Below are 72089 nucleotides of genomic sequence, written 5' to 3' on the forward strand. Positions count from 1 at the left end.
TGAGGTCCTTTCCAACCCTGACTATTCTATGATTCTATGATCTATTTTTAAAGAAGCTGTAGAAAGAAAGGAAGAAAACTGAAAGCCTGCAAGTTTACCAGAGTTTTATTTTATTTTATTTTCTGGTCCCATTACCGTAATCTGTAGCACCCAAAATACCTGATAAATCACAGTGAAAGTGTTAGAAGAGCTTCTGAAAAAAACCTGTGATGGCATAGTCTGATTCATACTGAGTTATTAAATTGCAAGATGCTACCAATGAAGTATCCTGCTTGTAATAAGAAATTAAAGCTTGAGATGTGTAATAACACAAGGCATAACAAAGCAGATATAGACCAGCTGGTGAAACAAATCAATAAACACTGCAGAAAAGTCATGAGAACTTTATTCCATATACCAGTGATCAAAACCAGTGGGTATATACAGTACGGCACTGATATCAAATCAGATTGCCTACCTGTCACATAAAGTTGTCCAGTCTCCTCTTCTGTCCAGTGAACATAAATTACAGATTATTCGTAACTATTATTATGAATTGCAGGCAATTAATTTGCTTGCACAACAGAAAGAACTTGAGGAAAATACTTCACTACTTTGCCTGAGAATGTGTAAGGTAAAAATTATAAGTTGATGCTGAAACGAATGAATTTAAAAGAATTATACTGTATTTCAGTGAACATCTGTAGGTGTAGGAGAGAAGAGTTTTGAATTTCAAAAGTACACATTCAGTAAAATTTGTATGTTGGCTTTAAGTTTTGGAATTTTGTCACATAAATACACACACAGACACACATATGCATACATATATACCAATATGTGTATGGACTGTTAAAAAAAAGTGTTTGGGCTGTGAAAATATGCAGTACTGTGACTCATACATTTGGGGGAATGTTTTCTGAAGGCAGACATAAGCTAGTCATATGCACCAGTCTCTCCAACAACCACTTAAGAGTAACTGCTACAGTACTTAGCTGATGGCAACAAGTCCTTCTCTCTGGTGCTTAAACACCATGCCATACAAAAATAACATATCTTCCAGTTATCTCAGACTGAAGGCAGAGTAGGCTTTTATTGCCTGTGGGATATTACATAGACATTGCAGTGTGCATTCTCACACAGAAAGGCTGGGAAAGGGGCTAAGCTGGGAAATGCTCTTTTGTATCTAAGACTTCAGGAAAATCGTCACTGAACAGACTAGATTACTGTCACGCATTTTATCCACAAAGTGGTTATCAAAGGTTAAAATCTGTATGATTAGTCATTTACTCATTCTTAAACACTGAGACAATTTATACCAGGTGACAGAACCCAAAGCACAGCAAAGAAACTAAGATTATCTGATTGCAAGTTACAGACTAAGCCTCTAGAATTCTCTTTGTCTTTTTTGCTGGCTTAAAATGAATGAAGAACATATCTATTGTTACTACTGGTTGCTCTTAAAGGAAAGAAGCCGAAGAAATACATGTAATTGTAATGATTGCTTGGTTATGGAGTAGAACTTGCTCTTAAAGAAGTGTCTTTTATTTCTACTTACTTGATAAGTTTCATTAAAATGCATGCAATTATTTTGTTTTCCCACAGGCAAAACAGTCACAATAAGATACATAACATATTTTCATCTCATATATCATATTAGAAAACTAGAAGAAGGTAAATGTGAAAGGCTAGTCATTCCAGGCAAGCATAACCCATTAATTAGATAAAAGAATAAGTCCATAATAGTTGCTTATGTTATTATGAAAAGCTTATAAGCTTGTACAGCACTGTGCTTTTCGGATGTCATTTCTGTTAATTATACCCTAGTGTCCCCAAGTTTTCGAAATTAACCAAGAGCTACCTAAAGGCAAGTACCAGAATTTCATTATGATCAACCCTCTCTTCTGTCAAGTATAGAAGTTCAGGCACTTAGGAGCTGCCACAGAGCAAAGTACCAAGAATTCAAGGTCTGCTTTAAAATCCAAGGAACATTTTTGATGAACTGGGACTTGAATTAATAAGTTCTAAAAATAATTAAAAAATAAACTGAAGCTTCATATAATATTAAAGCATAAGGAAAGAAATGTTGAGACTGAAAAACATTAAATATAATTCAATTTAGAAAAACAAGTGTTTTCCACTGTGACTCACTTATTTGTGGTGGTGTGTTTTCTATCCACAATATAAATGGCTGATTTTACTGCTATCATTCAAAGGCTTTTTGAAATGACAACTAATTATGAAAGAAAGTACATTCTAATTTCAAATAATTGATTCTTTTCTGATTTTATTCAGAAACACTACATGTGCTGAAAATCTAGTAATCACATTAAAGTGCTAGAAAAATGATGTGGCTTTTTAGACTTATGGTCTTGATTATTATGGAATGCAGTTTCAATACTGCTTTTGACCCCTATAGGAATTATGAAATGTTATTCCTAACCTAACTAACAGAAACTTCTTAACCATTGGAATCAGAACCTAGAAAAGCAATAGAGCTTAATAATGTTTATTAGTTGGTATGGATTTTTAATCAGTTTTTTCATTAAAACAGGAAATCTGGTCCCTGTCAGTTTAATGTTGTCTAAGCCACATCCACCCTTATATTGCTGTTATTTGAGAAAAAATATCCCTACCATTTTGGAACTCATGCTAATTAGCTTTTATAGTAGCACAGTTTTGTAAGTTATAGAGTCAGCACTGATATTTTACCTCTTTGAGGTTCAGCCTGAGTGACCTCAAGTTAATTTAACATTATTGCACACTTTGTTGTTTAATTGCTTCCCTAGGCATGATAAAAAAACAAATACATAACAAGCATAATGATTAGCAAAATTCCCAACTTTACATGACTGCAACATGGCTATGTACCACTGATGTCACAAGTTAAATAAGTGTCCTCTTTTAATCTGACAAGAAATTCAGAAAGAGAAAACACATATAACTGAAAACCAGAATGAAAGCTCATCAAAACATCTAAATGAAGAATATGAAGGCTCATTGAAAATCATAACATTTCAGAACTACTACATAATCTCAGTAACTAATGAATTTATCCGAAAGAAAATTAGAAAAACTTAAGTTTTGTCTCATTTGAGTTTTCTGAAATAGAAAAAAATCTATATAAAATTATGAAACTTGGTAAATATAAGAGAATTATATAGAGCAGTAAAATAAACCCATGATTTTCATAGCAATTACAAATACCAATAAAAAAACACCTATCCAACATTCAAAGGTGGGTAAACCTTTCTCAGTGATCATAAACAAATATAAAACTTTCTGATTACAGAAATACCAAAGGAGAAAAGAATTTCTGTAGGTAATATTTGTCTTGTGAGGTAGATATATATTTTATTGTCATGAATGTCATCATTCTTACCTGGATTTTTGTTCTTATTGGAGATAATAAACAAAAATGGAGAACTGATTTCTTTCAGTGACAGTGTAATTTTTCCAGATGCCAGAACATATGTCTTCCTAGTTAGGTATTGCAGATGCAATACCATTTCATTTCTTACTTGCCCAGATCATATCCATAAACCAGAGATGCAAGAGAAGGATTTTTATTTGGATTTGATCCTTTAAAAAAAAGAAGATTCAGACCTTATTGATTGAAATTATCTGCTTTTGTAAGATGAAAGCTCTCCTGTTTATCTTCTCCAACAATAAAAGAGACAATGAAAACACAATTTTCTCGTAAGAAAATTACCTTGAAAATGCCTCAATATTTTCCATGAAAACAAGTAATTTCCTGATCAGCATTTATAGGAAGTTGCATGTATTTTTCTGCTTGTTAAGACAGTTTTAAAAAGAGAAAATACAAAAATCAAAATGAGAATTCGTGATCAATCCATTCCATATTTTTCTCTTTCTTAATGATTTTTATTCTCTTTTATTCTCGTGTTAGTAGCCACCTATATCACTTGAATAAACTTTAGAATCAAGGTCTAAAAACATGGGTAGTGATTACAACTAAAAAACTATAGCTTGGTAAGATGGTGGGTTTCAACACCTGTAAGCAAAAGCCACTGAACACAACTTCAGCACTTGTGTGTGATGGAATTTACTACTCATACAGTGTAGTTTCTCAGAGAGTCTCCCTGGAAGCAGTAAGATTAATGCATTTCCCTCAGACACACAGGTCTGTGCTCAGAAATACTTTTTTATATTTTTTTTTTCATAGAGGAATAGCTAGAAATACTCTCCTGTTAATAAAATAATGCAGGGTGCTCTGGGCTGGTTATCTTCTTCCTCTCCAAAACAGTGAGAAAAAATAAGCTGCAGAACACGTCTTTTTACTATTAGCAGTCAGCCTCTATGCTTTTCCTATTTCTTCTTCTCTCTCCTAACATGTCGCTGTGTATATATTTACTCTATGGCAGGACAACCTCCTCCTGGTGGTTGTCACTACTAGAAGTGAAACCTCCCTAGCAGTCATCTCTCAGGGAACACGTGGGAAAAAGGGTGAGCAAGAGTAGTTCTCAGAGAATTGCTTTGGCTAACCCCTGAGCAGCAAGGTGAGATCTCCTTCACATCTGTGACATTCCCTGCAATGACTTATCTGGCTCAGGAGAAAAAAACTTGCTGGTATAGGCATTTGCCTCTGAAAGTATCATTGATTTCCCTTTGGTTTTAGTAGAAGCATCATAAAATCAGGATACACACCCAACAGTATCTCAAGGAATTAAGTTCCCAACTCCTTTCTGCTAAACTGCTTCCAGTTCAATAAGTAACTCTTTTACAGGGCACTCATACTTTACTACACTGCAGCACAGCACACAATGTAGGCAAATGCTGCAGCTGACTTATTTTAAGCCCCAGGCAAATAGGATGTGCAAAAGTACATGGTGCTCAGGCTAGGGTGCTAAAGAGGTTATGAGCACTTACAGCTCCCATTGACTCCAGGGGCAGCTGAGGACACTTAGCAACACTTCGGAAGAGATCAGCAATTTGCAGGAGTTTGGAATGATGCTTAAGAAATATCCCCCTCTTTCCTTTCTCTTTCTTAGAATAGCGTGTTTTAGCTATTTATTGCCTTAATTTGATATCTACCTACATTTTTAAATAATAATGAGCAAAACTATTCTGCAAAGTAAACAAACTTTTTAGTAAATAACAGAAGAACAACTGTATGTTAGAATTTATTTATAAAAAAAGAGTTATACTTAACTAAATATGTATGCAATTTGTGATTTCATAATTTTATAAAGCTTCTTTTAATGGATTAAAATAATTTCTGCCAGCTTTTTCCCTTATGCTGACATAAATCCCAACTAAACCCAGATCTCTATTACAAATGCAAACAGAAAGCTCTAAATAGGAATAAGTAAAAGTAATACCATGATTGCTTCATTTTTTTTTAATAGTCAAAGGATTTAATAAGTTGCTTTACATTGCTGTAAAACAAGTTTTTCACATCTTTGCAGCTGTTTCATGTGTACCTTAAGGAATATGAATTCTGTCCAGATAGTTTTACAAAGTATTAATCATTATCATGCCTCCATATGAATGGAAAAAATGTTTATTTCTTTTCTTTTTAATTAAATATAATAAACTTTTTGATCAAGCCTGGGAACCTGTAAATCAGATAGCTATATGTACTTTTCTGAGACATATAATTCAGCACTATAGGAACCAGCCTCAGTAAGAAGAAAGGTTCTTTAGTATAATTATTCTGCTCTTTCTAATATTTTTTTTCTGTTAGTTTAAGTTAAGAGTCAATATTAATAACCCAAGAAAAATGCTCACTCTAAAGAGTTTTTACCACACATGCTGGTGTCTGGAAATGCCAGACTAGCAAGGAACAGCATTACTTTCTTATTAATTACTAGCAGAAATATACATCATTCCACTGAGGGACAGGGCAGTATGGAATTAATCTTTCCAGTAAAATAATTGTATAATGCCGGAGCATGCCTCTTTTCTATAGATTAGGGCTGTAGCTCCACAAAACTGAACATTTATAGCTAGATGGTGTGAACTTAGAAACTATTTTCAGAAAGCATAAATTTATAAAAATGCAGTGAAGAAGTATAAGAAAGTTTTGGAAAAAAATCATACATACAAAAAATATAAATAATGTCTATAAATATCTATAAATAGGCAAAAAATCATTCCATATATTTTTGTTTAGTTTTCTAAGACTATAATGGATTGTGGAATGTATAAAATGTAGAGTAGTTTAGCTACTTCAGTAATGGAAAGACCTTAGGGAAATATTGTGCCAGATTCACAAATATAGTTATGATCCCACTGTGCCACTCAGCTGCTACAAATGAACCATAACCTAGCTACAAATCACTGGCAGAGGATTTCCTGTCTTCAGCAAATTCTCTTCTGACACATATATATATCATTCCAAGGCACTATAGTTTCATGTTTTCACTGGGAAAAGACATATCTTAAGAGTAAGAAAGTTCATGGTACAATCTTGATATACTCTTTCTTCATCAGTACAAAAACCCTACAAGTTCAGAGGCACCAGCAGAATCTTACTAAGGCATTCAAAATAATTGAGACAGACTCAGATCCTTGATACTTTTTATCCCCTGTGTTGCAACAGGCACAGGTAAAGAATTTTCCTTCATATACTTCACCTTTTTAATTTTATAAAATTAAAAATATTTTTCCAAGTAAAAAAAGAAAAAATGTATTAAACTATTATTATGCTACCTATAAAGACAATATCATACATATTCTGCTTTGGTTTTGAGCACTTGGATACTTGGGACTTTGTTTTAATCTGGGGTTTTTTTCTAAGAATATATCTATTTTATCTTTTATAAAAAACAAACAAAAACCAATCCAAAACCAAACCACAAGTGGGATTTGTGTTTTGAAAACAGATAAACAGGTATGCTTTCTTTAGTTTTTTGCCTTTTCTTGTCAGACAATTTACCCTAATGGATTTTGATGTGCATCTTATGCTACCTTTTCTGACTCTTTTGAGATCTTACTCTTGTTTCCTTAATGTATATCATGAAAACAAACAAAACCCTCAAGGTCATGCTTTTTTGAGTATCATAAGTTCTAAAGGGTGCAACAAAACTGTCAGTGTTAGTCAGCAGAGCTGTTCTTTAATGAAATAGAAAATAAGACTTCTCCCTCCCCCCAAGAATAACCCAACCAACCAGGAAACAATATTATGAATAGTGCAATTCTCCATGACCTTCAATTTCAGCATGAATGGATCAAGCTTTTATCTACCTGTTACAAAATAACAATGTAAAAAACATGGCATTTATAGCAAATATAAACTCTATAGCCATATTCAATCTAGAATTATCCATGGTTTTATCTCTATACTAGTAGTAAAAGCTTGCAGAAATAAAAAATAACATGGTTAAAAGCTCAAACACTAATCTGCACAATAGAACAGATTTTCATTTTAAAATTCGAGAAAGATGTAAATGGCCATGACATTTAGCATTGCTGAGCAATAACATTTATAAAGGTAGATCAGGATGGAAGTAATTACATTACTATATGGTATTGTTTGGTAAAGGAAACAAGAAAATAACTGTGTAGGCTTGAAGTCTATTTATAATATGCACGCTTGACTGTTTAACCACTGAAGAGCAATGAACAATTTCTAGATAAAAATCAGTGTTCTTATTCTCACATTGAAAGAAGAGAACATATAGCACAAGGAAAGACAGCAAACAGTGTAGTCATTCAAATAGAATGTCAGAGCTAAAACCAGAACCTGAAACACTTCCAATTCAGGGATGGAGAAAGAACTAAAACCTACCTCATAACTTTAATTCCATAAAAAGTGGGGAGCACTAGAGACATTTCAAATGTGTTTGAAATGGTAAAAGCCAAGAAATTGACTTTGCAGATAACGGTTCATGATGTCTTATCGTGTAGAAAAATATTTAATAGTACTCTCTGGAGGAACTGAAAAAAAAAATAGGTCAGGATCCTAAAGAAGAGAAGAGGGAAGAAAAATGGAAATTAAATGGAAAGCAAAAAACAAACCAAACATCCCTTGTGGTGTACTCTAGTATACAATTGCATAGTTTTAACAAGAAAAAAGAAATAAAGGAAACCAGGTTATAACCACAGTAAAGATAAAATGTAACATTTCAGTTATAGCACCTCTGTTTTCAATAATCAGGGTAATCTAAAGAAAAAAACAAAAACAAGTGTCCAGATGACACTTAAAACTATTGATCAAGAATATACTTTGAAAGTTATCTGAACAAGATAAACTATCTCTACTACATGGCCAGGTTAAGATTCTATTACTTAAACCCAGGTTACTGTGCTACTTCCATCTCTTCATCTGTGCTGTATATTTCTTGAGTCAAGAGTGTCAAGCATAGGAATATAGCAAGTAACTGTTCAGTAGCTATTCAACTGTTAATGAGTCCCAGTTGCATGTAGACTCTATATATGTCCCCTGGCTATTTACATAATACAAGTATGAAGGAGAAGCATAATTACCTAACTGTGGGGATATGTTACAGACTGCCTGATCAAGAGGAACCTGTGGATGAAGAACTCTACAGACAAATAGGAAAAGCCTCACACTCGCAGGGCCTTGTTCTCATGGGGGACTTCAACCACCCTGACATCTGTTGGGGTGACAGTACAGCCCAGCACAAACAGTCCAGGAGGTTTCTCGATTGTGTGGAAGACAACTTCCTTCTGCAAGCAATAGAGGAGCTGACGAGGAGAGGTGCCCTGCTTGAGGGCAAGGGGGCCCAAGACTCTTGGTTAATAGTCAAGGATCACCTGCTACAAGCTCAGGAGTGTTGCATCTTGACTAGAAGGAAGTGCAGCAGGAGGGCCAGGAGACCTCCTTGGATGGATAAGGAGCTGCTGAGAAAAATTCACAGGAAAAAAGAGGCTTATAAAAGGTGGAAGCAAGGACAGGCGGCCTGGGATGAATACAGGGATGTTGTCCGGGTAGTTAGGGACCAAGTTAGGAAAGCTAAGGCCCAATTGGAGCTAAACTTGGCAAGGGATGTTAAAGATAATAGGAAGGGATTTTATAGGTATGTAGCAGCTAAAAAACAGACTAAGGATAATGTAGGCCCCCTCGAGAAGCTTTCAGGAGAACTGGCTACACAGGATTTGGAGAAGGCTGAGGTTCTGAATGGCTTCTATGCCACGGTCTTCAATGGCAAAGGCTCTGACTGCACCACCCAAGTCTTGGAAGGTGGACGCAGGGACTGTGAAAACCTAGACCTTGGGCCCACTGTACATGAGGATCTGGTTCGAGACCATCTTAAGAACCTGAATGTACACAAGTCCATGGGCCCTGATGAAATCCATCCGCGGGTCCTGAAGCAGCTGGCAAATGAAGTTGCAAAGCCACTGGCCATTATATTTGAAAAATCATGGCAGACAGGTGAAGTTCCTGACGACTGGAAAAAGGGAAATATAAGCCCCATTTTCAAGAAGGGGAAAATGGATGACCCAGGGAATTACAGACCAGTCAGTCTCACCTCTGTGCCTGGCAAAATCTGGGAGCAGATTCTCTTGGAAAGCATGCTAAGGCACATGAAAAACAACAAGGTTCTTGGTGACAGCCAGCATGGCTTTAATAGGGGAAAATACTGCCTGACCAATTTGGTGGCCTTCTATGACGGGGCTACAAAAGTGATGGACAGGGGTGGAGCAGTTGATGTCATCTACCTGGACTTGTGCAAAGCACTCAACAGTGTCCCACATGATATCCTTGTCTTTAAATTGGAGTGTCATCAATTTGATAGGTGGACCACTCAGTGGATAAAGAACTGGCTGGATGGGACACATTACTGTGGGGATAGGTCTGTAACATATCCCCACAGTAATGTGTCTCATCACCAATATCCCCTTAACCCTGACCCACAAACTTTCTGTTAACTGATCGCTTGTCCCCAGACAGAGTTCCATACTCTCCAGCTTATCCCTAACATAAAGGGCAACTCCCCCTCCCCTCCTACTGGGCCTGTCTTTCCTAAAAGACCTGTAACCTTCCATTCCAACACTCCAGTCAATGGAGCCATCCCACCATGTTTCTGTGATGCCTATTATATCAGAGCCCCGTAGATGTGCTCACATCTCTAATTCCTCTTGTTTATTCCCCATGCTACGGTCATTTGTATAGAGGCATCTGAGCCGAGCTCCAAATGAAGCAGGTTTAGTGGCTGTAGCGGCTAGGATATCACGACATTGCTCAGAGTATTTATTATAGGTGCTGGCAACTGACTGGGTGTGTTGGGATGGAATGATGCTCTCCTCCCCCAGCACAGCTAGTTTAAAGCATCCTTGACAAGTCTGGCAAGCCTCCCAGCAAAACCACTCTTCCCTTTCTTTATCAGAGCAGTTCCACCAGCCCCCAGTAGGCCTAGACTACAAATGTGGGCCCCATGTTCAAGCCACACAAACCCTTGACTATGATTCCATCCTTTTAACCATTTATTAACCTGTCCCATCCTCCTTGCCTTTGGAAGGTCCTCCCCTGTGTCTTGGAGAATTGTCGAAAAGACTATCTGAGGTCCAGAACCCCTGACCACCTCTCCCAGAGCTTTGTAGTCCTTCTTTATACAACTCAGGCTACTACTATCTATATCCCTAGCACCCACATGCATTCTATGTTTTCTACATACATATTGGGGAATGGGACCTGAGCTAGTAAATCAATGAGACCAGAGCAAATATTTAATATTGCTAGAGTGCCCAGACAGTCTTACAAACTACCATCTAATCCTCACAGGATTGTTTAAAAGTTTCATTGTGATGTTTTAAACACCAGGGGAAAAAAACTTAATGTGCTCAAATCAAAATTTTCACAAAATTTGTCAGTTTTTGTGAAACCTTCAAAGCTTATCTGGAAGCTTTATCTGAGTTCAGATTCATGATATTTTCTTCAAAGAATTCCTGCCTATTTGAACACCATGCAGTGATGACCCCACCCTAGAGAAATGCACTTTGCCAACTGTTTTGGAGATGGAAAACTACGCTCCTTCTAATTTAACCATCTTGAGTTACCCTGCTGCGTCACAACTGCATATAATAAGAATATGGGAACTGATTTGGGGGCCTACAGGGATGCTGGGGAGGTACTGTTAATTAGGGACTGTATTGATACGACAAGGGGCAAGGGGTTCAAATTTCAACAGGGGAAGTTTAAATTGGATATAAGGAAGAAATTCTTTACTGTAAGAATGGCAAGGCACTGGAATGTGTTGCCCAAGAAAGTTGTGAAACCAGATTGAACAGAGCCTTGGGTGACATGGTTTAGTGTGGTGTCCCTGCCCATGGCAGGGGGGGTTGGAACTAGATGATCCTAATGTCCTTTCCAAACCTAACTGTCCTATGATTCTTTGATTTTATGTTTTAGCAAATTTTCAAAATACAGCAATAAGATTACATCCAATTATTGTTAAAAGAAAAAAACAAACAAACAAAAAAAAACCCCATAAGCAATGAATTTTAGAATTCTCTAAGTTAAGACACAGTGACACAGGCATTTGTTTGTCTTCTTGAGAGATTAAAGATTATACTTTTATATCTAAAACTAGTATGACATTATGTGTTGATAAATTATGTACTTGGAAGGAGAAGATATGACCTAGGGTTTACTTATTTGTTAGTCTATTTGTCTTTTTTAATCCAATGGTTAGCTATTGGGCACTTTTAAACTTGAGCAGACCACTTTATACAATTATAATTATAAATTATCTGATGTAATTATATTATTGCACCAGAATTCTCAGCTGCAAAGTAAGAATCAAATATACCATCAGTCACATTTAAACTATGACCCCTCCTTATTTTTTGGGACATGTAGTAATAACATAAGGGAGATATCTGTTATTTATTCCCCTGAGTTTAACAAAAAAAAAAGTGTTTACTACCTAATGTGGGTGATATATTTGTGTGTAATAAAAATATTTTTCAAAAGTATCGCTATGTACAGAAAAACAGGCCTGGGGATCTAGGAGATAGGAACAAAAGAGTTCCTTAATGGGGTATCTCTAGAGAATATAGTTACATCAAAATACTTACATTAAAATTGTGATCTTTAGTATTACATTTACAGTACTTTTGAATTTATTAAAGCTTTGACAGTCATTCTGCATGATAAAAAGACGTATATAAGCCTTAGGAGGAAAAATTCCAGCTGTTTACAAAGCCCAGTCAGAGAGTGACAACTAACTGATCAGACTTTTTGGAGCAGCAAAGTTTACAGTTGCACTCTCCCAGAGGCTACATCGTAGAACTACAATGATTTACTACAATGTTTAATGCTGTGTAATAAAACCCTAAAAGTCTTGCATTGGACAGTGAGAAACTTCACCTAACAGGTTGCTGGGAGATGTGTCACTGGTGTAAATATTAAGAAAGCTGAGCCATTTTTTTCTTTCTTGCAGTTTACTTGCTTAGTTAGCTGGTCACTTCTCTCTGTTTTTCCCCATTTTCCCAAACTCTAGTGAGCCAGTTATCCTCAGCACATTTATCTCTGAAATACTATCTCGTATGACATGAAAATAAAATCACTTATTTCACCAAAGTAATTGTGCAGTTGGCCAAAGAAAGTCTGAGTCTTTCTCCTAGTATTCCCATTCACTCAAGAAAAGTCTCTTTTTTACCTGAGCTGTATGTTATAAATAATAAAATAGAAAAATTTGTTTTCTCTATTAGGCTTAAAATCTTCAAATAAAACACCTTTGAATATGTTAATTTTTTTCAAATATCATTTTTTAATCTCATACTTCAAAAATGTCAGTAATTGGATAAAAATGAGGAAACCGAAAATGCTTCACTTCATCTAATCAATATCATTAACCTCTTTAAAACCTAGAGAAGTTTGGTTTGTTGTTTGGGTTTTTTCTTTTTTTTTTACTTTACATTTCCTATGTAATTTCTCTCAGAAGAAATCTGATTTAAAAACTGTAATGCTAAAAAAAAAAAAATAACCAGCTCTCCGTTTTGCTTCACAATTAGAATTAAGGCTGAACAACTAAAACATCTTCTCTGTATCTTAGAATTATCTGTGACATACAGGGTCTCAAAGTACGATCACCATGTTGAAAACAATTCATATCATCAGGCAAATAAGGATTATAGAATAATAGACACATAGAATAGTTAGGGTTGCAAAAGGCCTAATCATCTAGTTCCAACACCCCTGCCATGGGCAGGGACACCTCACACTAAACCATATCACCCAAGGCTTCATCCAACCTGGTCTTGAACACTGCCAGGGGTGGAGCATTCACAACCTCCCTGGGCAACACATTCCAGTGCCTCACCACCCTCCCTGTAAAGAATTTCTTCCTTATATCCAATCTAAACCTCGCCTCTTTAAGTTCTAACCCATTAACCCTTGTCCTATCACTATAGTCCCTAAGGAAGAGTCCAACCCCAGCATCCCTATAGGCCCCCTTCAGATACTGGAAGGCTGCTATGAGGTCTCCACACAGCCTTCTCTTCTCCAGGCTGAACAGACCCAACTTTCTCAGAATGTCTTCATATGGGAGGTGCTCCAGTCCCCTGATCATCCTCATGGCCCTCCTCTGAACTTGTTCCAACACTTCCATGTCCTTTTTATGTTGAGGACACCAGAACTGCACACAATACTCCAAGTGAGGTCTCACGAGAGCAAAGTAGAGGGGCAGGATCACCTCCTTCGACCTGCTGGTCACGATCCTTTTGATGCAGCGCAGGATACAGTTGGCTTTCTGGGATGCAAGCAAACACTGAAGCCAACTCATGTTCAGGTTCTCATCGACCAACACCCTTAAGTCCTCCTCCACAGGACTGCTCTGAATCTCTTTTCTGCCCAACCTGTAGCTGTGCCTGGGATTGCTCCCACCCAGCTGTAGGACCTTGCACTTGGCATGGTTAAACTTCATGAGGTTGGCATCAGCCCACCTCACAAGCGTGTCCAGGTCCCTCTGAATGGCATTCCTTCTCTCCAGCGTACCAACCAAACCACACAGCTTAGTTTCACTGGCAGACTCGCTGAGGGCACACTCAATCCCACTGTCCATGTCACGGACAATGATATTAAACAAGACTGGTCCCAACACCAATTGTACATAATAAAACAATTTATACAATTCATACAGAATAATTAAAAAAAAGCATAGATTAAAGTTAAATAAAAAGGAAATCATCAGATCATTACATGGCCCAAAATAAGTGCTGTGTATTACTAACACAATACTGCTTAGGTACACTTTAAACAGCAACTTATTTATCTTCTTATTCCTAAATAACTCTAGTAAAGCCTCTCTGTCTTTCAGAATAAATACTGCATTTTCTAATGAGTAGTCTGTGGAAGTTCCACTTCATGAGAGAATACAATATTTTATAGCAATCCCCTGACACTTTTGTACTCAACTCTCCAGAAAGTAAAGACCAAATTAAGCTGTAGTTTCCTTCTGATAGTTACTATTTGTAATATTCTTATTAATTAAAATATCTCAGTGCAATGTAGGGTGTTTTTTTGTTTTGTCGATTTGTTTTTTTTTTTTGTTTTTTTTTTTACCTGGTCATAGCCTGCAAGAATATGAATTTATTCAGCCTAGACAAAAAGTTACATAAAAACAACAAATGTGCTATTATAACATTTATTTCCATAAGACGTATTGATTCACATTCCCCATAGACCTGACTGCCAGTAGAGTAAGCTAGACAAGCACAGCATGTCTGTTCCTCCTCAGTGTGCAAAGTGGGAGCAAAAGGCAAAATACAGATCCAAGCTCAACAAGAGGTCAGATGCTACAGAGCTCAGCATGATCTGGGAGCTAGCGACCACTGCTTTCCTGCAGACAATTATCTGCTTTATGTGAGACAAGGATCCTTATAAGAAACAGTAAAAGAGAAAGGATTTATGACAGCTTTTCATATGTGTAAGGGTATCTCTCTGTATGGCAGAAACTCACTGTGAGTGCTGAGTTCAGTAGGAATACAGAATGAAAAGCAGCATCATTTAGACAAGGAAGATCTTACACCAAAAAGCAGGAGTTGTGGGCTGCCAGTGAGATGTGAAATCAGTGCATGAGAGAAGTTACCAGTCATGGCTCCTTGCAGAAAGTCATGGATCACAGCTCCCAGAAAATTCTGGTGTCAAAAGAGGCTGAGAAATCCTGTGGACCTTGGAAGACTCACAACATCTCATGCCACTGGACTCATTCACCCTATTTTTAAAATTAAGACCCAAGAACATATTGATATTCCTTCGTTTTTGTTTTAGTGTCTTGGAAAGGAGTTATGTTACAGATTACATTTAAAAAAAAATAGTCTGGCTGACCAGGGTGGTGAGGTACTGGAATGGGTTGCCCAGGGAGGTGGTGAATGCTCCATCCCTGGCAGTGTTCAAGGCCAGGTTGGATGAAGCCTTGGGTGTTATGGGTTAGTGTGAGGTGTCCTTGCCCATGGCAGGGGGGTTGGAACTAGATGATCTTAAAGTCCTTTCCAGCCCTAACTATTCTATGATTCTATGATTCTATGACCAGCTAGAAGATCCAGAACATACAGCTGACCAGCTCATTTTAGACACAGCTTTTGCTGTTTACAGAAATCAGATCTTGCTAGAGTAAATAAAAGTACTTCACACAGACAAAAGCCCATTAATCAAATGACTGGCAGGTTTTCTGAGCCTGGAGAGTGACAATTCCTACTGCTGTTGACTCTTGCTGATTTGTTTGCAAGAAATTCACATGTTCCCATTAGTACTTCTGGATAAAATACTTGCCTTAACAAAGCAGTTATGTGCTCTTTTTAACCAGAAAAAAAAAGCACAATAAGAATGCTAATATTTTAATGGCTTTTAACAGGGGTTCTGGCGATTTTATCGATCATCTATATAGTCTACAAAAAGAAAGAAAAAAGTACTAAAAATGTATACTTCACATTTATACTTAATGGTTAACTGTGACTTTGAATTTCCTTGTTCAAATGTATCTTGACAAATGCTAGTAGAATCATGCCTCAGAGAGTCTCTAAGAAAGGAATACACAAACCCATGATCTATACAAATACAGATACTTCTTAAAAATATAAAGAATTACAGAGGTCGCTGGTTACAATCACACACCAAAATACTAGCCATACAAAACTCAAGGCTTTTGTCACTACCAGGATCATTAATGCTGCATATTTTTAATGAAGAGTAAACGGGAGACAAAGCCACCACATAAAACCTGCTTTTCACAGACGTATCTCTTTCACTATATGAATTCAAATCCTTTACACTTCTTACATTTGTTTTGACTTAAGTATGTGGGATGCAGTAAGAAGGTAGTTACTATATAAGCGATTGCCCGTGTACAGCCTTTGAATCTAACCTAAATCAGAGACATATATGCTGTACCTGTGGGTGATATATATACTTGCAGGGTACATTGGGTAGTGAGCTCTTTTTAAAGCACTGAGCCACAGCTGTCTTGACCTATTGCATCATTAAGATCTGTCTATCCAGACACTATGAGAAAGGATGTTTTTGCTATTATAGAAATCCATCAACTTTCACAGGCATAAATGACAGACCTGGAGAATCAGATCCTCTTTCTGGAAAAAAAAAAAAAAAAGATGTTTGGAAGCTCTCTAGTCAAAGTAAGACTGAAAATAATGGCAAAGTTTGTGAATTCCCCTAAGAGTCCGTATATGTTTATGTGAAATAGACTGATAATTGAAGAGGGGGGGCACTGATTTTTTTTTCTTTTTTTTTTTGTTTGCTTGTTTGTACATTTGTTGTTTTGTTTTGGAGGGGGGAGTTGGTTTGTTTTTTTTTTTTTATTAATTTTTTTCTTAAGTCAAAGAAAACAGACCTTCAAACAAAAAACCCTTTACAGATATCAGATCCTCCCAAAATAAAATTTCTGGTCATTGTCTCTTGTCATATAATTTGGAGGTACTGAGAAAAGCTTGGTTCTATAACTTTTGGAACTAACCTTCTAGCAATTGAATCCCATTACAGCATCCCTTAGCCTCACCTTCCCCAGGCCAAAAAAGTCCAGCTCAGTGACATCAGTTTCCCATCCTTGACCGTATGGTTTAGGCCTGATTATCTTGATAACCCTCTCACGTTTTTCTGTATCTCTTTCTGTCCTTCTCATTTGTGTGTCTTCTCCATTTACAACTCCATCTCTCACCTCTGGCCTTCAGAGAGTTTCAAAACTCTCAACCAGGTTATCAAGCCTGGTTGCAATAGCACATGGTCCTCATTTTTCACACTGTAAGAACTCCTTAATAGGCTGACATGAAACACATCAATGATTATAGTATATATATCAAATTACAGTAAAAGACATGAAGGTGGAATACAGATGAAGCAAGTGTCTTATCTTGTGTTGGCTAGTGTGCACAAAGGACTAGACCTACATAGAGTAAGGTGGGGGAAAGTTATTCCAGGCTACTGGCCTCAGTAACAAATGACTCTCCTTGATCTTCATATTTTTAGCAATATAGACATGCCTTTCTGATCTGGGTCTCAGCTACACCTCAAAGCTAGAAGAATCTTGTCCATACAGTGCAGTGCCACATTATGAAACACCAATCATAAGTGACTTGGTACTTTTGTTACCTGTAATTAATAATTTTCAGGATTATGTTTCTACAAAATCCTTGCAAGAGCAAATCAAAGTGACTCATATGGGCTCAAAGTTCAAGTACAGTTTATTAATTCATCCTAACAACACATCAGAATTATAGCTTTTAGGTTATTAATATCAATTGAAACTGTTCATGCTTGTTAAAATCATAGACATACAGAGTTTATGTCTACATATATCATTTAAAAGTACCCAGAATATCTATTACCATGTACAAGACAAGGCTGAAAGAACCTGAAATAAGTAGCTGGGTCTTGCAACATACTTAAAATGATATCACAATGGGGAAAAATAAAAAAGATTAAAAAAAAAAACCAAAGAGGGAGGCACAACATGCCTATGAAAATAATTTTCTATCACCATTTCCAGTTTCACAGGTCCTCTGAATAAAACGCATTGTCTTCACGAGATCTTTGAGAGAAAAAAAAAAGAAGAGGTGATACTTTTAAGCTTCTAGAACATAGTGATTTTAATTTTTATTATTATTGTGTGTGGCACCCAAATTTTTAATAATCAATCACCATAGAATCTTAGGTTTTGATTGGAAGGGAGCTTAAAGCTCATCTAGTTCCAACCCTCCTGCTATGGTCAGAGACACTTTTCACTAAAACAGATTGCTCAAACCCCAACTAGCCTGGCCTTGAGCACTGCCAGGGATGAGTTAATAGCTTCTATGGGCAACCTGTTTCAGTGCCTCACCACCCTCCTAGCAAAGAATTTCTTCCTAATGTCTAACATAAATCCACCTCTTTCAGTTTAAAACCATCCCCCCCTTGTCCTGTCCCCACATGCACCTTTAAATAGTCTCTGTCCAGATTTCTTGCAGGCTCCCTTTAGGTCTTGGAAGACTTAGAAAGTCTCCTTGGAGCCTTCTCTTCTCCAGGCTGAACAAGCCCAACTCTCTCAGCCTGTCCTCATAGGAGAGGACTTCCAGGCCTCTCATCATTACCATGGCACTCCTCTGGACTCATTCCAGAAGGTCCATATCTGCCTTTTTTTGGGGGTCCCAGGGCTGAGCACAGCACTGCTGCAGGTGTGGTCTCATTACAGCGGAACATAGGAGCAGAGTCACCTTCCTCAGCCTTTTCCTTTTGATGAAGCCCAAGACATGGTCAGCTTTCTGGGCTGCAAGTGCACACTAGTAGGTCCCGTTGAGCTTCTTGTCAATCAACACATCCAAGCCCTCCTCAGGGCTGCTCTCAATCTATTCTTTGCCCAGCCTGTAGTTGTGCCTAGGATTGTCTCAACCCAGGTGCAGTAACTTGCACTTGGCATGGTTGAACTTTGTCATTGGCCCTCCTCTCAAGCATGTCAAAGTCCCTCTGGATAACATCCCTTCCCTCCAGTGTATCAACTGAACCACATAACTTAGTGTCATCAGCAAACCTGCTGAGGGCGCATTCAATCCCACTGTCCATGTCACTGAGAAAGATGTTGAACAGGATTGGCCACAACAGTGACTGCTGGGGAGCACCATTCACCACTGGTCTCCATTTGGACATTGAGCCACTGACCACAACTTCGAATGCAACCATCCAGCCAAGTGGGACCATCCATATTATGACATGGTTAAGGCTTTAATAGTTCAGAAAACTTGGAAAATAACAAACAATATGTTGAGATAATTAAATATATTTTTCCTGTAATCCCTCAGCACAAGAAGGCTTTCACATTGAATTGGTTGATGAAAGAAGCATGCTAGGTGATGGAGTAATTTCTTGGTATGAAACACCAATTCAAGGAATAGTACCTCTTTTTAGATAAACTAAAAGAAAACAAACAAACCAATCAAAAAAGGAACAAACAAAAAAACAAATAACCCCACCCTGATTCAAACAATTAACAATATTTAACTTTAAAATAGTGGAATCAGGCTTTTCAAACAGAAAATAAAAAAGAAAAAAAAGCCCAATAATTTTCCATATCCTCCGTATTAGTTATTAGAGAGATCTTAAGTTTGAAATACATCTACCAGCTATGAGTAGGGTGATACATTAGTTAACAGACAAATTTTATAAGAAAAAGATGGTCCTGAAGAACTGTAAAATGTAAAATGTGTATATTATCTGTTATTTTCTGATGGCAGCAATTACTTGTGTTGTTTCCTTTGCAAGTTTGTTGAAAGAGAATGTTTTAAAAAATATATGCAATTTTGTAAAACATGATCCTGACAAGAACAATACATAAGAAATGGCAGACAGGATTTATTGACCAAGAGTAAGCCTATATATAAATGTTATACTTCACTCTTTTGATAAAGTATAGCTAATAAACCATATCTGCTTATAGACAGAATTTGGTATTTCTGCAGTTAAGAACACCAGGCAATAATGTATCTACTTTAAAGCAAGGTAAAGAACAGCACTATCTTCTTTGTACAGATGGTGAACCAAGGGAGAAACTTCAAAGAAGCTTTCTAGCTATGAAAGTTCATCTGTCATATCGGCATTTAAAAAGCCCACCTCATCCTGATTTTTTAAAGTGCCACTTTATAGTTTATGTCAGGGACATTTAATTTTTTCAATCTGGGAAAAGTGCCAAGAGAAAGGAGATATTTTGATATTCAAGCAAATACCTGTGCTACAATGTCTGAGATGAATCTTTACCATAGTCTCAATACGTTATATCCAGATTGATAAAGCATCTGAAAACCATCACAGAACCTTAACAAATACTTATTTCATGTTATGTTATTGACCAAACTTTTTTGCATATATCAATCTTTTATTTTTACATAGATATGTGCTCCTGCTTAATCTATTTTCATTAGGAACTACTTTAAAACCTTTAATCAGACCTATAGAAAGGTAGAAAATAAGCATAACAACACTGAATGTTTAATACGGTTTTCATGTTAATAGTATATCCTTCAATTATGTATATGCATATTCTATTTAGGTAGAAAGTATGATGCATTGCCTGGTTTTATTTTAAAATGTGTTAAAAATGCCAAAAAGACTTTTTTCATTTTAGGAAAAAGAAAAAGAAAAAAGAAAAGCAGCAAGCAAGACAGCTTGGAGCCATTGCTATTGTTATTTGCAGTCCAGTTTTCCAAAAAAGAGAAAAAGGTAAACAGAAAACAGCAGCAGAAAGATTAAACTACAGTGCTTCTTACTGTAATGACAATTAACTTGCAAATATCTTATTAGAGAAGTATGCACACACTCTCTCTTATCAGCCTAGCAAAGACCAAGCAAACTCATAGAAGGATCAAGCTGTGTAAAACATTGCTTTTGGTTGTTTCTTTCCTCAGCAGTTCTCAGCAGTGTGTCAGAGAGCACTCTGGTTAGCTAAGCTGGAGGGTTATTAAACCCAAATTAAAAAGAAAGGGAAAGAAAACAACACAGAAACAAAACACATGTAAGAGAGGGAACTCAGCTTCCTCCCTTTATCCCTCAGAAATTTACCTGAGTACACAGTGAGTGATTAGGTAATTTGTACTTTTAATGCTGTTATATACTTAATGTTAGATACTGTGAATCTGGGGTAGGGAACACAGGCTACACATTCAAAGCATAACTAAGGATTTAGCTGACATATCTGAATGTCATCTTGATTTGTCTCTGCTTCATTTTGCTCAGGTTATTGCTCTGACTCTTGCTTATTGACTTAATATTGATAGCTGGATCTATGTATGGTTTAGCTTATTTGAAGGTATAAAAGTTATTAAGTTTAAGTAGCCGGGTTCAGTTCTTGGCTTCCAAGGTAAATCACAGTTTCTAGACAGCCGTGATCATTAGAATACCTTATTTAATCATGCAGTTAGACTTAATTTTTAGTGTGTCATCTTGTATTAATTAATGTTAGTTTCATAATCTTTTTGATTATCAAATAAGATCCCTCCTTGGATTAAAAACATGCAATGGCCACGGTGGTTTACACTGACATTAAGTCTCAGCATCATGACAATAGCAATGCTTACTTAGTTGATGTCCCCATAGCAAGAAAAACTGGCAACAGTGAATAAGTCTAATTTTGTGACATTCCCCAACTTTAAGTAATGGCAAGCCATTCCCTTGCTTTCTGTCACAAGCACAGTCCTTAATAAGGAATAGGGATGTGATGAGAACATAAGCTGTTTCACAGCTGACACTGTGCCTCTAAGTAGGCTGGAAATATCAATATTATTGATCTTGGCATGTGAAACATTTCCTTTTTGTAGAAGAACTGTCTATCTAACAGTCAGCAAGTAAGGTGTGACTCATCAGATGGTGGATTACTGGAAGAAGAAGATTAATTTTGTTTGGAATTAGATATCAGGATTAGCTGCTGTTCATTCTGTGATTGCAGCAGATATAGAAAGTATTACTTTTTATTTTAGGAAAGAGGCCTGACAGGTTTTAGTGATTAATATTTTCCTTGCATAAAACTGTAAATCATCTTCAATGCCACTACTATGGCTAGAGTCAGAGCACCTCTGGCTGTGCATCTGTCATATTTCACAAGGTAATTGGTGTCAGAATGAGGCACTTCTGAAGGAAATAGCTAAATATGCAGACATTAGGTTTGGTGTTAAAGAAAAATACACTTTCTCTAATTTGTTATTACAGAAATTCCCCTCCATAAGGGAAGAGGGAGAGGAAGAAATGAAACCTTAAATGTCTGGCATTTCAATGTGGAATAAAGAACAAACTCTGGAGTAATCAAAATATTCCAAGGTTTGAGGATTTTTCAAAACAGAAAACAAAACCTCAGCCATTTTCACATTTCAGTCCACCTTTTAAACATTCTTTTAACCTCTGTAGACTGAATGGTCTATTCTCTATCTCTTGTTCAGTGCTATGTATATTCAAACAGTATCACTGCTGTCCTGTCTAGAACTAATTATTGCTATGATAGAGAAGTCACTGCCATAATGCACACAAAGATGATTTTTTTTCTCAAAAAATGTAATGTTTAATGGAATCTTGGAAAAAAAAAAAGAAACAACCGTACCAAAACCCATAAAAGCATCATGTCTTGAAAGATAAAGGAGGACAAAGGAGGAGTTTGCTTTGGTAGATGAGGATTGGGTTAGGGATCAGCTATGCAATCTGGACATCTATAAATCAATGGGTCCAGATGGAATGCACCCACGGGTGCTGAGGGAGCTGGCGGAGGTCATTGCTAGGCCACTCTCCATCATCTTTGGTAAATTGTGGGAAATGGGAGAGGTGCCTGAGGATTGGAAGAGGGCAAATGTCACACCAGTGTATAAGAAAGGCAAGAAGGAGGACCCGGGTAATTATAGACCAGTCAGCCTAACCTCCATCCCTGGAAAGGTGATGGAACAACTTATTCTTGACTCCATCTCTAGGTATATTAAGGATGAGGGAGTTATTAAGAACAGCCAACATGGTTTTATGAAGGGGAAGTAATTTTTGACCAACCTTATAGCCTTCTATGAGGAAGTGACTAGGTGGAGGGATGATGGCAGAGAGGTAGATGTGGGTTTTCTTGATTTCAGTAAAGCATTTGATACTGTCTCCCACAGCATTCTCATAGTTAAGCTAAGGAAGTGTGGGCTTGATGATCAGGTAGTGAGGTGGATCAAGAAGTGGTTGAAAGGAAGAAGGCAGAGAGTTGTGGTCAATGGGGCAGAATCTAGCTGGAGGTCTGTGACTAGTGGAGTCCCTCAGGGGTCGGTGCTGGGACCAGTGCTGTTTAATATTTTCATCAATGACCTGGATGAGGGAACTGAGTGTACCCTCAGCAAGCTCACTGATGACACTAAACTGGGAGGAGTGGCTGACACACCAGAAGGACTGTGTTGCCATTCATCGAGACCTGGACAGGCTGGAGAGTTGGGCAGGGAGAAACTTGATGAAATTCAACAAGAGCAAGTGTAGAGGTCTTGCATCTGGGGAAGAACAACCCCATGTACCAGTAGCAGGTTGGGGATTGACATGCTGGAAAGTAGTGAAGGGGAAAGGGAGCTGGGGGTCCTGGTGGATAGGAGGATGACCATGAGCCAGCAATGTGCCCTTGCGACCAAGAAGGCAAATGGCATCCTAGGGTGCATTAGAGAGGGTGTGGTTAGTAGGTCAAGAGAGGTTCTCCTCCCCCTCTACTCTGCCTTGGATGAGGCCTGCATCTGGAATACGTGCAGTCCAGTTCTGGGCCCCCTCAGTTCAAGAAGGACAGGGAATTGCTTGAAAGAGTCCAGTGCAGAGCCACAAAGATGATGGAGTGGAACACCTCCCTTATGAGGAGAGGCTGAAGGAGCTGGGTCTCTTTAGCTTGGAGAAGAGGAGACTGAGGGGTGACCTCATCAGTGTTTACAAATATGTAAAGAGTGGGTGTCAAGATGATGGAGCTAGGCTTTTTTCAGTGATATCCAGTGATAGGACAAGGAGCAATGGGTGTAAACTGGAGCATAGGAGGTTCCATGTTAACATCAGGAAGAACTTCTTTACTGTAAGAGTGACAGAGCACTGGAACAGGTTGCCCAGGAAGGTTGTGGAGTCTCCTACATTGGAGATATTCAAGGCCCCCCTGGACAAGTTCCTGTGTGATGTACTCTAGGTTACCCTGCTCTTGCAGGGGGTTGGACTAGATGATCTTTTGAGGTCCCTTCCAACCCTTGGGATTCTGTAATAGATACAATACAGTTTGAAAGATTATTGCTATGTGATCTATCTGCAAAATTATATTTGAGGAAGAGGTAACGATTTCACAAAACTCAACATAAAATTAAAACTTTAATATCTGAATAAATTTTTAGCTTCTTCTGCTTCTAACTAATGTGTTCTTATTTAATTTTTCTTTTTTTTTAAATGGAATGAAAACTTAGTGTGATTTTACACTTGACATTCTTTAATTCAAACATGCTTCAGTCTTTTTTGGCTAGGTAATATTTTGTTTTCTTTAGGTTTTCACCAAACAAACTTACTTTGGCAAATAGAAGTATGAAGTCACCATTATGATGGGACAAACAGCTTTCGTCAATAAGTTAATAATAAAATTATTCATAACTATGTATCTGAAATGTTTATAACTTTCGGTATAAAATTTTGCAGTTTATTATATTTTAAAATTGTCTTCCATAATGAATAGCAATTTTGTGTACCACAAACTTTCATAGCCTTTGTAAATGATGGGGGTTTGCCCTGCGGTATTTATGAAAAACAAATATTCTGAAAGCTACTGTCAATTTATTTACATGATAGATGAGATCCTGTAAAAATCCCAAAAATATTAAGGTTCTAAAAATACAGTATGTTAGGAATATTGTATTCCTAATATTGTTTTCCTATCAAACTGTATTTTTTGAACATCAGTTTGATTTTTAAAGTAATCTGTAGCAAGTAGCTATTATATATCCACTGCTATTATCTAAACTATTGTTCTTCTCTTTAATTATGAACTTACATTTTATTGATGCAGTTAAAAATAAGGATCTTTGGAATTCATGAAATGTTTTCCAAATAATCCCAGTATTAAACATGGTCCAGGAAGGGATTGGTTAAATGTTATTAAAAATATTTGCTTCATCTATTTCACGGTGGTTTTACTGTGTTTTTCCTTCTAACATCACTAATACCAAATAAAAATGAAACAATATAGGTGTTGGCTAGAGTGTTTTCAGATACTCAAGTACACCTTTGAAAAATATTTGCATTTTGTGTTAACTTCATGATTTGGATATTTTAAGGATTTCCATAAGTGAATTCCCATTAGCATCACATATTAAAAATCCATTATGAATAATTATTACCAAGGGCAAATTCATTTTCTTTGCAGAGACAACTATAATGGAAATAATTATATACAGGAAATTTCAACAGTTTAATGCAGTGCAAAATGCAGTTTTAAGAGGACTAAGCCATTAAAAATTTAAGAGCAAAGTCAGGCTTCATACAGTAAAATCTTTTTGGTCACTTTAGATCAGTGTTTCAGAATAAATATGTTCTTGCAAAAATATTTTGACATTTGATATTTCTGTAAGTACATAGAAAACTGAGAAACAAAAGTCATGAAGTGAACATGAACATTCCAAAAACAATTTGGCTTCTGATGCAACTATGAAAGAGAATAGCTGGAACCACAGTAACATCATTACTAACTGGAACACCAGCTGAATTAATTGGTTACTACTGTGTGTATTTCCTCTACAATATACTCAATTCATAGTCCATTTAATTTGAGAATAATCTTGGTTTTAGTATCTTGGGAACATAATAAAAATTAACCTCATAAAACAGAACTTCAGTTTAATATCCTTCCTTAAAATCTAACCAAAATTATCATATACCTAAATATAATTTCTACTCAAGGATAAGCCAAAATTTAGAATTCTGAGTGAAGCTGAGATTTGCTTGATTTTGACATACATTTTTTAATTTTTTCTGGTTTACTGAGAAGGAGGAAAAGGGGGTGAAATAGTTGCATGGTTCAGTTATCTGTGTCTCATCAGTGCCACCTATTAATGCAAAAAGAGGGTAAAGGCTTCAATAGGTATTTCTTTGCCACATGTAGACTACAGAATATGCACTTCATTCTTGCCTTCTTAGTCCCTTCATAATGATATGGATCCAGTTCTTAAAAATTGTAATTATTAATATAGAGCAATTTCAGGCAGGTCTGAATTTTTTTGAGCACATCAGAACATATTTGTGTCCAAGCTGAGACACTATGATCTGGATGAGTGGGGAATTAGAGAAGTAAAACAGGTAGTTGACTGTTTAGACTTATTGGGCACTGGTTATCAGGAGGTATTACAGGGTCTGTAGCAGGCTAGAGTACTTGCCTTGCCTGTGAGAACAGGCTGAGGGACCGCGGATTATTCAGCCTGGCTGCTGTGGAGGGAACCTAACAGTAGCCACCTAGAGCCTATAGGGAGACCAGAAAGGATATGGATCCAGGCTTTTCACAGCTTTGTATAGTGAGAGGATGAGAGACAAGGGATTTATGTTGAAAAGCAGAGATTCAGGTTGGATATAATGAAAACTCCCAAAAGGACTACAAAGCAGTGGAGTGGGTTGCCCAAAAAGGGATAGGCTGGAGAGTATGGAACTCTGTCTGGGGACAAGTGATCAGTTAACAGAAAGTTTGTGGATCAGGGTTAAGGGGAAATCGGTGATGGGACACATTACTGTGGGGATATGTTACAGACCGCCTGATCAAGAGGAACCTGTGGAGGAAGAACTCTACAGACAAATAGGAAAAGCCTCACACTCGTAGGCCCTTGTTCTCATGGGGACTTCAACACCCTGACATCTGTTGGGGCGACGGTACGGCCCGGCACAAGCAATCCAGGAGGTTTCTTGATGATGTGGAAGACAACTTCCTTCTGCAAGCAATAGAGGAGCCAACGAGGAGAGGTGCCCTGCTTGACCTCGTGCTCACCAACAGAGAAGGGCTTGTTGGAAATGTGACTCTCCAGGGAAGTCTTGGATGCAGTGATCACGAGATGGTCAAATTCGAGGTCCTCAAGACAGTGAGAAGAGCGTGCAGCAAGCTCACTGCCCTGGACTTCAAGAGAGCAGTTTGGCCTCTTCAGGAACCTGCTTAGCAAGGTTCCATGCGATATAGCCCTAGAGGGCAGGGGGGCCCAAGACTCTTGGTTAACATTCAAGGATCTCCTGCTACAAGCTCAGGAGTGTTGCATCTTGACTAGAAGGAAGTGCAGCAGGAGGGCCAGGAGACCTCCTTGGATGGATAAGGAGCTGCTGAGAAAAATTCACAGGAAAAAAGAGGCTTATAAAAGGTGGAAGCAAGGACAGGCGGCCTGGGATGAATACAGGGATGTTGTCCGGGTAGTTAGGGACCAAGTTAGGAAAGCTAAGGCCCAATTGGAGCTAAACTTGGCAAGGGATGTTAAAGATAATAGGAAGGGATTTTATAGGTATGTAGCAGCTAAAAAACAGACTAAGGATAATGTAGGCCCCCTCGAGAAGCTTTCGGGAGAACTGGCTACACAGGATTTGGAGAAGGCTGAGGTTCTGAATGGCTTCTATGCCACGGTCTTCAATGGCAAAGGCTCTGACTGCACCACCCAAGTCTTGGAAGGCAGACGCAGGGACTGTGAAAACCTAGACCTTGGGCCCACTGTACATGAGGATCTGGTTTGAGACCATCTTAAGAACCTGAATGTACACAAGTCCATGGGCCCTGATGAAATCCATCCGCGGGTCCTGAAGGAGCTGGCAAATGAAGTTGCAAAGCCACTGGCCATTATATTTGAAAAATCATGGCAGACAGGTGAAGTTCCTGACGACTGGAAAAAGGGAAATATAACCCCCATTTTCAAGAAGGGGAAAATGGATGACCCAGGGAATTACAGACCAGTCAGTCTCACCTCTGTGCCTGGCAAAATCTGGGAGCAGACTCTTTTGGAAGGCATGCTAGGGCACATGAAAAACAACAAGGTTCTTGGTGACAGCCAGCATGGCTTTACTAGGGAAAAATTCTGCCTGAGCAATTTGGTGGCCTTCTATGACAGAGCTACAAAAGTGATGGAGAGAGGTAGAGCAGTTGACGTCATCTACCTGGACTTGCGCAAAGCGTTCGACACTGTCCCACACGACATCCCTGTCTCTGCATTGGAGTGTCATCAATTTGATAGGTGGACCACTCAGTGGATAAAGAACTGGCTGGATGGTCACACTCAAAGAGTTGTGGTCAACGGTTCAATGTCTGGCTGGAGATCAGTAACGAGTGGTGTCCCTCAGGGATCGGTGTTGGGACCGATCTTGTTTAACATCTTTGTTGCTGACATGGACAATGGAATTGAGTGTGCCCTCAGCAAGTTTGCCGATGACACCAAGCTGTGTGGTTCTGTTGATACACTGGAAGGAAAGAATGCCATTCAGAGGGACCTGGACACGCTTGTGAGGTGGGCTGATGCCAACCTCATGAAGTTTAACCATGCCAAGTGCAAGGTCCTACAGCTGGGTGGGAGCAATCCCAGGCACAGCTACAGGTTGGGCAGAAAAGAGATTCAGAGCAGTCCTGCGGAGAAGGACTTAAGGGTGTTGGTCGATGAGAACCTGAACATGAGTTGGCTTCAGTGTTTGCTTGCATCCCAGAAAGCCAACTGTATCCTGCGCTGCATCAAAAGGAGCGTGACCAGCAGGTCGAAGGAGGTGATCCTGCCCCTCTACTTTGCTCTCGTGAGACCTCACTTGTAGTATTGTGTTCAGTTCTGGTATCCTCAACATAAAAAGGACATGGAAGTGTTGGAACAAGTGCAGAGGAGGGCCACAAGGATGATCAGGGGGCTGGAGCACCTTTCATATGAAGACATTCTGAGAAAGTTGGGACTGTTCAGCCTGGAGAAGAGAAGGCTGTGTGGAGACCTCACAGCAGCCTTCTAGTATCTGAAGGGGGCCTATAGGGATGCTGGAGAGGGACTATTCATTAGGGACTGTAGTGATAGGACAAGGGGCAATGGGTTGAAACTTAAACAGCAGAGGTTTAGACTGGATATAAGGAAGAAATTCTTTACTGTGAGGGTGGTGAGGTAGGGTCTTGAGGTACTGGAATGACTTGCCCAGGGAGGTAGTGAATGCTCCATCCCTGGCAGTGTTCAAGACCAGGTTGGATGAAGCCTTGGGTGATGTGGTTTAGTGTGAGGTGTCCGTTCCCATGACAGGGGGGCTGGAACTAGATGATCTTGAGGTCCTTTCCAGCCCTAACTATTCTATAATTCTATGGTTCTCCACGCAGCCTTCTCTTCTCCAAGCTGAATAGCCCCAGCTTTCTCAGAATGTCTTCATATGGGAGGTGCTTCAGTCCCCTGTGTAGCCAGTTCTCCCGACTGCTTTCAAAGAGGGCCCACGTTTTCCCTAGTCAGTCTTATTGACTATGTACCTACAGAATTCCTTTCTGTTATCTTTCACATCCCTAGCCAAGTTTAATTCTAACTGTGCCTTATCTTTCCTGATCAGGTCCCTAACTTCGCAGACAACATCCCTGTATTCTTCCCAGGCCCCCTGTCCTTGTTTCCACCTTTTATAAGCCTTTTTTAACTTTGAAGTTCCTCAGCAGCTCCTTATCCATCCATGCAGGTCTCCTGGCCCTCCAGCTGCACTACCTTCTAGTTGGGATGCAACACTCCTGAGCTTGTAGCAGGTGATCCTTGAATATTAACCATGAGTCTTGGGCCCCCCTGCCCTCTAGGGCTATATCCCATGGAACCTTACGAAGCAGGTTCCTGAAGAGGCCAAAGTCTAGTCTGTTGAAGTCCAGGGCAGTGAGCTTGCTGCACTCTCTTATCTCTGTCTTGAGGATCTTCAACTTGACCCTTTCAAGATCGTGATGTGTCTCATCAATACCTGGTGAAATTTTGCACTAGTTGTAAGAATTTCTTAGGTTACAAAGCAAACTAATATTATTATCTCAAATTATATGGGCTGGAGAATTGAAGCATACATGTGTTGAATGACCTAGTTGATCTAGGAGACCAAATGAGAAACTACATCCATGATCTCTGTGTTGGAGTGTAATGCCTCAAAAACTCTATTAAATTTCCATAAATTTTAGCTTGACTGAGATTATACTTCCTTACTTTTCAATCTTTCCTCACCTTTTTTTCATCAATTCTTAGACCATGCAAGAAGGACAAGAATACACATTTCTTTAAGAGTTACAAAAGGAAAGATTGCATCCTGAGCTATGTTGTCAAGAGATAGATGTTCCACTGCAACCCTTGAGCTACACTAATTTGATTTCATTTTTTGTTTGTTTTCTGTTTTGGATTTTTTACAGTTTTAAATCAAACTTGCTATGGGACATTAAATGAAGCTTTAAAAACTTTCTTTAGAATTAGAGTTGCATTTTTCTGGGGAAGTAAATATGAACAATATATCGTATTATCTATAAAGGGAGAATTATTTTCCCAGCAGGTTCTTATAAAATGTGAACAGAAGTCTGGCTGTTGTTCATATAATTTCCTACTCCCAGTGTTCTTTATTACTTTAATTATATCAACGATGACACAGAAACATTGACCCAAATTCTGAACTTCAGAAAGTATCCTTTACTAAAGCACGGAATCTTAATGTAAGTGGTATTGACATGTATCATGTATCATTTATCACTGTTGTTTGAGTACTTCATGGGAAACTCAAAACGTTCTAATTTTTTTTTTGACAACAGGAAATAAAATTAAGTTGCTGAAAACCAATCTTAATAAATGTCTCTATATATTTTAGTTTACACGTATATATGAATCTAAGGATAAACTATTTTAATAAAAACACACAATGAAAAGCAGAACCTATGAATGTATATACTCTAGTAAATACCAGCAAAATACAAAAAAAAATTCTGAACTTATTTCAAATTAACTAGCTATGATACACGAGCTTGATGTTTATTTTTGGTACACTTGCTAAGGATCAGCTTATTCCTCAGGCCAGTTCAGAAATACACAAAGATTTAGAATTTGTTAATATTTGTGATATTGTACCTTCCAAAATCAGATTTGTATAATTGATTTTTCCTTGATTTATCAACCTGCATGTTGGAATTGTCTGACATGTGCAAAGGATAAGTTACACTGCATAAAATAGGTAGGAAAGTGTGTCCACTGAAGTTTTACAATACCACTATTATTAGATTTAATTTTTGTTAAGTTGTTAATCAGGCAGAACTGGATATAAGGTCACATGATGTTAAATTGAGTTATTCTTCCAAGCTCATTGAGACAAATCTAAAGGGGCTTAATGAGATTTTAAATATGGCTAGAAACAATGAAATAATATCAAACTTTGGGAAGGCAGGATAGTACCTTCAGAGGAAAAATAATAAAAAAGACAGATTATTCTGGTAAAGCTGTATCTGAACCTGGGGTGTTGGTGGACGGCCACCTGAATATAAGCTGGCAGTGTGCCCAGGTGGTCAAAAAGGCCAACAGCATCCTGGCTTGTATCAGAAATAGTGTGACCAGAATGACTAGGGTAGTGATCGTACCCCTAGCACTGATGAGGCCAAACCTTATGTCTCTCTACAGGTGCTTGAAAGGTGGCTCATCTGAGGTGAGTGTCAGTTTCTTCTCTCAAGTACCAAGCAGTAAGACAAGAGGAAATGGCCTCAAGTTGTGCCAGAGGAGGTTTATACTGGATATTAGGAAAAGATTCTTCATGGAAAAGGTTGTCAAGCACAGGAACATGCTGCCCAGGGAAGTGGTTGAATCAGCATCCCTGGAGGTATATAAAAAATGTGTAGACATGGCACAAAGAGACATGTTTTAGTAGTGGATTTGGAAGTGCTTCAGTTGGACTTGATGATCTTAAAAGTCTTTGCTAACCTAAATAATGTATGAATCCATGACTCTATAAATATTGAATTTATTTCTGGGCATCTCACTCCTTGGAATATTCAGAGAAATTGAACAAAGTTCATTAAGGAGCTAAAGAAACTACCTTATTACAAGATTATAAGGATTAATAATATGCATTGCCAACAAAGCCTGAAGCACACTCTTAATTTTGCTGTGTACATTTGCTGTGTTATGTTTACACACATAATTGGTTTGCAGGAAGTGAAAAGTGAAGGACAAGTCTTGACTACCATTAAGTTCTCATTGTGCAGTATACCTTTATATACATATCACTAAGCATATATAGGCTGGACTAGTGGTATTAAGTGAATGACTTTAATGATTAAATACTGATAACAGTATATTGCTATTATCTAGGGAATATTATTTGCAAGTTACGGTTAAGATATCTGATTATCAAATGATCTAGGGGACAGTACATTTTACTAATGCTTCCTCTCTTTTTCACAATAAGGTACTGCTTAAAACTGTAATTGTGCAAGTCATTTTGATCCAGCCTCTTTATGTAAATGCATTTGAAAAGAATGTCTAATTGCATTTATTTTGTAACAACAACTGTTTTTCAAACACAGCCAGAGAGCAACTAAGGACCATGCAGCCATTATTTTACTCCCCAACCCTGGTAGGAGGAGAATTGGAAAAAAGGTAAAAACCTATTGGGTAGGGTAAAAAAAAAGTTTAATAATTGAAATAAAGTATAATAATAATAATAACATAAAGAGAGAGGAAGGAGTAAAACTGAAGAAAAAAAGGTTATGCACAATATAATGGCTCACCATCTGCTGACCAATGCCCAGCCAGTCCCTGAACAGCCCCTCCTGGACAATTTTCTTCAGTTTATCTACTGAATATGACATTCTATGGTATGGAGTTTCTCTTTGGCTAGTTTGAATCAGCTGTCCTGGCTATGCTTGTTCCCAGCTTCTGGTGCAATTCCTCACTGAAGAACATGGGACACTGAAAAGTCTTTCACCTAGGGTAAGCATCATAGAATCATAGAACCATAGAATAGTTAAGGCTGGAAAAGATCTTTTGATCAATGAGTTCCAACCCCCCTGCCATGGGCAGGGACACCTCACCTTAGACCATGTTGCACAATGCTCCAACCTGGCCTTGAACACTGCCAGAGATGGAACATTTACCACTACCATTTGGTAGCCTGTTCCAGGGTTTCACCACCCTCACAGAAAATAACTTCTTCCTTATGTCTAACCTGAACTTCACCTGTTTTAGTTTGAATCCATTACCACTTGTCCTCTCACTAGCAACAATTAAAGCATCAGTGTAAGCCAAAACACAGCACTGTACCACCTACAAGGAAGAAAATTAACTCTATCCCAGCTGAAACCAGGACAACATATAACCTAATAGATTAGCTTGGATTTTGAGAAACAAATGTATCTAAAGATATGCTAGGGACCTTCCAAATTCCAGTCCAGGTCTTGGTTTCACTCACCTTCAACATCTCATCTCTATATCTGACTCAGAAAAAAATAAACTAACCTACAGCCTGTACCTTTTCTTTACTATGGAAAGAGATCTGGACATGGGTCACAAACATGAGTTGTCATCAAGAGTTGCCCAGTAAGAATGATGAAGCTCCAGTATCCCTGCACACACTTTGCATACCCAAACAGATAGAATCAGAATCATAGAATAGTTAGGGTTGGAAAGGACCATCTAGTTGGAAGGGATCATCTAGTTCCAACCACCCTGCCATGGGCACGGACACCTCACACTAAACTATCTCACCCAAGGCTCTGTCCAAATTGACCTTGAATACTGCCAGGGATGGAACATTCACAACCTCCCTGGGCAGCCCATTCCAGTGCCTCACCACCCTCACAGTAAAGAATTTCTTCCTTATATCCAGCCTAAATCTCTGCTGTTTAAGTTTCAACCCGTTACCCCTTGTCCTATCACTACAGTCCCTAATGAATACTCCCTGTAGGCCCCTTCAGATATTGGAAGGCTGCTGTGAGGTCTCCACGCAGCCTTCTCTTCTCCAGGCTGAACAGACCCAACTTTCCCAGCCTGTCTTCATACAGGAGGTGCTCCAGTCCCCTGATCATCCTCATGGCCCTCCTCTGCACTTGTTCCAACACTTCCATGTCCTTTTATGTTGAGGACACCAGAACTGCACACAATACTCCAAGTGAGGTCTCACGAGAGCAGAGTAGAGGGGCAGGATCACCTCCTTTGACCTGCTGGTCAAGCATCTTTTGATGCAGCCCAGGATACAGTTGGCTTTCTGGGCTGTAAGTTCACACTGCTGGCTCATGTTCGTTTTCTCATTGACTAACACCCCTAAGTCCTTCTCCACAGGACTGCTCTGAATTTACTTTTCTGCCCATCCTCTAGCTGTATCTGGGATTGCTCCAACCCAGGTGTAGGACCTTGCACTTGGCATGGTTAATCTTTATGAGGCTGGTATCAGCCCACCTCACAAGTGTGTCAATGTCCCTCTGGATGGCATTCCTTCCCTCCAGCGTATCAAACAAAACACATAGCTTGGTTTCACTGGCGAACTTGCTGAGGGCGCACTCAATCCCATTCTCCATGTCAGCGACAATGATGTTAAACAAGATCAGTCCCAACACCGATCTCTGAGGGACACCACTTGTTACTGGTCTCCAGCCAGACATTGAGCCATTGACCACAACTCTTTGCATGTTCCCATCCAAGTCCGAGTCCGAGTGTTCCACCTATCAAACTGGTGTCTCTCCAGTGTAGAGACAAGATGTCGTGTGATAAAGAAGAGCCTCAAATTACTTGTCATTGAAATATGACAAAACATATGGGAGAAATTCAAGAAGTTAAAAAGTTATTCCTCTGGGCTAATTTTGGCTAAGGAGCCTGTCATAGTTTAAACCAAGTCCACACAGCTTGTTCACTCACCCTCCCCTTGCTCCCCCAACTCCCGGAGAGTTAGGAAGGAGAATCCAAAGAATGTAGCCCCCACGGATTGAGATAAGCACAGTTTAATAGCTAAAGCATAACATAAATCACTACTGCTACTACTACTACTACAAATAATAATGATAAAGCCAATAACAAGTGAAGAGAATACAACACCTCACCAGACACCGACCCATAACTCACCCCACCCTGCCTGACCGAGCACCGACTGATACCTCCTCCATCCCACCAGAGCTCCAGCCCTTCTGGGTTTCTCCTGGTTACATCCTGGGTATGACGTGCTATGGTATGGAATACCTCTTTGGCTAGCCTCGGCCAGGTGTCCTGTCTCTCCTTCCTCCCGGCTTCCCCTCCTCCCTGGCAGAGTATAAGCTCAGAAAAGGCCTTGGACAAAACCAAACATTTGAGCAGTAACTCAAAACATGCTTGCTATCAGCAACCGTTCTTGGCCCGAATGTCAAAACACAGCACTGCACCAGCTACGAAGAAGGAGAAAAATGCCTGCTACTGCTCAAACCAGGACATTATCCACCCCTTATTCCATACCATTCACGTCATGATCAGATCCCACATTTTCAATATACCATCACTCTTACGTCCACCCCTCGATCATGAGACATCTCTATGTTACATCTTTGGACTGATGGCCTGAAGTATCTGGGCCCACCAGGCTCAAAATCATTCACTGTCCCCTTCAGCAGCTCTACAGCTTGCTGCTGGGGACTCCATACAGCTGCCTTCCATCTCCAATGCTTCCAAAGCACTAAAGGGGCCCAGTGGACCAGATACTCCTCCATACTGTCCCACATGCCCTGCCACTCATGACTGTCCAACCTTGGGGACAGTCTCCTGGTGATCCTATATCCTTGTCTAACCCTAGACAAGACCCAAACCTCACTCTGCTTAACTTTTGGGATCAGACAAAATGATTGTGGATAGAACACACTCTGTGTGTGTGCCAACATGCTGATCCCTATCACAATCAGCAGGCAGGTCCCAAGGGCACCCAAAAGCCATTCTAAACCGTCATAACTCTCAGCTGCTGCTGCTGCACTTGTCACTGGGGCTGATGTAGCTGCCGTGCTTGCCAGCTCTCCCACCACCAGCTTCTCTTCTCCCGAGTCTGGATCTTCCTCCTCTGCCTTGCTGGAAAGTGCTGTGTGGTCTCCTGCATCCTGCTGGGGCTTGGCAGGCGACTTCTGGGGGATACTCTCGGCTGCTGCGGGGTTGGGAACAGCTGCGGGACTCGGCTTCCCCGCTGCCTGGTTCCACTGCTCGGCTACTGCCTCTCTCCGCTCCTCCACCACCTCCTCCTGCTGCTCTGCTACTGCTGCTTGGTTCCCTGGGCCACTCTCCCTGGCAGCTTCAGCCGCCGGCGGCTCCTGAGGCTGCTTCCTCCCAGCTTCACGCAGCCTCACGCAGATGGAGGCGAGGACAAGGGCAAGGACAGTGAAAAGCAGCGGGACGGCCTGGTACAAGTCCAAGTCCACGGCCACATCCATCCCCCCCTGCTGCCAGAGCCCCCCTGTAGTACAAGTCATTGCCGTAAAGTACAGTGAAACAAAAACTTTAGCCCAAGCCCCATGATTGATAAACAAAAATACATCTAATCCATATTCAAAGTACCTGGCAAAATCCTGAAACTGTGAGATCCAGAGAAAAAACTCTGAGAGCCAATAAATCAGCATTGTGACGAGTGACTAGGCTGACACCTAGGCTGTACTAGTGTATAGGTTTATTCCATTAACCCTGGGGGCACTGCAAGTGACTGAGTACCAGCTACACCTTAAACCGTTACTCCCTTCCCTTTGAACCTAAGCAGTCCAGCGAGTTTTCCACCTGGTTTTGTGTTTTCCACTTGTTTTAAAGTTTTCCACTGAACTTATGGCCTACCTATCCTGTTGCTATCTGACAATCCATGGTTGCTAAGGAATGCTCTCTTCACTGTGGGAAAGCATATAATCATTTTGCTTTATTCTCTTTTATTACAGCAGCCTATTTGTTCATGCTGTTTTTCTCTTGACATCCTCTGAGCTGTACTTTTCCTTGTTTGCCTTTGACTACAGGAGTTGAGACTTCATAAGAAAGAAGATGTGATTATTTTTCTTTCTCATCTTTTCTTACTAATAGATGAACAAGCTTTTTTTTTTCCCATAAAACTGAAGACCCTCCCTCTCCAGTTCTTCACTGTGTGAGATGATGTTGGTGATCAGAGGTTCTGTTGCATACTGAGTTGAATGATATTTGTTGTTCTTTAAGTGAAGAAAAGATATGGGGATATGGGTCGGACCTACTGCCCTAGGCATAAGGAAGTGGCAGCTAATTGTGGCTGAATATTTTTTTCATTTCAGTGATGATATGTGGTTTCTGACTGTGGCTGTTTGTGCAGTCCTGTGACTCCAACCCTGGGCACAAAGAGGTGGTTTAAGGAAAATTGGTGATGCTCACTTCAAGCAGCCTTATTGTTGGATGACAATATACTGGTCAGCATCACTCCAAATAATTTAAATAATTTCTTCATTTCCATCCAGGAGAGACCAATGAATCTGTCTTGATATTTAAAGTGCCTGAGGAGTAACTGGAGTTTTACAAGAAAAAACCCCTTTGCAGGGTCATCTCCCAGTCTGCCAGGAATCTTAATCAGTTATTTTTAATGGATGTTCCATTTAGCTGAAATTCAGCAAATGCATTTTTTGCTTCTCATTCAATAACTTGTTCTAGGTCCATGTTTGCAGCTTCTGAGGGCTTTTTATGCTGTTGGAGAGAGATTAAATGAGAATTTACATGAATTATAGAAATATTGAAAGTCCCTGTGATGAGATATTTTGGAAGGGAGTACTCCTAACCATAGAGGTACTTGTGCATAGTGTGGGATCAAGCTGTGGCCTCAGAGTGGGGATATTAGTATGAACTCTATACATGAGTCCTGATGAGGGCTAGTGGTGAATGGGGGTACTGTTAGATCAAAGATTGACATGAGCTGGCAGTGTGCGCTTGCAGCCCAGAAGGCCAATCTTGTCTTGGTCTGTATCAAAAGGAGCGTGGCCAGGAGGTCAAGGAAGGTCAAGAGAAGTCAAGAATCCTGCCCCTCTGCTCTTGTGAGACCACACGCAGAGAACTGCATCCACCTCTGGAGTCCTCAGTACAGGAAAGACATGGATTTATTGAAGAGCGCCCAGAGGAGAGCCACACAAATGATCAGAGGGATGGAGTAACTCTCCTATATAAAACAGCTGATAGAGCTGGGGTTGTACAGCATGGAGAAGGCTCATGGAGGTCTTATCGTGGCCTTCCAGTTCTGAAAAGGGGAATATAAGAAGATGAGGAGAGACTTTTTAGCAGGGCCTGTTGTGGTAGGATAAATGTAGTAGTTTTAAACTAAAAGAGGGGAGATACAGGCTGGATGTGAGGAAAAAAGTCTTTACTGTGAGGGTGGTAAAATACTGGCAAATGTTGCTCAGAGAGGTGGTAGATTCACCATCCCTGGAGACATTTAAGGCCAGGGCAAAGTGGTTCTGAGCAACCTGATCTAGTTGAAGACATCCCTGCTTATAGCAGGGGGACTGGACTAGATGACATTTGAAGGTTCCTTCCAACCCCAACTATTCTATGATTCTATGACAAAATCAAATTAAGACATATGGTATGGCCCAGAAATGATCCTGTTAGAAGGGTTCACCGAGGTGTGAATTGCTTGGGTACAGTGTATCTGAAGTCATGATCTCAGAATGCCTGTAGGGGCCTAAGGGAGGCATCTGTCTACATAGATGACATCCATCAGGACAGGGAATGATGTAACTTTCATGTTGCACAGATACATTTTCAAAGTGTAAGAACAAGCTACATTCTCAGAGAAAGAGATCAAAACATAAGGTAGCAATGGGATCTCAAAGCAGCTTCCTTGTTTGTTTATGACACACTATTTGCTCCATTCACTCTTGGATTCTTTCAAAGAGGGTTTAAAAGAGGTTACAATTTCCTTCTCTCACAAGAATATAGCTATTTTTCCTGAAATTCTTGTCATGAAAGAGATTGAACTTGCGCTTTACAAATCTGAAAGTCTCATGGCCTCTGCCATGGAAACCCTGTAATACTCTGGAACTATACTCATGACAGACAAAAGAGCTGGTAAACCTCCTTGTTGTATGGACAGGATGTCCTCTTGACTCTAACTTTCATTAGGACCTACACAACTAGCCGGTCCCTTTGTTGCCCATACTGAAACATGCATTCAGAGATATTGTAGGTTTTAACACTAGTACATGTGGCCTGTAAGGAATAGTGGCTTTCCCTGACAACACAGTTTCAATATAATTCCCTTGTTCTTGTTTGATTCATAACAGATACCCCTGAAAATTTGACTTAGGATAGCACAGATGTCTTCACAGCAGGTCTGGCTCTGATTCAAGACTAGAGGTTAGCACAAACTGATGAAATTTCATTCTAGGTAATCGCTTTTCAGACAACGCTAAAAGGCTCAATACTATAATTTGTTACAAGAAATACTGTGCCCCAAATCTGCATCAAAAGAAAGGCAGCAACCATCCCCAGAAACATTTCACAGCAGTGAGTTTGAGGAGTGAGTGGTATGAGTAGAAAGCATATGTGAAAAAAACTAGCTCTGACAAGGCCAGTAAACTTTTAGCATTGGCACAAAACAGTGGAACCAATATAAACATGTCAACATAATCTCATAAAAATTCTGTTTTCCTAAAAGGAAGATAGAGGTAGCTTTTTCAGCAATTTAACTTAAAAATTTGAGGGCACTCTTGAATTTAGTGTCGTGTTTTTTATGGTCAGTATGGTAATTAGACTGTGCAGTGTAGCTCTCCTGTTGAGAGAAGAAATACTCCAAAGCAGTGAGGCCAATTGAATAGTACTGTTTCTCTCTCCTATTTGCAAAACTGTGGTGCATTTTAGCTCAGAGAATTCCACTGTAATTTTCATAGCTTTATGACTCTTCTTGAATTTTACTAATATAAAATGACAGATGTTTTGGAGGTGAGATATCCAACTATCAAAAGACATAAGGAGAAATTATAGTGCAAATGTTATACTCATGGTGTTATTATATGCAAAATAAAAATCTAATAATGATGAGGATGAGAGGAAATGTAATGAGACCGGATCATAATTGTGAAGATGGAAGCAGGCAAAATAGGAGCTTTCATGAGCTAAGGATTCAGAAATCATTCAGTAGACAATGTCTCTGACCCCAAAAGCACACTTAGAGCAGACAGAAGAAAAATCTGGTCTGGATTTAGTGGTAGCTGTATTTTGAATAGGGCAACTGTTGTAAAATGAGTGCTTTGAATGAAGAGGAAAGGTATTAGTAAGAGCAGTTTTAATACGATTTATAAACGCATAACTGAACAGAATTTGATGGATGAATTCTAGTCCACAATGGTGGACTCGATGGTACTTTCCAATCTTAATGGTTCTCCAATTTTATGACTCTAAGTTGTGGAATTTTTATATATTTAAACAATGGATGCAGACCAGTTACATGGGACATCACTAAGATGAAAGATCAAGAAATACCATAAGCAGAAAATGTTCCAGAGCAAGAAGGCAGTTGGCGGTAGAGCTGAATAGGAATGATGTGTTTTCATAATGTCTTTGGGAGAAAACATTTCTTTGCCAACATCTACCTTCTGACTTCACAGAAAAGCTCATTGCATTCTAGCAGTATGTGACTGGATTATGTAAGTATCATGACTATCATCTGCTTAGTCAAATGAGTAATGCAGTTGAAACCTTAAGTTATACAGTTGAAAAAAGATGTATAAAATCCATCATAATAAGAATTAAAAAAAATATATGTACATTATGGTCATGTTGACAACATCAACAGATGTTATAAAATTGCCACTGAATGTGTTCTTGATACATAAAACAATGCCAAGGGATCCGCTGCCTATTGGAATAGTTGTCAAGAGTCAAAACTGGGACGAACATCTACAAATTTAGTGAAGGATGGACTGAATGACATTAGGAGTACAAGATGTGTGCTGCTATGAGAAATACTTGTCCAAGAAACATTCAAAGAATACCTGTCAGCAGCAGTGAAGAATACTATTAGATGAAGAAATACTGATCTTGTCATATTAGAAGGAAAGATGTTACAACTGCAAGCCCTTTATATAGGAGACCATTCACTCTTTAGAATCAAAATGGATGCTGGTATAGGATTCCATTTTAATCCCTGCAAAGAAAATGAAGGAAACTTATGCCACATGCTTTTTGTCATTGGATTAAAAAAGAAAGAGATTAGACAGAGCTTGAAGTTATAACAAAGAAGTTTAAGATATGTTACTTTTCAAATCACATAAGTGAAACTGAAGATGATTTTTATGAATTAGAAAAAGAAATTCAGAAATATGAAGACATCAGAAGTGAGAAAAAAAATTGAAGATTATAAAGATAATGACAGCATGAGAAATAATGAAGGTATAATATGTAAAAACTCAAAGACAATAGTAATAAAATATGAGAGGAGGAAATAAACTACTTCATGGCCAGTCATTAATGAAAGGTTGTTTTATATTAGTTAAAGTTAGCAGATATCTAATAAAATATTTTGTATACAGCCACTTATTTCAGGAGTTGATAAATCTAATACAGGACATTGTATATAGAGCTACATTATATCAGTGTTTTGTTCCACTCGACTGCAATGTGACAAGTTTAGTGCTAGCATATCTAAAGCCAGATTTATCATCTTATGACATGAGTGCTCCGGATCATCAAAGGTGTATACATACCCTACAACATTTATCTTTTTATTTACATTAATGTCCTAGGAAACATGTACACAAACTTTTCTGATAAAATTGTTTTATTCTTGTAAACTCCATGTTATTTAACCTTTCAAAGATAACTTTATTTTCTGTGTAAACTAGTGTTCAGCCTAAACTAATTGAGTCCTGGTAAAAGACTAGAGCTCTGTCAGTTTAATAGAAAACATATAAGTACACTGTAAAATACAAACTGTAGAGCACTTAGAAATACAATTTTTTATTGCATATTCTCTCGTATTATTTTAAAAGCTAACTCCAATGACATTCAGTAATGATGGCTCAAGGGCCTCAAATTTGTAAAAGATATATTTTTAAATTACTGTAATTATGAGCTAATTGCATAATACCTTAGATTTATCTGTTAGTAATCTGCAGGATTTCAGAATTTGTATTATTTGTTCTATAAATGGGTTTCTCTTGTCCATTTCATGTGAATATTCCCAGTGCTAGTTTTAAGACAGTCTGCACTTCTTTCTATCATTTTCTAAATTAAAAATGTTTGAGACACTTTGTTTAAACTGATTTACTCCTTATTCTCAGTTGTTTCAGTTAAAGTTTTAATCATGCAGTCATACCTAGGATGTCTTCTCTGGAAGCACTGCTCTCATTTGTGCTGAAGTGAGGTGACGAAGGGTAGATTAATGTAAAACTAAAAAGAAACAAACAAATTGCAGTTTTCCAGTCCACAGCAGAACCATAGTGTAATAGATGGATAAGACACAGAAAGAAAGCTTAGAGAAATCTTAAGATGTAACCATTCTGGTTTATAAAATGTTTTGTTTTGTTGAGGCAGACAATAATATTTGCCAAAATGAGAAAACCTTGCTTTCACTACAGGTGATATATTTATTTCATCTTCAGTTGCTATGAAAATAATCATATGCTTACCATAAAAAGAAAAAGAGAGAAGAGTTTTCTCAAAAGAGGAAACTTTCTTTCTCAAAAGCGAAAACTGTTTCGACAATGGAAACTTGCTACTCTTTGTTATAATGTTTGTGTTTAGAGTTGAATGTGGTCTAAACAGCCCAAGCACCTCTGGTTTATTCACATTCATTTAATGTGGTTTACTTCGTGGTTTGTTGTGGGTATTTTATGCTGCATTGAAAACCAAGGGAGAAGAAAAATAAATTTGTACAGATTTTGAATTGGATTAATTTGTCATCTGTCATAATTTTCTCCCATGTTCATCTCCCCTTTTTCTAACAACCAGTCTTCCTTACCTGATTAAAACCAGCATCCCTCCAGCTGTATTTTAATTTTGTTTTGTATCCTTCCCTGTGTTTACGCAGAACAGCTTTTGTTTTACTTTATTTAAATAACGACCTGATTGTGTTCTGAGAGATGTAGCATCGTGCCTTTCTAAAGTGATTTACCCATCTGTTAGACAAGAATTTAGTAATGGTATCAGGCATATTATCACTTTTTTAATTCAGGTGGAGAAGCATATTAAAACTACTAGCTCATATACTCAGGCATCATAAAAAGTGGAGGCAGCATTTACAGCTCAGTTCTATTTCAACTGTGTATAATTTCACAGACCCAAGTCAGGCACAGGATTTGGTGATGCTGGTGTTTGGATGTGTACAGATAAGATATTTGGACAGAAACTTTGCTTCTGTCCAAATAACAAATATTCTTAAAGATAGTTAAATAGTTGGGTTAATTTTGGGGTTATAAATTTTGCCTTCATTCATAACTTAAAATGATTGAAGTTATTTCATCTTAACTACCATAAAGGCACATTGTGAGGTTGGACATGAGCCAGCAATGTGCACTTGCAGCCCAGAAGTCCAGTTGTGTCTTGGACTGCATCAAAATGAGTGTGACCAATAGATCAAGGGAGGTGATTCTGCACCTCTACTCTGCTCTTGTGAAACCATACTTGGATTATTGCATCCAGCTCTGGTGTCCTCAGTACAGGAAAGATATGAACCTGTTGGAGAGGGTCCACAGAAGGGCCACAGAAATGATCAGAGGGGTGGAGCAGGCTAGACATGAGGAAGAAACTTTTTGCAATGAGGATGGAACAAGTATATGTAACAGGACCAATACTGAAACAGGTAGCCCAGAGAGGTGGTAGATGTACAGTCCCTGAAGACATTTAAGGCCAGGCTGGATGTGTTTCTGGGCCACATGATCTAGTTGAAGATGTCGATACTCATTGCAGGAGACTGGACTAGATGACCTTTGAAGGTCTCTTCCAACCCAAAGTATTCTATGATTCTATGACTGTGGGGTTCCTAAAGGACCAGGGCCACCTGGTGAGCGATCCCAGTACCCTAAACCTCAGTGTGTCTCTGTAATTTTCCAGTAAGGATGCTAGTAACCAGACCTATGATCCTCTGTATTTCTGGCCAACATAGCCAAGGCCAGTTGTCTTGTTATTCATGATGTATCTCTGTAACTCTTCGCCAAGGACATGTGGATGTTGGTTTCTGCCAAGGTTGTAGTTTTCCAATGTATCTTCTAGAACAGGATAATTAACCACAATTATGACATATGATAAATATTAGTTTAGCTTTGTAAACTGTAATAACCTCTAGATTAACCAATCATATCTTGCTATCTGAGGCTGTTACATAATGTAAGGGTATAAAAAGAGCACTGTATCCAAATAAACTTTGGCAATCGCTTGATCACATTGATCATCTCCGCATTGTCCGTGACTCCTGTGTCTACATATGACTTAAATATTGTCCTCTAGAGCCATGCTGGTTTTGTAGATTGTTGTAATGTCATGAATTTGAGTCTATTCCCGGGTGTTTCCTCACTAATTTTAGTGTTCCAAATCCCCCTGAAAAATTAAGAAATACATATTTTTGTATCAACAACAGTGTTAATGCTCTGTTCCAAATAGCAATGACTATGTGCAAGACTGCTTCAGAAGGGCAGCCCTGATCATATTTGTTTGACTTTATATAATCTTTTCCCTTCTTTTTAACTTCCCATATTCTTCAGTTTAAAAAGTTGATGCCTCTTGCCAAAGAAATAGCACACCCTTCTTTATCCCTTCACTATTGGCCCTCATTCTGTTTGTTTTACTTGCTGTGTAAGCTATCACTGCTATGACAGCTTCCCCCTTAGCCATTAGTTAACCAGTTATTAGTGAGTTACTGGAAGCTACTTACGTATCTACTGCATAGTGTTCTGCTCTTTTCAAGTTTCTAACTTGTTAGTAGTACTGCAGTTAGAGTGGGTGATCTTCAAATGCATTAACCTCTTCCTATTGTTTGTAAAATTTTGAAATTCCTTTTCTTTCTATCTTGTCAATTTTAACACCACCCGTATGGATACACAAACTATTAAGATGAGGCAATAAGGAATCTTTCCTATTGTTTCCATTTCCCATTTCTATGTTTTGATTTGGAAAAACTCCTTTCTTTTGTAATTTCCTTCTGTGAGATCATTATCAGATCAAATTTTAACATTTATATACATTCTGAAACTTTGGTGGCATAAAACATTTAAAAATTTTTATGATTTATATTAATGATCTTTATTTTGCATTGGAAAAAAATTTAAATGTTGTGTGGAGCTATTTAATGATCATCATTCCTTATGTTCATGATGACTAAATTCTCCTGGTGTGCTACTTAAAAAAGAATATAAATGTCCTTATCCTTTTTCCATTATGCCAACAACAGCATGTATTTGATGTGATCAGTCTGAAATGCTTTTCCACAGCTGAATGCTTTTCTTAAACTTTGACAGATGTTAATTTCCCTTGGATAAGAAAACCTTAATTTACTGTCATCTAATAAGAGAATAGGTCTTGATTCAAATATCAGTATATAAGTGCTGTCCAAAAGCTGCTATGGTTCACTTGGAATATCAGTTCCTATCTCAAGGCATGGATCCAATTTGGAGATTGTTAGATAAATAGCAAAGATTTCATAAAGGACTAACTATATCTACTAAACCAGTAATATTCCTTATTCTGGAGGGAATATTCTGGATAATAATGTAACATAAGTCTCAGTGTGCAGGAATATTCAAGGCAGTTGTTGGAAAACTGTTTTTTTTTAATTTAAAATAAAATATAAGCTTATATTCTTGAGGACTGATGGTCTAAGCTTGCAACAAATATCAGCCACACTGATAATAAGGAAACTGAAACTAGTGTTCTGCTAATATTTTGTCTCTGAAATTTTCTAAAGTGTGCCACTGCAACAGTGCTCCAATTGTTGGTTTGTATTGTTGCATGATTTGTATAGACTTAAATTTTTAGTCTGCTTAAATTCAAAAAGGGAAAAACTTTTAGTGCAATTTTCTGAATGCACTTTAACCTGATTTTTTTTTTGTTATCTATAATATGATTTATTAGGTGTTTGTATTATCACCTTCAAATAACTCCTCTACCCTGTTAAATGGCTCCACACTGATCATTTGTCAACAGAACTGCAGCTGTGTGCATCACTGCATTTATATCCTTATTATTGAAACATATTGTTGATCATAGTTTACTACTAAATAACAGTAATAAATGAAAACTTTGGCATATATGCTGTTTAAAATTTCAACAGATGAAATCTTAATATCTAGACTAGGGAATTCAAAGTAGTAAGACTTCCCAAGGTTCTATTTCTTCTGATTCTTGCAGACAGTCTGAAAAAAAATCTAATCTATTGAATATATCACATACAGTAAACTTACAAACGAATGTGCTTGTAGAAATATTTCTTTTCCAGTTATAACAACATATAAGACGGCTTGCTTGTTATTATACAGAATAATGAACTGAACTGCATACCAGGAATTAGATTGTAATATTTTTAAATCTGTGTCAATGTATTTCTGGTTTCGATATTATTTTCTTATTCTTATGCGTATTTAAAAATCCGTAAAAATCCTCTATCTATTTATCATTTTGATATAGTATATTTACAACAAGGATCCTACACTTTCTGGAACTTTCGTCCCGTTTGTAAATGTAATTTAAACAAAAATAAGTAAATTAGATGTTGAAATATACTACAATATGATATATTGACTCATTCCTTTTGGAAAATCTGTCATATTTTCTGTTGTTACATTACCAGAAAAGTAGAATGGAATTAAAGTATAAAAACAAGATTCCAGGTTAATTATCATGCCTTCAATACAGATGTAAAGAATGTAAATCTAAGAATTTTCTTCTCTATATTGTGTGTTTGGCAATAGGTGATTTAAATTCCATACATCATTGCTGTGTTGGATATTATTACACTAAGTCAATATATATTCTTCCTTTGTCAGGAGGTGAGTTTAAATGTTTTCCGATTACGAATAAACACAACTTTTGTTTAGAATTCTCATGATGCTAGCACAGCATACAGTGAAATGTAACATAGGTATATGTTTCATAATAGGTATGATTAAATGGGTCAAATACCAAAGAATTCTATCTAGTCAAAGAATTCTATCTTGTCTAAATTTCTTCATGAGGTAAGTTGCATTAAGGTGTACCATATGTTTTGCAGGCTGAGTATTATAGACTCTGAAGCTCAGTTAATATGAAGGAACACTTACAGTTGCAGGCCTTTTAGGGTTTAGGATTAAGACATTTTTATTCAAATCTACTTACTTGTTACACGCAACAAAAATAAAGCTAGTTACCATGTAAGATACTAAAATCTCTTTCTCAATGGAGTAAGGTTTTCTTATGTTAAGGTTTTTTTTATGTTAAATCAACTTCACTTGAGTCACCTTCTTTCCTCATCATTCTCATGGTTTCCTCTCTCATATAGTACTTCATTTCCTATTTATGACTAAACACATTTTTCTTTTTGCATGCGTCAGTCTTTACAAAATTAAGAAATGAGAAAATTCCTGCACAGTTCATTCAGATCAGCTGCACTTGTCCGCTCCCCATCTCCAGGTGCAATATTTCAGTAGGCATAGATAAAAAAAGAAAGATTCATAACTGTCACACAATAATGGGATAAACTGGTATATGTTAAGTTCAGTACAATCTAAATTGTCATGCAGTAGTTAGTGATATTAATATAAAATTTAGCATGCATGAGTTTCATTTAGAAACAAAATATATGCTAACTTCCTTGAGTGAAAAAAAAAAAAAATCATCAACTTCTTTAAAGGAGATGTTTTGCACTAGCAACCATCAGAAAAATACAGTATTGCAAATTCTCACACTTGGCCTGGCTTATTAAAGCTAAACAAGTAAACTGTAGTTAGACATTTAATAATTTCATATCATTTCAAAATAAATATAACAGATTGGAAGTAAGAATTCTACTGGTTTGTTCCATGCAAAAGACAAAAGTGTGTTGGATAAAATGGAGTGTTCACTGTCTACACATACCTCTAGCTGAAAGGAAAACAAAGACTTTGTACAAAGCCATTCAATAAAAATAAATTATATACAGAAGTAAATTTCTATCTCTAAATATAATGTTATTGAAAGAAAAATCTGTGATGAATAGCTTATGTACATTAGTGTGATAATAGAAAAGAGGACATGGCACAATTTTGTTACAATAAAATTTCTCAGTAATTTTGCAAATGTAGGACATTTATGCAAATTTTAAACAATGATTCTTTGTAAATTCATAGTACCCTTTACAAAACATTGAATAAGATAATTCTATGTTTCCTTAGCTACAGGATGTCAGTTGTGGTTAGTTACAACTAATGCATCATTTCAAATTTAATGCATGTAATTTAATTTTCTTTCATAAAAAAAAAAAAAAAAACAAAAAGACAAACAAAAAAAGTGCCAACAGACAAACATAACTTTCCAAACCAGGATTTTTTCCAGGAAGCTGTGAGAGATCATAATTAATAGACAAAGACCATTAGTAACCTGCGGCAAAACCAAACAAAAGTGAGACAGTTGAATTTGTGGGTTCTTTACAGGGAAAATGGGTAAGCAAGGACCATTTCAGGCATAAAAATTGTCTGAAGGTTGATAGTCTTGCTTAGCTTAATCTCCTGTCACTGCATTTGCAGAAATGTCAGTCCTGCAAAGATGTATTTGCTGTTTTACCAAGCTGATGTATTTCAGTCTCTCCCTGTTAATACTTCAAGCTATATAGATTCAAAAAGAAGTTAGAAAATCTTGTTGAGATTCTTAAACAAACAGATTATGCTTTAAAGGGACAGTTTCATCTAAATGTACCTTCTCATCTTCAGAGAGATTTCCTTGTTTTCTTTCCTGTTATCATTATGCCTCTGACTTGTATTTTGTATATAGAGTAGTATAACCACTGGATCATCCCGGATCTCATGAAGTCTCTAGTCCAGCTTGTTTCAAGGGCACCTCTGAAGTCAAAGCTCGTTTCTCAGATTTGTTCAGGTCTGCTCATGCTACAACCTGCCAGGTCTTGAAAATTGCCACTGTTTTAGAACCATTGAATTATAGAATAGTTAGGGCTGGAAAGGACCTCAAGATCATCTAGTTCCAGCCCCCCTGTCATGGGAAGGGACACCTCACACTAAACCATATCACCCAAGGCTTCATCCAACCTGGTCTTGAACACTGCCAGGGATGGAGCATTCACTACCTCCCTGGGCAACTCATTGCAGTACCTCACCACCCTCACAGTAAAGAATTTCTTCCTTATATCCAGTCTAAACCTCTGCTGTTTAAGTTTCAACCCGTTGCCCCTTGTCCTATCACTACAGTCCCTAATGAGGAGTCCTTCCCCAGCATCCCTATAGGCCCCCTTCAGATACTGGAAGGCTGCTGTGAGGTCTCCACGCCGCCTTCTCTTCTCCAGGCTGAACAGTCCCAACTTTCTCAGCCTGTCTTCATATGAAAGGTGCTCAAGCCCCCTGATCATCCTCATGGCCCTCCTCTGCACTTGTTCCAACACTTCCATGTCCTTTTTATGTTGAGGATACCAGAACTGAACACAATACTACAAGTGAGGTCTCACGAGAGCAAAGTAGAGGGGCAGGATCACCTCCTTTGATCTGCTGGTCACGCTCTTTTTGATGCAGCCCAAGATACGGTTGGCTTTCTGGGCTGTAAGCGCACACTGCTGGCTCATGTTCATTTTCTCATTGACTAACACCCCCAAGTCCTTCTCCGTAGGACTACCATGAATTTCCTTTTTGCCCAACCTGTAGCTGTGCCTGGGATTGCTCCCACCCAGCTGTAGGACCTTGCACTTGGCATGTTTAAACTTCATGAGGTTGGCATCAGCCCACCTCACAAGCGTGTCCAGGTCCCTCTGAATGGCATTCTTTCCTTCCAGTGTATCAACAGAACCACACAGCTTGGTGTCATCGGCAAAATTGCTGAGGGCACACTCAATTCCATTGTCCATGTCAGCGACAAAGATGTTAAACAAGATCGGTCCCAACACCGATCCCTGAGGGACACCACTCGTTACTGATCTCCAGCTAGACATTGAACCGTTGACCACAACTCTTTGAGTGCGACCATCCAGCCAGTTCTTTATCCACTGAGTGGTCCACCTATCAAATTGATGACACTCCAATGTAGAGACAGGGATGTCGTGTGGGACAGTGTCGAATGCTTTGCACAAGTCCAGGTAGATGACGTCAACTGCTCTACCTCTCTCCATCACTTTTGTAGCTCTGTGTCGTGGTTTAAACTAAATTTGCACAGTTCCCCCTTTGTTTCCCCTCTCCCCCCCCCCCCCCCCCCCCCACCTTCCCACTCCCGGAGGGATGGGAAGGAGAGCCAGAGGAATACAACTCCCACGGATTGAGGTAAAATCAGTCCAGCAATTAAGTTATAACAAAAATCAGTACCGGTACCTATAACAAATCAATGTTAGAGGAGACAAACAGGGAGAGAGAATATGATACCACCCGCCGCCACGAGGCCAGCCCGGAAGAGAGAGCTCACCCCTCCCCTCCTGGCCAGCTTCCAGTTTCCTCCCTGAGCCCAGCCCCTAGGAGAGAGCTAACCCCTCCCCTCCTGGCCAGCTTCCAGTCCCCTCCTACAGCAGGATGTGCTGTGGCATGGAATACCTTCCCGACTAGCCCAGACCAGGCGCCCTATCTCTCCCTCCTCCCTGGCAGAGCATGAGCTACTGCTGAATCCATGACATTATCCACCCCTTATTCCATACCATTCACGTCATGCTCAGATCCCACATTTTCAATATACCATTATATAGATATACATATATATATATACATCTGCATACACCCAGACAGATGGAAAGAAATCATTTTTTAATACATGGACCAATCCCTATAATGCAATTGAGTCCATTTGGTCCATGATGTTAGGTTTGTAATAGTCTTTTGTAGCAGGAGAGTCTGTGTGCAGTGCTGGATTGTTGCCTGCCGATGTTGATCATCCCTGTACTGCAGAACTCATCTGGTTCTATCAAAGTTCATTCTCTGTTGGGACGATGGTTAGAGGGAAGTCAGGACCAGTCGCTGGTGACCTGAAGACATCTAGTTGATGGACTATAAAAATATTACACAGCAAGCAACAACGTATAATTAGGTTCATTGGCTGTTTTCCCCTAAAATCAAATCCCCTTGAGGTATACATCGGACTTCCCCATCTTCCTGCATTACCCACCAAGTATATCCGGGTCCTTGAGCAAAAGCAATCCCACGAGGTGGTTGGCCTTGGCCTGAAACAGGAGTAACCCAGACTGTCTTCCCTAGCAAATTTCTCATGTGCACTACAGGGTCCTTGTCCCCCTCTACAATATGTAAAAGTTCTGACTGGGCTGGGCCAGCCCTGTTAGCAGATCCTCTGGTGTGGACCAACCAGGTGGCCTTTGGTAAATGTGTATCCCAATGCTTGAAAGTTCCCCCACCCATTGCTCTCAGTGTAGTTTTTAACAGCCCATTGTACCATTTCAATTTTCCCAGAGGCTGGTGCATGGTAGGGGATGTGATATACCCACTCAATGCCATGTTCTTTGGCCCAAGTGCCTATAAGGTTGTTCCGAAAATGAGTCCCATTGTCTGACTCAATTCTCTCTGGGGTGCCATGTCGCCACAAAATCTGGTTCTCAAGGCCCAGGATAGTGTTCCGGGCAGTGGCGTGGGGCACAGCATATGTTTCCAGCCATCCTGTGGTTGTTTCCACCATGGTAAGCACATAGCGCTTGCCTTGGTGGGTTGGGGGGAGTGTGATATAGTCAATTTGCCAGGCCTCCCCATATTTATACTTCAGCCATCGTCCTCCATACCAAAGAGGTTTTAACCGTTTAGCTTGTTTAATTGCAGCACATGTCTCACACTCATGAATAACCTGGGCGATAGTGTCCATTGTTAAGTCCACCCCTCGATCACGAGCCCATTTGTACGTTGCGTCTCTGCCCTGATGGCCTGAAGTGTCATGGGCCCACCGGGCCAAAAATAATTCGCCTTTATGTTGCCAATCTAAGTCCATCTGAGCTACTTCAATCTTAGCAGCTTTATCCACTTGTTGGTTATTGTGGTGTTCCTCAGTGGCCCGACTCTTAGGTATGTGGGCATCTACATGGCGTACCCTCACCACCAGCTTCTGCACCCGGGCAGCAATATCTTGCCGTAATGCAGCAGCCCAGATGGGTTTATGCCGCGGCCAGGTGGAGGGGAGAAAACACCGATTCGATATAGGTTCACAAAAGCTCAGTTTATTGATTCCAAGGCTGCTCTTAATATACTGTCTTACACGCGATCAAGCATTACTTGATTGGCTGCTTAACTTTGTCCACGAGGGATACACGCTCCCCTTTACCTCTCCTGATTGGTTTCACACCTTCGCTTCAGCTTAGCGTTACATCATGCTTCTGCAATTACTGGCATCCTGTTATTGCATTCCTGTTTTGCTGATCTTGACACTTCTTCCTCTTTTAACCTAGGGTCAGAAGTTCACTGTCTCACAGCTTGCTGTAAGCCTGTTCAAGCTCGACCCCCAACAGGTTTACCTCTGCGTTGCCAGTTGCTCTGCTCCCATTGCTGCAACCACCCCCACAGGGCATTTGCCACCATCCATGAGTCAGTATAAAGATAGAGTACTGGCCACCTTTCTCGCTCAGCAATGTCCAGGGCCAGCTGGATGGCTTTCACCTCGGCAAACTGACTCGATTCACCCTCTCCTTCAGCAGTTTCAGCAACTTGTCGCTGAGAGCTCCATACAGCTGCCTTCCATCTTCGATGCTTTCCCACAATACGGCAGGACCCATCAGTGAACAAGGCATACTGCTTTTCACTTTCTGACAATTTATTATATGGTGGTGCCTCTTCGGCACGCATCACCTCCTTCTCTGGTGACATTCCAAAATCTTTGCCCTCTGGCCAGTCCATGATGACTTCCAGAATGCCTGGACGACTGGATTTCCTGTCCGAGCTCGTTGTGTAATTAGTGCAGCCCATTTACTCCAAGTAGCATCAGTTGCATGATGTGTAGAGGAGACCCTGCCTTTGAACATCCAGCCCAGCACTGGCAAGCGGGCTGCCAAAGGAGATGTGCTTCAGTGCCAATCACTTCCGAAGCAGCTCGAACCCCTTCATAAGCTGCCAATATCTCTTTCTCCGTTGGGGTATAGCTGGCCTTCAAACCTTTGTATCCCCGACTCCAAAAACCAAGGGGTCGACCTCGAGTCTCCCCTGGAGTTTTCTGCCAGAGGATCCAGGTAGGCCCATTCTCCCCAGCTGCGGTGTACAGTACATTTTTCAAATCTGGACCGGTCCGGACTGGTCCAAGGGCCACTGCCTGAACTATCTCGCGTTTAATTTGCTCGAAGGCTTGTTGTTGCTCAGGACCCCATTTGAAATCATTCTTTTTACAGGTCACATGATAGAGGACTTACGATTGAACTGTAATTTGGAATGTGCATTCTCCAGAACCCCACAGCACCCAAGAAAGCTTGTGTTTCTTTCTTATCAGTTGGTGGAGACATTGCTGTTATCTTATTGATCACTTCTGTAGGGATATGTCTACGTCCATCTTGCCATTTTATTCCCAAAAACTGAATTTCCCTTGCAGGTCCCTTGACTTTACTCTGTTTTATGGCAAAACCAGTTTTCAGCATCTTAAGATGGTCTCGAACCAGATCCTCTCCTACAGTGGGCCCAAGGTCTAGGTTTTCACAGTCCCTGCGTCCGCCTTCCAAGACTTGGGTGGTGCGGTCAGAGCCTTTGCCATTGAAGACCGTGGCATAGAAGCCATTCAGAACCTCAGCCTTCTCCAAATCCTGTGTAGCCAGTTCTCCCGAAAGCTTCTCGAGGGGGCCTACATTATCCTTAGTCTGTTTTTTAGCTGCTACATACCTATAAAATCCCTTCCTATTATCTTTAACATCCCTTGCCAAGTTTAGCTCCCATTGGGCCTTAGCTTTCCTAACTTGGTCCCTAACTACCCGGACAACATCCCTGTATTCATCCCAGGCCGCCTGTCCTTGCTTCCACCTTTTATAAGCCTCTTTTTTCCTGTGAATTTTTCTCAGCAGCTCCTTATCCATCCAAGGAGGTCTCCTGGCCCTCCTGCTGCACTTCCTTCTAGTCAGGATGCAACACTCCTGAGCTTGTAGCAGGTGATCCTTGAATGTTAACCAAGAGTCTTGGGCCCCCCTGCCCTCTAGGGCTATATCGCATGGAACCTTGCTAAGCAGGTTCCTGAAGAGGCCAAACTGCTCTCTTGAAGTCCAGGGCAGTGAGCTTGCTGCACGCTCTTCTCACTGTCTTGAGGACCTCGAATTTGACCATCTCGTGATCACTGCATCCAAGACTTCCCTGGAGAGCCACATTTCCAACAAGCCCTTCTCTGTTGGTGAGCACGAGGTCAAGCAGGGCACCTCTCCTCGTTGGCTCCTCTATTGCTTGCAGAAGGAAGTTGTCTTCCACATCATCAAGAAACCTCCTGGATTGCTTGTGCCGGGCCGTACCGTCGCCCCAACAGATGTCAGGGTGGTTGAAGTCCCCCATGAGAACAAGGGCCTACGAGTGTGAGGCTTTTCCTATTTGTCTGTAGAGTTCTTCCTCCACAGGTTCCTCTTGATCAGGCGGTCTGTAACATATTCCCACAGTAATATGTCCCATCACCGATTTCCCCTTAACCCTGATCCACAAACTTTCTGTTAACTGATCACTTGTCCCCAGACAGAGTTCCATACTCTCCAGCTTATCCCTAACATAAAGGGCAACTCCCCCTCCCCTCCTACCGGGCCTGTTTTTTCTAAAAAGCTTGTAACCTTCCATTCCAACACTCCAGTCAAAGGAGCCATCCCACCATATTTCTGTGATGCCTATTATATCAGAGCCCCGTAGATGTGCTCACATCTCTAATTCCTCTTGTTTATTCCCCATGCTACGGGCATTTGTATAGAGGCATCTGAGCCGAGCTCCAAATGAAGCCGGCTCAGTTGCTGGTGCGGCTAGAATATTACTACATTGCTCAGAGGATTTATTATAGGTGCTGGCAACTGACTGGGTGTGTTGGGATGGAATGATGCTCTCCTCCCCCAGCACAGCTAGTTTAAAGCATCCTTGACAAGTCTGGCAAGCCTCCCAGCAAAACCACTCTTCCCTTTCTTTATCAGAGCAGCTCCACCAGCCCCCAGTAGGCCTGGCTTACAGGTTCGGGCCCCATGTTCAAGACATCCAAACCCTTGACTATGACTCCACCCTTTTAACCATTTATTAAATTATCCAATCCTCCTTGCCTTTGGAAGGTCCTCCCCTGTGTCTTGGAGAATTGTCGAAAAGACTATCTGAGCTCCAGAGCCCCTAACCACCTCTCCCAGAGCTCTGTAGTCCTTCTTTATAGTCCTCAGGCTACTACTATCTATATCCCTAGCACCCACCTGTATCACTAGAAGCAGGTAATAGTCCGTGGGATTTACTAGAGCAGGCAGCCTCTCCACAACATCCCTGATCCATGCCCCAGGTAGTCAACACACCTCCTTCCAGTATCTGAAGGGGGCCTATAGTGATGCTGGAGAGGGAGTTTTCATTAGAGACTGTAGTGATAGGACAAGGGGTAATGGGTTAAAACTTAAACAGGGGAAGTTTAGATTGGATATAAGGAGAAGTTCTTTACTGCAAGGGTCATGGGGCAGTGGAATGGGTTGCCCAAGGAAGTTGTGAATGCTCCATCCCTGGTAGAGGTCAAGGCCAGGCTGGAGAGAGCCTTGGGTGATATGGTTTATTGTGAGATGTCCCTGCCCATGGCAGGGTGGTTGGAACTAGATAATCTTAAGTCCTTTCCAACCCAAACTATTTTATGTTTCTATGATTGTATAATTCTATATGTTTTATCCTCTTTGATTTTTTAAAAATATGTAAGAATCTACTGTCTTTAGGAAATTTAAATTTTAACCTAATGCTGTAATCAAGTACTGTCCCTTACTGAATGTTTTTACTGGACCAGAGAACTTGAAATCATGGTAAAATCTATTTCTTATTTTCTTTAAGTAAAAATAAGGATGTAATATTTTCAGTAACAGCTGCTGACAGTTTGCCTGCATACTAAGAATACCCATTATTAATATTGAAAATAATTAAATCCATGACAGTATGTCAATAAAATATTTTACTATCCTTCATAACTATCACCTATAGAAGAGAACTATTCACTCTCATCTATAGAAAGACATACATCTAACATATTCCAATGAAACTGGTGCGTTGACCCTGGCTGCATGCCAGGTGCCCACCAAAGCTGCTATATCAGTCCCCCTTCTCAGCTGGACAGGAGAGAGAAAATATCATGAAAGGCTCATGGGTCAAGATAAGGACAGGGAAGGATCACACACCAATTACCATGACAGGCAAAACAGACTTGATTTGGGAAAGTAAGTTTAATTTATTATCAAACAAATAAGAGTTGATGATGAGAAATAAAATAAAATCTTAAAAACAGCTTCCTCCCACCTCTCCCTTCTTCCCAGGCTTAACTTTATTCCCAGTTTTCTCTACCTTCTCCTCCCTGTGCAGCAGCACAGGGGACAAGTAATAAGGGTTGTGGTCAGTTCATCACACATTTTTTCTGCTACTCCTTCCCCCTCATGGGGACAACTCACACTCTTACCCTCCTGTAGCATGGGATCCTTTCATGGGAGACAGTCCTCCACAAATTTCTTCAATATGAGTCCTTCCCACAGGCTACATTTCTTCATAAACTGCTCCAGTGTGGGCTCTCCATGGGATGCAGTCCTTCAGGAACAGACTGGTCTGGCATGGGTCCCCTGTGGGATCACAAGTCCTGCAGCAAACCTGCACCAGTGTGGGTTCTTCTCTCCATGAGGCCACAGGTCCTGCCAGGATCCTGCTCTAGTGCAAGCTTTCCATAGGATCACAGCCTCCTTCAGGCATCCACCTCCTCCAGTGTGGGGTCCTCCCTGGGCTGCAGTTGGATATCTGCTCCACTGAAGGGAGACAGCCTACCTCACCATGGTCTGCAGCACAGGCTTCAGGGGAGTCTCTGCTCATATATTCTCCATCCTCTCTTCACTGCTATTGTTTCAAAATAGTTTTATTCACCTTCACATATATGCTATCCCAGAAGTCTTACCATCATTGTTGTTGGGCTTGGCTTCAGCCAGCAACAGGTTCACCCTGGAGCTGGCTGGCGTTGGCTCTATTAGACATAGAGAAATCTCCTAACGGCTTCTTGCAGAAGCTACCCCTATACTGCCCTCCCACACACACCCCAAACTTTGCTACACAAAACCAGTACAGAAATCTCTTTCGATAAGACATGCTCATTCAATAAACTAACAGACCCAGAAATCCATAAACTACTTTTGTGGGTATCTTCTGCTCTGATGAGATTCTTTTGGTGGAAGAAGATCCAAAAGTGGATAAGGGCTTTTCAAATCTTTTTAACTCTGCTTGCTGTTACTATTCCGAGTCCTTACTAATAACATATCGGACATTTAGAAATATTGTATAATCTAATACCTCTTCTCATCCATCATTCTGGCCTTGGATGAATGTAGTCATCTTTACAAGATGTTTTCACATTAAATCTTCTCACTCCAAAATTGCTTCCTCTCCTTGACATTATAGATTCATTGTACAATGTCAGAAATTATTAGGAACATACCATATATGCAAGAGAGGGGAGACTCAGGGGGATACTACAAGGAACATATAGATAGATTGGAGGAGAATCTGAAAGCATCTCACAATTGTTCCTTCTTCCAAGGAGGAAATTGAAGTAAATATTAAGTTTTCAGAGGAAATCCTGAGGATGAATGATCCCAGCGTACAAGTTGTTCTTATGCACTTCACACTGTCTGTACTGCAGAGAAGTAAGATTTGAGTTGAGGAATGAGCTAACCAGCAAGTGGTGTGGGCAATGCTAAAGGCTGCTTCCTGCCCTCATATTGTATGATGATGCAGCTGCCATCTTAGGAGTTAACAACATCACCCCTACGACTAAAGTATCAGTTACAAGGCTTTTTGAAAGAGAGAAACCAGCAGGTTTCTCGTGCAGAACAAGAGCTGATCAGGTGGAGAGAGGCAAATGCAGAACCTACTGGAGTCAAATCATCACCACCTCACACTCAAAGCTGGGCTTTGTGGCAGCCTGTGTTTTGCCTGTGATAGTAATTGCTAAAGGGTCTTCCTGTCCTTATCTTGACCAATGAGGTGGCGGGTTTTTTTTTTTTTTTTTGCTCTTATTTTCTGCCCTGGTCCTGTTGACGAAAAGATGTGAAAGAGTAGCTGGGTGAGGGTCTGGCAGTCAGACAAGGTCAACAAACCAAAAAAATGAGGCCTGTGAATACCTTCTGGCCAAGAAAGGAAATCAGAGAGCTGAAAGTAGAGAGCTAACTCTGTATTTCCTTCTGACTGAACAGGTTCACAGGAAAGTACACTTTCATCCTTTTTCTGATTCTGTTGTTAGCTGGTACATTCTCAATTGAACTCATATTTCTGTACATCCTAACATAAATCACTGCATGCATTAAAAAGACAAGACATATTTAGTACTTGTCAATTTTAAGCATATTCAAGGCTTTTATCCTGTATTAAGAAAGACATATGTCTCTACATATCAAAGATGAATTTAAAATCAGCATAAAATTTGCATTAGTTCAATAATTCATCATTACAACAGGAGAAGAACTTTTGGACATCCATAATTAAATTAATCTGAATGGTTCTGACAACTAATTAATTCGGGTATAGCATCATAGAATTACAGAATGGTTTGGGTTGCAAGGGACCTTTAAAGATCATCTAATCCAACTCCCTTGTCGTGGACAGGAATACCTACCACTAGATCAGCTTTGTCAAAACCCTGTCCAACCTGAGTTTGAACACTTCCAGGCATGAGGCATCTACAGCTTCTCAGGAAAACCTGTTCCAGTGTCTCATCATCTTCAGGTAAAAAATTTCTTCCTTATCTCCAATCTGAACTTACCCTCTTTCAGTTTAAAACCCTCTTGTCTTGTTATAACCTCCGGTAAAAAGTTTTTCCATCTTTTTTATAAGCCCTCTTTAAGTATTGGAAGGTTGTAATAATATGTCTCCAGACTCCTCCATGCTGAACAACCTCAGCTCTCTCATCCTTTCTTTACAGGAGAGGTGTTCCAGTCCTCTCACCATTTTCACAGCCCTTTTCTGCAGCTAAGCTAACATGTCCATGTCTTTCTTCTACTGGGCCCACCTGAACTCAATTCAGTACTGCAAGTGGGGTTACAGGCGAGAGGAATAGAGGGAGTGAATCACCTTCCTTGACCTACTGGTCACCCTGCTTTTTATGCAGCCCTGCATACAACTGGCTTTCTGGACTGCAAGCACACATTCCCAGCTTAAGTCCATTTTCATCCACCAGTATCTCCAAATCCTTTTCTACAGGGTTGCTCTCAAACCATTAATCTCCTAGTCTGTACTGCTACTTGGCCACAGCTTGGTTTTAGCTGAAAACTACAAAATTTGATAGGAGTTATGAAAGGATCAAGAAGACAGCTCCCTATAGCCAAAAGCTGACTCTGTGATGATCCATTTCTTATAGCTTAAGCTGGCATGCTTATTTTGCTGAAGTTTAGTGTTGATTCTGCAATGTGATTTAATCAAACATGGTAAAAATCTAACAAAACAGTGTAAGTGTATAGCAAAGTAGTTGGGCAATGAAAAGAAAACAAAATTCTGAACAGCATGCTTAAGAACAAACAAAACCATCATCAAGTGATCTCAGGTCCAAGAAAGGACCCTCCACCATAAACATCATGTTCCTGCCAGTAAAGGGTGTTAATTGAAAACCACCCCATCCTTCATGAAAAAGAGTTGCACCGTCAACTTTAAAATCTAAAGAGAAATCGAAAGGGTGACCATTACACAGGAAGAAACCATATTTATTCCCCTTTAGTTAGTTATACAGGGATAAGTATAATAAAGTAATAGTAATTATACTAATGAGGCTATAGTGATGAGGCTTTCAATATGATAATTTGAAGTATAATTGTTAGCATTCTGTAAATAGACTGCATATGAATTCTGCATTCAGGTTTCAGTGAAACAGAATAAATTGTTGGCTTTATTTGTAAGCTGCTTTTCTTTGACACTTATACTGCATGAGAGTTACGCAACATATGGAAGCTTAGATACTTGTTTTACATCAAGCTACTTATATGGTATGCATCTAAATCGGGATGAGTAGAACACCATCCTCTAGAGGTCAATGAGATTCAGTATACTCCTAGTAAAAAGGTAATATTACATGCCTTCAGTTAACAGAGGGAAAACATCTGTCTTGAGTTTCAGTGATATGTAAAATATGGGTCACTCACACAAACACTATGCAAGGCAGAAGCAGATGGGTTTTATAATTTTGGGGGGGGGGGCACTACTGGATTTTTTTTTTCACAGGGGAAGAGATGTGAATTAAAGTAAGAGATAAAAAACAGGAAGAAATCATGCAAATATTTTGCAGTTACTGCACATAACTGAATAAGAAGGCTGAAGGGAAATGACTGATCCACGATTAAAATTTTAAGAGCTAATACAAACCAGAAAATTAAACAGTAGTGGCATAGGAATATGATTTGAAGGCAGGAAAATCTAATAATATTTTTTTATATGATGGAGTAATATGCTGTGTGCAAGTTTTAGACCGTTGACAGAACTTACATATAGTACTGAAAATTAACATTGTTTATGTTGATGTCATGTTATGAGATCAACAGTTTACAAATTCATTCAGACACCAAAACCAGTATATGTAAATGTTAATTCCCACACAGCCTCACATCAGTTTATTAATTAACTACCACAGACATCTCCAAGAGCTTTCCTTTTCTACATTTTTTATTTACAGTCAGATTACTGAAATGGAACAAATTCATCTAGAAACATAATAAGCTCTGAAACAAAATTGCATTATGAGACCTCAATTTCTTTGTGAAACATATTTTTTTTTAATTCTCACCTGAATTAGCATTTATACTAAATTGTAGTTTCACAGAAGTAGTATTATATCTTTAAGGAGAAGATGCATTTAAAACATACTACTTCAGTAAAGATATGTTATAAAATTAATTTTGTAATGTTATGTTTGCATTTTATATTATTACACATTTTAGGGTAACAGCATTATAGTAACAGTTTTGAATTTGAATCTTTCATAATCTTTTAAAGGCTTAAGACAATATCCATATTTTAATGCGAAAGTAAATTAATGGAAGTGGTAGAATGTCTGGAAGCCAGCAGCCATTCATTTACTTATATTAAGGGCAAGAGAACAGATAAATACTAATTTCAGTAAAGATTAAATTCTATAAGTCTCTGATTGCCCTAAAATACGTGGTACACAAAGCTTCTAATGAACTTGGGATAACAATCTTACACAAGGCTTGAATCGTGTGAGCTGGAACTTACAAGTCAGCAACTGAGAGACACGAATCTTTGAAGGATGGAAAGCCTCTTTTTCTAGAATTGCCTTGCAGGGTGGGCAAGACCTCAGGAAGTTATGATATTGACTGTTTCTTATACTGTAAGTGCAGTATGACCACTTAGGAATGCATACTCCTTAGAACTAGTCATAGACTCCTTAGAAATGCATGCCCATGGAGACACTGTCAGTTTAACATCTCATGCTGTTGAATGCTCTCTGCAGCACTAGGTACATCAGTTATGAAAAGAGAGATAAATCCTCCCTTTGATAGTGTGCAAATCACTGAAGTGATAGCCTTTGATAGCAATCCCTAGTGAAGTAAATTTGCCTGCTAAGAAACAAGAACAGAGTTTAGCTGAATGTTAGAGCTTTAATTCTAAAGACACATATTTTCATTGATAAATTAAATAATTGATTATATGTAAACACAACTTGATATGTTAATTACTTGGTTTATTTTTAAAAGGAATTTATTACCTAGCACAAGTGTTTTATTCTCTAATGTAAATATTATAATTTTTGTCTAAAGTTATACCTCATCTAGACAAAATTTGGTTTAACTATAATGGCAGACTGAAATCTACACAGAGTAAACTGAATTTCAGTAACATCACTACATATTTAACAAAGCCTGCAGAGAAACTTTGAACAAGCTAATATAAGTATGCATATGTGAGAGAAAAATTAATGGAGCATTTTTCATTATAGAGTCCTTGGGGAGCCCTTGATCTGTCAAATTACTGACATGATACTCTGTTGCTGCTTCATTGGAGCCCTGATGCCCTGTCATATCAATATATACAAGGGAGATGAATTTCAGAAACAAAGCACTGAAAACAGAACTGAACAGAATTTGCCAGTTAAATGTTTTTCCATTAAGAAAAAAAAAGAAAAAAAAAAGATTTATTTTGCTATCTGATTATCTAACAGGTACCAGGGACAAATGGCTCAGATTTCTAAATTTCCTTTACCCAAATGCTCAGGACCTTATAGTTTATGTCCAGGTTTGACATAGTCTGCCTCCTTGTTTAAGAACAATAGATCTAATTGCTCTAGCCTCAGAACCTCTGAACCTTATGGTGTGAAAGGAGAGAGAAGCAGGCCATTTTGGAAAGCTCTGAAATGTCAGTTCACTCTTTTCTCCAAAGAAAATACGGAAAATCCTACTTAACCTGGTCCCTTATAAAAAAACAAAATAAAAAACAAACAAACAAAAAAACCTGCAAAACCCAGAAAACCCAAACAAAGTCACATACACATCAATATTCCAAGAATTCCCCATAAACGAGACTCTTCCAGTTATCATTTAGAAATTGTAAAATGTGAGGAAATTAGGCACTGTGATATCCTGTAAATGTAATACAGGCAATCAAGGGCTATGCCTAAATTAACAATATCCACTTAAAAGAAGCAAATCTGGAAAACAAAACAGCTGTGAGGTTATGATGCCTGCCCTACTTGTTTCAGGGATTTTCATTCAAAGTAGTTCTAAGCAGCAGCTCTGGACTAAATGCTGATTAGTGCTTTGGTTGTATACAGTGCTCACTGAAATGTATCCTCTACTTTGGCCATGCAGTTATTTCACTTCACTACCACTGAGGTCATCAGGTATTAACTTCAAAAACATATTCTGTTCTAAACTAAAATAGATAAACAAACAAACAATGTAGACACAACTGAAGTTTCTATAAGCATACTGCAGAAATTATAAAGATTAAACTTTGTGTTAGTTTATAGTTAACTGGCCTTAAGTTCAAAGTAAAGGGCAATACCCTGAACTTTGCAATAACTTCTTGAGCCCAGTGCTACTGCTACCATTAGTAATCTCAAAGTGAATAGAAAGCAAACTGTACTGAGGTATAGACATTGTCTCACAATGATTTAAAAAATTATGTGTAATGTTGTCTTCTAGTCACAGAGCTGAAAAGAAGGTTTAGGTTTTTTTTTTAAGACTTATCAGGATTTGGTGAGGTGTTAACTTTTACCTGAAAATTTCTAGAATAGGAGAACTGAGTTATAGGAAGGAAACTGTCACGCAAGCCAACAGTCACTTTGGAAAAGAGTTTATCTCATAGGTTAAATAGGAAAAAAAAATGACACAAAAAGCTTACTAAAACTTAGAAGTGACAGGTGTACTTTCTTCAAATTGAGAGAGAATCAGTGACAGACTCCAGATCAAAAATGTAGCTCAGTATGGTCTAGCCAAACCACAGCTGAAAGTGGGATAAATTAAATAGCCATTAGTATTCTTACCCAGGACCAGGAGCATCATATAGAAAACATTGGCACATTAGATGATGAGCTCAGCCCACCACAATACACTACTTCTTGACATTGGCTGTGTAACATACATGATTGATCTCTTAGTGACTGTCCAGAGAAGATGCAGCTTTCAGTAGGACAGTGATGAAAACATTGTTTCTATGACAGAGATTTAACATCTGTCAAAAAGATGTGATAGCACTGTGGCTGTCCTGAGTTATCCACTGTTGCATACACATGTGAATACATGAATACATACACTTGAAGAAGCAAGTTTACTTACATGTAAATGCTATCCTGAATGAATTTGTATTGAAATTTACACTTGCAGACCTTGCTGTTTTTCTGTCTCTTTTAGCATTGACTTTGCCACAAAAGGGTCTGTGATGGATAGGTTCCTTTCTACAGGTTTCACAATGAGCAAGATGTGCAAGGAGCAAGATAGGAGACCAGGATCTATCATTAATAAAAGAATGGATTGTTTTCTTATATGATAAAGTAAGACTTATTGACTCTTTTAGAGTCTAGGACTGCTCACTACATATTAAAAAAACATGTTGCTTCTTAGCAGTCTTTTCAGATTTCAATACTTTCAATGCCATTCCTGAGAACCACTATTTATTTCCAGATCCCAACCTAAATTTAAAATTTTTATTTTGACAATAAGTCAAAAACAAAAAATAAAATCTGTTTCATAATTAGTCTACACTATCCTCTTTTCATGTCAGGGATGTGTATATGTAATTAGGGATTTTGAGACCACTGTGATAGGCATGTTTAGAAGACTGATAAACAGGGCAAGTCTAAAGCTTCAAAACAAAACTTTACTAGAATGATACTAACACATAATGCTAATGTATAATTCAGCCCATTATCATACATTATCAATCATTATCACCATATATTCAAAGCAATCACCCTTTAATAATCACAGCCTGCATTAGCTACAAACCCACTTTAAAACAAACTTGACGTTGCATTGTTATTCTTGATTACTACACTTCTTAATGATTTAATTAACTAACATCAAGGTGGTCAGGCTCAAGAGCTCTTCAGTGGGCGGAGCCCCAAGGAGAAGTGATTTCTTTTTCCCCCACTCCCAATTTGGGCTCCTGATTTTCCACAAGTTTACAGAAAGTACCACTGCTCTCCTCTGCCTCCAGGCTGCATGTTGCATGAAGCTTGAGGGACAAGGTAGGAGTTATTTTTCTAAGCTCAGCAGGTGTCTTATCCCATTCCTTCCTTGTTTTGTTTTTTTTTGGGGGGGGTTTTGTTCTGTTTACACTGGGGTTTTGTTGTTTGGTTCAGGATTTTTTCTTCCATCCGCCCACCCCCTACCCCCCTTACTTACCTGATGCTTCTTTCCTTACAGCAAAGGCTGTCTTTTACAATCTACTGATGCTGAGCTGCTTCAGTGTCGTGCTTGACTGTCATTGAGCTGTTTTCAAAGCCTTTTACATTACCCCATTCTTAAACTGAACATCATAATAAGATATACATGGTACCAATCTCACACAGCTAGTTCCCATAATAAATTGATAACAACTGGCCAGGACTAGGGCCTTTCAAAGTCCACAGAAGGCACAGTCAGTACAAGGCCTATGGCCTTTTACTAGCAATGGCAATGCTTCTCAGTTTCTACTATATTAGCATGCTTATTTCTGGGATCAAAACAAGCTAATGTAAAGTATGCTAAATGGGTTTTTGTTCTTAAGAGAGTGAGAGCCCCCTGCTGTAGCTAGTCTCAGTACTTAGATTGTATTTTAATCTTTGTACACTATTCATATATTCCATTATGTCTGCGTAAGTATTAGACCTACATTTTCATCTTATACTACATTTGGACATTGCTCAATTTTTTGGCCATAGAATGTATTCCTGTCTATATTTTGTAAATAAGGGCACACAGAATATAAGAAACTAAGCCCCAAACTAGTAACACAGTATAAGTTATGCATAATTTTACATTCTATGTGTTTTATGTAGGGTACATGACTGATGAAGTTATAGCCTAAGAGACTTAATGTAAGTCAGGCTAAAAATATTTGCAAGAGCCAGGAATATAATCTAAATATTCTAAGCCATAGAATCATAGAATCATAGAATAGTTAGGATTGGAAAGGACCTCAAGATCATCTAGTTCCAACCCCCCTGCCATGGGCAGGGACACGCAATGTTTTTTTCACAAGAATTTCCCAGTCAATATTCTGTAAATATATTAGTAATACTGTGCATTACTATGTATTTTCTTATACCTGCTGTTAGAATTCTCATCAGTTACCTGATACCACCTTCCTGTAATGGACATAGATCAGTGTTCTGAAGATCAGCATAGTCATAACTTGCATCTGCTTTTTACTCTACTAATCAAGATTTTTAAGTAAACATGGTACAGTCTCAATATTTGATATTTCAGATTTCAGAAAAGGAAGGAGTTTTCCTTTTCAATAAAACATCAACCAATCAAAAAAAAAAACAACAAAACACCACCAACAATAACAAAATTAAAAAACTCCACTCAAAAAAAACAAACAAAACAAACTACAAAATTATCCCCCCTTGCAGTTCTTCAAATCTTTAATTTCCCCAATAATATCCACATGTAATGCTGAACAGGGATTTGGAACCTCTAGTTTTGTAAATACTCCAATGTCTGTTGCAACATGAAAGCAATAGAAGACAAATCTTTAATTTCCCCAATAATATCCATATGTAATGCTGAACAAGGATTTGGAACCTCTAGTTTTGTAAATACTCCAATGTCTGTTGCAACATGAAAGTAATAGAAGACAATTCAAAATTTCTTCTGAAGTTTTTGGAGGAATAAAATTTAATTAAATCTTGGGGGATTTTTTTTTTAAGAAAATAAAAACCAAACTAAATTATGGAATTAAATAAATATGAAACTACAGACCACACTGTGGTTTAGGTAATGGGTATGGTAATATAGAAAAATATCTTTCAGAATTCTCTTTATACTAGGTTTTATTTTTTCAATTAAAAATAATTGCTGTTAATTATGTGATGAAAGAAAGCAGGCTCTGCCATACTGTCAATTGGAATTAAAAACTAATATACTCACAATATAAGATACTTAATTGATGTGACTAAAAAATATGTACCTATATATTCATTAAAGTAGCATAGTGGGCAAAAATATTATTAACAATTGAAAGATAATCGGTGAAAATATTTTTACTCTAGTGCATGGAATAGTTCAGTTTTTGTATGTAATAGTTTTTGTTATACCACTACACATTGTCTTGTAATTCTATAGGAAGGGACGTTGAGACAAGATTCAAGTTTCAATTAAAGTTTTTAAAACATGAGTTTGTCAGCTTTCTAGTTCTTGGTCTAAGTACAGCTGTCTCAGAAGATGAGAAGTACCTATTTTAGATCCTGATAACAGGAGGTGGTAACACATAGGTTTTGTCTTTTGTTATTACCTGCTTTACTCTACTTTAAGCTTCAATTGCTTGACAATGGACCTGTTATCTTTTATGTGGTATATTGCACATGATGTCCTCTGGAATTTGTCAAAGATCCTAAGTCAGACAGGCTGATTATAATAATGTCTTTCCTGATCCAGGAAGGAGGAGCTGGGGACCTGCCATCTAACTGAAGTCTGTTGAACAAAGTGATACTGAACACTAATGAGCAGGTCAGGTCTTTCAGATTTCCTAGGTAAACTTGTGCTCCAAATGAATTTCCTGAAAAAAAAAAAACAACACAACATTTTGAGATGTGACGAAACACAAGAAGGAAAGTAAAAAGCAGATTTGGGTTATAATTATCCTGAACTTCAGATTACTGATAACGGTTACTGTACTAATAACCATTACTATACTATCTCTGTTATCGGAAGATGAGATCCAATTTCAAAACAGCTATCTGAAACAGCTTGTCACCATTTGTCATGGTTTGAGCATGTTTTGAGGGTGTTTTTTGTTCAAGGTTTTTTCCAGCCAGGTGGAGGAGGGGAGGCTGGGAGGAAAGAGAGACAGGACACCTGACCCAGGCTAGCCAATGAGGTATTCCATACCATAGCACGTGATGCCCAGGATGCATACTGGGAAAGAGAGGGCTGGAGGGGTAGAGCTCTGGAGGAAAATGGAGGAGGGAGCACGCGGTGCTCAGCCAGGCAGGGTGGAGTGAGTTATGGGTCTGTGGCTGGTGGGGTGTTGTATTCTTTTCACTTGCTGTTTGCTGTATCATTATTATTTGTAGTAGTAATGGCAGTAGGGATTTTGTGTTGTGCCTTAGCAATTAAACTGTTCTTATCTCAATCCGTGGGGGCTACATTCTTTGGATTCTCCTTCCTAACTCTCCAGGAGTTGGGGGACTTCGTTTAAACCACGACACCATTCAACACAGGCAATGTAAAGGAAGGGAAAATAGGAAGGGAAAAAGTAGGTTTAGATTAAATGACTTACAGTTGAAGCATTGATTCTTCAAGGATTAAAATATATCACCATTAAAATAGATGATAGATTAAAGCACAACCCTGAAATGCTAGCTTAAATTATACATCTTATTGTATCTTTGTTCATGGCTGGACTCATAAAATAGATTAAATAGCTGGTTCAACATGGCAATTCAGGATGAGTTCAGTTAAATATGAGTTGAACTCTCACAAGGACTTTTTATTAAACACTAATTCTGACTTCAATTTTCACTTCAGTGGGTCAAAAACCATAAAATGACCTCTGTTTATTGCTGTATGGCTTAGAATGGAGAGTAGAGTATATTTTATGACACAATTTTAATATAAAAAGCTTGGTTGACAAGAATTTTGATTAGACTGAAACACTGGGGATGCCAAACTTAATTTTTCTTTGGTCCTCAGTTTTCCACTTTTCCTAGTAAATGTAATTCTGATTCGGAGACAACTCCAGGAACACACTTGCCAACAAAGTTTTCAAGCTGACAAGCAGGTATTCTTTATTGCGGCGCCGGGAGACACGGGTGATAACTCCTCCTAAAGTGTGTCTCTCTATTGCTACACAAGCCATCCTTATATAGTCCCTGGGCATACATACATATTCATGAGGCTACGTATGGATTACATCATTTTCCAGAAAGCTCCCCGCATGCGTACAGAATTGTGGTGGTGGTCTCTGAGGGTCATTTACTTCTTCCAACAATCTTCATCACTTCTGGCAGCCTTTGAAGCACGTGCAGTAGATGCTTATACAAGGTTAATTGGTTCGTTAGCACCAGAGACATAATAATCCTCCTATACTCCTACTTATCAGTTAGTTTACCCGTAGCCTATCCTGGACACCTGCTATTCCCAGATACTCCTTATCCCTTCATCCTGTTTTTCTAGACTGTTTTTCTTAAGACCACATCAACTATAACGATTTATCTTGTGCCAGTATGTTCTCTAGCTGTACTCTATTTTTTTCTATGTATTATGCACCTCAGTAATTTTCCACTGCTACTGTTACAAAGCCATTGAACTTAACATTGCTTAAAACTAATTCTAAAGGTTTATAAATTCCATTTTGTGATTTTGTGTTCCCCTTGTTTCAATTCTAATACAGGACACGGATTATGGAAATCCGGTATTTGAAAAACTCATTACATCTACTAACATTCCTTGTTCTGTTTCTTCCTCACTACCATTATTTGACTTAAAACCAAATAAGAACTAAAGGACCATTCTGAAAATAGAAGTAAAATAAAAAATCCTTTGCTTTGGATGCCACATGTTTGCAATAATTTTTAAAAGCAGAGAACTTTATTCCAGCAAGCTCTATACCTAGGTATTAGGGAATTTCTTTTAGTGTAAACTTTCAAGACAATTTTCTTTGTATGTATTCATACATTAACATGTTTTCTTTCTTGGACTTACATCTACTTTAATAAATGAACAATAAGCAGGTATATTACTGTATCATATATGGTAATGATAATAGCAATTAATATTGCAAAAATATAATAATTGACTGGATTTTTATTTACTATAAATGGACTCAGCTTTGATTAGCTTCAGAGAGAGAAAATCTGAATTCAGTTATTAATGTAATATGGATTTCAGTGCAAAGTAGTCACGGAGCTAGACTTATGTCAGAAGTGACAGGCGGGTTTGGACATAATTTTCTATGAAAATGACTGATTTTTCTGACCTTATTTTAACGATACACAAATAAAATGAGCATAGGATTTGTCTTTTACAATATTTTAGTGAGGTTAATAGACAAGGATGAAAGAGTGAATCACTTTAAAGTGATTGCTAAGATTTTTTATTAAATATATTATCTATTGATATTTTTTGAGTCCTGTAATCATCTACTAGAAGTGCAACTTCATTCCCCCCTCCTCGGTTTATACAAGTCTATTCTAATTTATGTCATCTTAATCAAAACTTTCTCTCTAATGAAAAAGAATTTTTTTTTTTTTTTTTTATCAGAGGCACTGGTAGCAGACAGAAGTCCTCTCAATATTTCATTATTCTTATGTCCTGGGTTCAGCAGTAGGAGTCATTTTTCTCCTTTTTAGTAGCCAGTGCAGTGCTGTGTTTTTGACTTTTAGCCTGGGAACAGTGCTGATAACAGCAATGTTTTCAGTTACTGCTCAAATGCTTAGACTGACTAAGGATTTTGTGAGTCTTATGCTCTGCCAGGGAGGAGGAGAAGCCAGGAGGAAACAGAGACAGGACACCTGACCCAAACTGACCAAAGAGGTATTTGATACCATAGCATGTCATGCCCAGGATGTAACTGAGAGTTACTCAGAAGGGCTAGGGCACTGCGGGGTTGGATGGGGTATCTGTCAGTCCTTGGTTGGGCAGGGTGGGATGAGTTATCAGTCAGTTTGTGATGAGGTGATGTATTCTCTTACCTTGTTATTTTCTTTATCATTATTATTATTGGTGGTAGCAGTAATGATTTGTGTTATACTTTAGTTATTAAACTGTTCTTATCTCAATCCACAGGATTTGCATTCTTTTTATTCTCCTCCCCATCCCTCCGAGAGTAGGGGAAGGGTAAGAAGGGGTGGGGGGGGTGAGAGAGTGACTGAGTGATTTATGGCTGACTGGGTTTAAACTACGACATCTTAGTAGAGTGCTGTATCAAATAAAATAGATTTTTAGTTTACTGTTTTCAGCAGCTGATAACTTGCTTTGTTAGTTACCTCCTGTGAGGGTTTATTTTAGCCCAACATAGATCTTCTTTACCTGACTTTTTGGATAGAAACTGATTTCACAAAAGTGAGAATAGAAACAATGGAAATCCTCAAAAGGAATAACTTCTTTTTCTATTTTTTTTCAGAGGAGATGTATCATTCCATATATCTGAACTTGCCTGAGAAACTATTTGGACTTTGGCATCATATATCACAGAACAAGCTCATATCAATGCTTGTCACACACGATGACTTCCATGCGTAAATCATTAAATTCAAGAAAAAAGTCTAAAGGTTTCTTACAAATTTAGGCACCTGTTTTCTGACAAAAATGGAGCTAGTGCTCAAGTTGCAACATATTGCAAATATTTTGTTCTAAGTCAAGTTTTTCCTGATTTTACTGGCTGGAGAAATATTAAGTTTTAGCTTTGGTACCTTTGTCGTTCTGGCAGTATATATATGTATATTTCCAATGGAAATTCTGTGACTTTATAACCAAAACAGAATTATTTTTCAGCAAATACAGATATAAATTAAATATATAAAAAAATCCTTTTCCCCAGGTAGATGCTTGATCTCTGACAGTGAGGAGAATGTAACAATTAGCCTTTGTAGTAAAGAAAGCTGAAAAAAATGAGGAAAAACATATCTGGGAACTAGCATTTTGGCTCTGTACTTTCTTTTCAGGTGCACTAGACAGGAAAGAAAATTGATGTAGACTATGACTTACAGTACATCCTGTAGAAGTTACTATGCACAAAGCTTGGCACGGTGAGGTTAAGACTGTGGCCTATTTTTTTATAGAGCAAGTGTGCTAGGGTTCTGCCCTTTAACACTGCATCGAGCACAGCTAACTGATGCGGAGGACATGAATGGATATCAGATTTTTTTCCTCAAGAAAGCAGAAGGGGAAGAAATAAGGATATATGTAATAGATGTAAGAGAGCAGTCTTGAGAGAGCAATTTGTGTCTAAGGGCAACTGAAGCATTTTGGTATGTACACATTTACTTAGAAAAAAATGAGAGAAATGATGTCATTAACTTCCTTAAAGCTTTCAGGTTAAAAGATGTAATGCATTAGGTATGTGAGATAGTCCTAAAGTTCGAAGCTAGACAGCTACACAAAGTAATTAACTTGCTTTAAAACTGTTAGTCATTCCAGTAAATAATCTGTACTCTTTAATAAAGAATGGACGAAGAACTCGTTATTCTGTGACTGTAACTGAAGATGTTATACAAACCTGTGTGGAGATCTTTCATAGTAAATGTGGAGAGTTATGAGCATGTATCTTTGTCTCAAACTATCACTCAAGTCACAAGCTTGCTTTATGGGCATAAAGGGAAGTGTAAATTATATGTTTTCTTCCAGCCTTATCCCCCTGGTTATGAATCACTGCAAATCAGTG

This window comes from Melopsittacus undulatus, chromosome 2 (genome assembly GCF_012275295.1).
Source record: "Melopsittacus undulatus isolate bMelUnd1 chromosome 2, bMelUnd1.mat.Z, whole genome shotgun sequence".
Classification (NCBI taxonomy): domain Eukaryota; kingdom Metazoa; phylum Chordata; class Aves; order Psittaciformes; family Psittaculidae; genus Melopsittacus; species Melopsittacus undulatus.